Genomic DNA, 72,089 nt, shown 5'->3' on the forward strand with positions numbered 1-72,089 from the left:
GTTGCTGAAAATATTCATTCACCATCTCTTGAAATGGGGGAGTCATCTAAAGGAATTTTTATTCCTATGTCTTTTTCAAGAGATGATAATAATAGCAGTCTTATTCTTACTCTAGTTGATAACGCTCCCATTGCTGATGAATATATTGCTCCTACTATCCAAGATGACGAGGGTCCTATTATTGATGAGGAACCTATTATTGAAGAAGGTTTTGTTGTTGATGAGGGTCTTGTTATCAGAGAAATCTAATTGTGGAATATGTCATTCAAAATGATGGTCAATAAATAGAGGTTATTCCAGAAGTACCTCCTATATGGAGATCTCAAAGACATAAGATGTCAATAAGGTGTGATGATAAATCTATTTACCTTGGAGAAGGTGAATGTGATCTTGGTCATTTTGTGGAACCTCTTACTTATAGTGAAGCACCCAATTGTCCACATTCTTCAAAATGGATAGAAGCTATGGATGATGAGATTAAGTTCATGGACAAACATAATGTATATGTGGAAGTTAGTTCTATTACCTGATGGTTTTAAACCAATAGGTTGCAAATGAATTTTTTAAGAACTAAAAGGGATAAAAATAGACAGATTGAAAGGTTTAAAGCGTGTTTAGTGGCTAAAGGCTTTACTCAAAGAGAAGGTATTGATTACACTGAAACTTTCTCACTTGTTTCCACTAAAGATTCATTCAGAATTATTATGGATTTAGTTGCGCATTTTGATTTAGAGTTACACCAAATGATTGTTAAAACTATTGTTCTAAATGGAGAATTGAGTGAGCAAGTCTATATGTCTCAACCTGAAGGCTTCGAGGAAAATGGAAATGACAATTTGGTTTGCAAATTGAAATGATCCATTTATAGTCTCAAACAGGCATCTCACCAGTGGTACTTGAAGTTTAATAAGGTTGTGACACTGTTGGGTTTCATCGAGAACAAGTTTGACTAGTGTATTTATATGAAGATCAGTGGGAGTCATCATATTTTTCTTGTTCTTTATGTAGACGACATTTTACTTGCCAGCAGTGATTTGTCATTACTAAATGAGACCAAAAAATTTCTGTCTTCCAATTTTGATATGAAAGATCTTGGAGAGGCATCCTATGTTTTGGGGATTGCGATCCATCGTGACAAGAATTAAAAATTTCTTAGCTTAGCTCAAGAAGCTTACATTAATCGTGTGCTCAAAAGGTTCAACATGAATTTGTGTAAAGCCGGTTCTGTTCCTATTCTGAAAGGGGACAAGTTCACTAAGCAGCAATGTCCTAAGAACGACTTGGAAAGAGAAGCAATGAAGAATATCCCATATGCAAGTGTAGTAGGGAGTTTGATGTATGCTTAGGTTTGCATTAGACCTTGACATTGCTTTCATGGTCGATGTTCTTGGGAGATATTTATCTGATCCTGACCATGATCATTGGGTTGCAGCCAAGAAAGTTTTTGAGATATTTGCAAAGAACAAAGAGTTTTATGCTTGTGTATAAGCATGTCAACAATCTTTAAGTTGTTGGTTATTCAGATTTTGGTGGTTATGTAGATGATTTAAAGTCAACTTCTGGCTATATTTTCACTTTTGTTGGTGCTGCTATTTCTTGAAAAAGTGTTAAATAGACTTTAATCGTATCATCTACTATGTATGTTAAATTTGTTGCATGTTATGGGACATCTTTGCAAGCTTTATGGTTAAAGAATTTGATTTTAGAGATACGACTAGTTGATCCTATTTCCTCTCCTATACTAATCTATTGTGATAATAATATTGTTGTTTTCTTTCAAAGAATAATGAGATTAGTAGTGCTTCTAAACATATGGAAATAAAGTATCTCACTATTAGAGACTTGGTCAAGAAAGGAGACATTGTGATAGAATATTGAAAGACCAAGTTGTTGTTAGCAGATCCTCTAACCAAAGGATTAAGTGCCATATTGTTTGATAAACATGTTTTTGATATGGGGATTTTATAATCTTTTGCTCCTTTGGATTAGTGGGAGTTTCTTGCTTTATCTTTTGAGATTACATTTATATGTAATTTACTTGTTAATGTTATGAACTACTTTGTGGGCCAATACTTTTTGATTATTGGATGTTTATGCTTTCAGTTAGGCTTTGTTATATTCTCGAGAATAATTGAATTGAAAGCATGTAGTTCATATCTTGTTGTGATCATTGTATTTTAAGTATATTTACTAAATGACAATGATATTTTGTTGGCTTAATTCTTAAGCAAATTTAGTGACACTGACTTATTTATTAAGTTGTGTATGTTTAATTTCACTGGCTTATTTATTAAGCATCACGGTATCAGTGAAATTGAGGACTGATAAGGATATTATGTTATTTTAAATTGATCACATGTTGAACATAATTCCTTACCACACTACTAGACTTATTGACCATGTCGATTTAATACTTTGGTATTTGTGATTATGAATGTCTTTTGTTGAGTTAAAAACAATATGATTGTCATAGTTCATTATCAAAGGTTAAATTGGACCGGTATGTTGAGATGCTATCAGAGAACTATCATTTTTTAAAGTGGCCACAAATGTTTTCTTGTTGTTCAACCCATGAGTCGTTTTAAAATAAAATTATTTTGATATATAATATATATGTATTAAAATTAATGTAGCCCAAGTGGGAGAATGTTAGACTTTTTATTTGGGCTTACATTAAGTTTTATTGGTTTTATTAAAACTTGGGTTGATTGGATAGTTCTTTGCTGTGTTAGCCCATGTTGTTGGTGATCAATTGTTAATGGGCTTAGCATCTGTGTGTAAAGTCTAGGTGAAGCAGAAGTGTGGGCTTTTCTAGTTGACTGAAGCCTTTGATGAGCAGGCCCAGCCCAACTAGGGTTTTGTAGCTAAGTCCCCTCCCTAACTCTATAAATACATATTGTCTCATCACAATTGTATACCTTTTGATAATCAGATAAATAAAACTGCTTTTGATTTAGAGATCTAGGGAGGAAGACTTAGTTGATAGTATTGCACTATCAAAGTGGAGTAACTGCTGTGGATCAAACAGAGATAATTGCTATGGATCAATCAGGTAGATCAATCAGGTACACATACCTAATTATTATATATTACTATTGTGTTCTATGTTATATACAAATAGATCTTGGGTTCATTATTAATTTTTCTAACAGCAGTCCCATCCCCGACGTCCACCATGCTGCGATTCCAAGCAATTTTCGCAAACGAACATTCAACCAACGCATGTCGAATAGTTTATGTACTAAAATTGCACAAAGGGCATTCTGCACTGACGGGAACGTGACACTTTTAAAGTTGAAAGCAAGTTGGAAGCACGCCCGAAGTAGCTCGCCATATAAAATTACTGACCTTAGGAAATTTTTAATGACTAAAGCTGCTTCCAAAAATCAGTATTGGCATCTCAGGACCAAGCACCCTTGGATTCTTGCAAGAATTTATAGGCACTTTTAACCGAATAATTCTCACAAGTCTCAAGTCTCCAACTCCAACCATCATTAGCGACCGAATCACTAAGCTGAATGGACATAATAAGATCCTGATCATAGGAAATAAACAAATCTCACACAACATCCTCATCCCAAATGCGAGTATCGACTTGAAAGAGGCAGCTAACCGACTTATTCACAAGAGCAGGGTGCCGTGAGACAAGATAGCTGTTAGAGTTATGAGGAAGTCAAGGATCATTAAGAATGGAGACATTTTCCCCATTAGCAATAGTTCTTTGAGCACAGGCATGGATTAGATCTTTAGCTTCAAGAATGCTACGCCATATAAAACTAGAATTGTCTCCCAATTCAGCAGATGACAGATTACCACTAGCATAATATTTTGCTTTATAAAGCCTACTAACTAAAGAATCATCATTAACCAATAAACGCCAATATTGCTTCCCCAAAAGAGCCAAATTAAAGTCTCTCAAACTTTGGAAACCCAATCCCCCTACATGTTTATGGCGACACAACCGCTCCCAGCTCATCCAATGAATACCTTTACCACTACTCGAATCTGATTGCCACCAAAACTTAGCCATAAGTCGCTTTAACTCCTTGCACGTGTCTGAAGGCAAGAGAAAAACATTCATAGCATAATTCGGCAAGGCTTAAGTAATAAATTTCAGCAAAACCTCATTTCCCGCACGAGATAAAATACGCCCTTCCCACCCTTGAATTCTCTTTCGAAGCTTATCCTTGAGAAAACCAAAGATAGCATTCTTATTTCTCCCCACCGAACACGGAAGACCCAGGTAATAGCCATTTTTATCACCCTCATAAATTTCCAACATAACACAAATGGAATCCCTCACCGCACTTCCAGTATTATTGCTGAAAAACATGGAAGACTTAGAGAAGTTGATTCTTTGCACTGAAACCACCGCATAAGTATGCAACAGTTCTTTCACATTGTACGCTTCTTCCTCAGTTGCCTTACAGTAAATGTAGCTGTTGTCAACAAAGAGCATATAAGAGATTACCGGTGCGCCTCGAGCACACCATAAGTAAGCCACTTTGTTCATAGTTACACAACAAATTAGAGAAGCCTTCACCACAAAGAATAAATAGATATAATTTCTATTTTTGTTTTTCGCTATACTCTACTTTCTATTTTAGCATTTACGAGAGCTTTTAATTATAATAATTTTTTAAGATTAGTTATAAATTTTTAAATAATTCAAAATAATTTACAATAAATTTACTAAAATGGTCGAAATGAAAATTTATAATAAATATGATAAATATTGTCATTTTTTTTTCTTAACAAAATATGATAAACATTGTCATACATTAATATTATTAAAAATAACATTTAAATTATACCCATTTAAGGACTTTTATATTTGATTTAGAAAAATATTTGAGTATTTTAAGGTATGAATATCTATGTTTAACTCTAGATTGTAAATAAATACTTAAATTTAATTTTTGGCTTAATTTATATTTATAGAACTCTATAAGTATATTAAATCATTATTCAAATGTTATTTACGGTATATTTAAACTAATTTTTTTTTTAAAAAAAATAAAAAATTAATGACTTCCATCAATTAAGAATTACATGTAATAATTTACTTAACATTTAATATCTAAATACTTAAAAAAAAATTTAAAATTACAATTTAAATATTAATATTAATGCAAGAAATTAAACTTTCCATTCAAAAAAAAAAAATAATAATTGCGAGTTACATGCCCAAATTACTCAAAATATTTCTTTCTTAAATACATAAAATAAAAAACAATAATTGTGTGAGTAAAAAAGGAGAGGAGTGATGGTTTTTACAGCTCAATTGTGTGAATCAGAATTACCATATTCAGCTACAAAAAAAGGTGTGAATTACCATGTAAGGTTAGGTGGGACCCAGTGCACCTGAATGAGGTCCTAGCTGATTCAAAGCTGACTTATCACTAACCGCACTACTAAGAAGGAAAGAAGTTGTGGGTCCGTTTCAAGATAGTGACACGTGTCATGATTCTAGACGGGAAACCTCACACTCCTCCAACTTTTTATCCTACACTCTCCAACACGTGAATCTATCCCAACTTCCCAAGTACCAACAAGAGAATATTCCTATCGCTCTCTCTTCACTACTTGCTAGAGATATTCAATCTTCATGTTTACTCTTTATTTACTATTTTACCCTCGTTTCAATAATTAACTCTGTTTACTTTTGAGTCATAAACAAAACGACACACACCACACCAGAACATTGGGCCCGAACGACTATTAAAAACCCTACATACACGTCAGCAAGGGCAAGATAGTAAAATCATACCACGAGAGAAAGTTTGACGGTGACGATCAATCACCAGAATCGACGGGACCCACAAACGTGGCGAAAATACTTGAAACCCGAAGATTCAAAAATCATACAAACTTAATCAAAACTAGGACCGCGGGAGAATCCGCCACGTGTACACTATGAGCGAAGTTTTGGTCAGAGGACAGAATGGTAATTTGAGTTTCAGTAGAATGGTCTATATAACCTTAAGCTTTGTTAGAGTTCAGAAGAAAAAAAAGAGAAAAACAAAAACAGCAAAAAAAAAAAAAAAAAAAACCGCCGCCTCTTCTCGTCGCCGGGAAGGGTTCTTCGGTTTTTGATAAGAGAGATTCGAAAGGAAGAGGAAAAAAAAAGCTTATCAGGGCTTTTTCCATCTCTTGATATCCGGCGGAGAAGTCCTTTTTTAGGGAATGCAGAGAGATGAGAGGAGCTTTGTTGAGGAGTACTGAGATTTCTTTTGGGCGTTCGAAGAAGTGCATCGGCGGCAGAAATTGCCACCGGAAGCACGTTGAAGACGGGTGATCTATTCATATTACTCAACCCTTTCTGCTCTTGTTTTCTGGGTCGGTTTCGATTTCTCTTTATCGAAATTCGGCTAACTCTGTAGATATATCTCTGTCTCTGTAGTTTTAATATACCAGCTGTTTGTTATTTTGTTTCTTAAGTGTCTGTATTGAGTTTTTAGTATTGTTTAAAAGAAAAAAAATGGTGGAAAATGGTGGTTGTAAAGATGGGAACTCGACTTTGCTTAATGGGAAATACGACCTCGGTCGACTTCTGGGTCATGGAACCTTTGCTAAGGTTTACCATGCTCGGAACTTGAAGAACGGGAAGAGTGTGGCGATGAAGGTGGTGGGGAAGGAGAAGGTTATTAAAGTTGGAATGATGGAACAAGTTAAGAGAGAGATCTCTGTTATGAAAATGGTGAAGCACCCAAATATTGTTGAGCTACATGAAGTTATGGCTAGTAAGTCGAAGATTTACTTTGCTATGGAGTTAGTCAGAGGTGGAGAACTCTTTGCTAAGATTGCTAAAGGTCGGCTTAAAGAAGATGTGGCCAGACTCTACTTTCAACAACTAATCTCCGCCATAGATTTCTGCCATAGCAGAGGTGTCTACCACCGTGACCTTAAGCCCGAAAATCTTCTTCTCGACGAAGGTGGCAACCTTAAAGTCACCGACTTTGGTCTCAGTGCTTTCTCCGAGCACCTGAAACAGGACGGTTTGCTCCACACCACGTGCGGAACCCCTGCTTACGTGGCGCCCGAAGTCATCGGAAAAAAGGGTTACGACGGCGCCAAAGCTGATCTCTGGTCTTGTGGTGTCATCCTCTATGTCCTCCTCGCTGGATTTCTTCCATTCCAGGACGATAATCTTGTGGCCATGTACAGAAAAATCTACAGAGGAGATTTCAAATGTCCGCCGTGGTTCTCTTCGGAAGCTCGCCGTTTAGTCACCAAGCTTCTTGACCCGAACCCGAGTACCCGAATCACCATAGCGAAGATCATGGACTCTTCCTGGTTCAAAAAATCTGTGCCCAGATCTGTACGGACCAAGGAGGAAGAGGAGATGGAGAAGGAGAAACAGTACGACGAGAGCTACTTTGAGAAGACGAAGTTGCAACCGGAGACCCTTAACGCTTTTCACATCATATCTTTATCGGAGGGTTTTGATTTATCTCCGTTGTTTGAGGAGAAGAAGAGGGAGGAGAAAGAGGAGCTGAGATTCGCGACGACTAGGCCGGCGAGCAGTGTGATATCGAAGCTGGAGGATTTAGCTAAGGCCGTGAAGTTTAATGTGAAAAAGAGCGATTCTAGAGTGAGGTTGCAGGGTCAGCAGAGTGGCCGGAAAGGGAAGCTGTCCATAGCCGCCGAGATCTTCGCCGTTACGCCATCTTTTCTGGTGGTGGAGGTGAAGAAAGACAATGGTGATACACTTGAGTACAATCAGTTCTGTAGTAAGGAGCTTCGGCCGGCTTTAAAGGACATCGTTTGGACCTCGCCGGCGGCTGAAAATTCTCCGGTCATTTGATTGTTTTCCGGCCAGAAATCCCCAAGTTGAAAAATTCATATTTGTTTCATTATTGTCTCTGAATTTTAGGAAATGAAATTTGATAAATTGGTCCAAATCTTGTGTGTGTTTTTGTGATCTTTGTTTCTCTCTCTATTTACTTGTCGTTTTTATTTGATTGTGTTTGGATGTGTTGTCGTTTTGAATCAACCAAATAACTTGAGATCCTTTCACTGTTGATTCATTGATCAATATTTGATGTTAATCACTTGTGTTTGTTGAAATATTTGTTGTTGTACTTTTAGTATAGTTTTCAATATAAGAACTCTTATCACCTTTCATATATTAAATAAATAAATTATCTGAATAAAGGCAAATCTTTTTTTGCTTTGTTTCAACTTTAATTAGTTGCTTTGTGGGGGTGTTACTTTATTGAACAATAGTTTATTGAAGAAAGAGGAAAAAATATCTATGATATCAGATGCATACATTTCATCTTTGTGTAGGTACCAATATTGACCCTTGAGACTTGAGTGTTCTTATCCCACTATACTATGAAAATTTGGTGTTAATTTATCCTTTAAATTAATATCTTAAAAAAGAAAAAGAAGTCTCACTTGACATGTTGATTGAAAATTGCTCATCTAAACTTCTTTTTGGAATTGGGAGTTGTATTACATTATCATATATCAAAAGTCTATTTGATTTCCTTTTTCCAATGTTTTTCGTCTCAAAACATTGTGACTAGCTTTTAAAATTTGTAAAGGGGAATTGAATTGATGGATGGATGATTTTTTTTATGATAGGGTGAAAAAGGAGGGTAGGGTTAAGTTGTGAGTTCATAGGTTTACATGGTGTGTTATTTTCTTGGGAAAGCTAGCTAAGTAACTTTACACCACAAAGATTCAAATCGTTATCATCTTTGGCTTTATGCTGAATTATTGTCCTTTGACATCACCATCATAAATAATAATAATTATAAGAAAAAAAAAAGACTTTCTTTTTAACTTTTTCCTTGACCTACCAATCATTCTAATTTTAGAGGGTTATGATGTAAAATAATCTTAAATTTAGAAATTAAGTAAATGTTCTTTTTTTATAAAAATTAAAAAAAAAAGACTAAATATAATATATTACTTAATAAAAATTATAAAATATATTTATTATATATTATTTTTTAAAAATATATATAATAATTGAATTAAATTATATTATTATATTATAATAAAAATAAAAAAAAAATCATTAAATATATACAACATCATTTAATATATTCCATCACTAAAAATTAATATATTGTAATAATAAATTATATACCACAAAAAAATTATAACAATACTAAATTAATACTTGAAAAATATATATTTTAGCTAACAAAATTATATATACCACTTTTGAAATATGTATACATATCAAAAAAAATTATATATAATAAAGTAAAAACTAAATATTATCTTAAATAAATTATATACTATAGGCAAAATAATCATAAACCATACAAAAAAAACATACATACCTAAACAAAAATAAAATAAAATAATATAATATTATTTATAAAAATTATATATATCATTAATAAAATTATATATCTTCTTTATATATAATAAAATAAAAACTAAACATGCAAGATCTAAAATATAATGATATAATATACATTGTATACAACAAAACTTATATACCACATAACAAAAAATATATACCTTACAATAAAAATATATATAATAACAACAAATAAAAATAAAAATATATAGGATGTTAATAAAATTATATATCATGTCAACAATAGTACAATAGAAAATAGAACTTAAATATTATTTTAAAAACATAATATACCGTATAACAAAAAATACATATACCATCTACCAATATATATACTAACAATAATAATAATAAAAATATATATGTATAATATACTAACCAAATTATATTTCATAATTAAAATATATATACTATGACAAAAAAAAATTATGTACCATCATTGTATATAATAAATAAAAACTAATTAGATATTATTTAAAATAAATAATATATAATACAATTAAAATATATAAAAATAATAATTAAATATATGTATCATGCCAATAAAATTAAATACATGTATTAAAATATTTGTATTATGTTAACAAAATTATATATCACTATTATACATAGAAAAATAAAAAATAAATATCATCTAATAAGAATAATAATATACCATACAACAAAATAATAATGTATTGTACAACAAAATCTATATACCAACCCACAACAACTCACAAAAAATTAAAAAAGTCGACATAACTTTCAAATAAAAAAAAAAATTAACAAAACTAATATAGATATATCATAATCTTTGAGTAATTTGCTTATAATTTTTTTTTTGTGTGTGTGGTAAAAGACAATATAAATAAGAAATAGTCTAAAATAGACATTTCTTTATAAAATTTGAAATGAGAATTTTTACTAACATAGTTCTATAATTTTGGGTTATTTGCTATAATATTTCTAAATCAATATCAATATTCTACTTAAAGTTTTTCTAAATGTCAATATTTCATGTAAAAAATATATATTAAGTATATGTAAAAAAATTATACGGATTTATCTGATTTGAACTGCTACCGATAATTCTAAAATTATGACCAAATTAAAAAATTATAAACAGTCTGGCTTGACCAATCCATTCACACCGAGTTCATTTGGCCCGATCTCAAATAGTTTGGTCCGGATTAGTTGGGATCTAGAACCATCCCTCGTCACGAGTACTATTCCTCATCAATAATTCTAAAAGGCATCACTAGTGCCTACTTCAGTGTCATAACACTATTGATGTAACTAAGTATCGAGTCTCATATAACTTAAGAAAATAACTTTTAGGGAATATCACTAACTAATCATAAGGCATCCTATAAAAGGTGTTAGGCATCATTGGTGCTCAATAGCAATGGTCTTATATAAATGGGAAATTTGCGGTAAAAATCCTCAAAAAGTTCAAGTTGATCAAATTAGTCCCAACCTCCAAAAATAACATCAATAATCCTTAAGGTCGCGTTTTTTTTGTAAATTTGCTAGTCCTAAATTTAACTAATCTGTTTATTTTTTCAAAATTACCACGTGTTGAAATATTATTGGTCTAAATAATAATTTTAATTAAAATATTTTAAATTAAAAAATGTATATGTTAATTCTATTTTTGGCATATTTAATTGACAAAAATATTTTATTATTTATTGTATATTTCGGCTAGAGTGTTTACTTTGGTTACCATATTGTGTGTATCTAAACTTGGAAGGAAATTTGTCTAGCTTTCCTATTTATAGAAATTGAAGTAAAAATGGTAAGTTTTGATTACACATTTATTCTTATCTAACCAGCTGTTTATTCTGATCTTGTGTGAGTTTCCCATTTTCTTAGATCAGATTTCTTGAAGAGAAAACCAGAGCTAAACTTTCCTTTTCTATAAAAAGAAAGTTGTACTTACTGCCCACGATTTTGTAGGTACAGAAATGGAAATTCCTGGGCTGATTGAAGAATTATGTTAGGGAAGTTTCCAATGGACTGGGGTCTTGTTTAGACCGTGCGTAAGTTGTAAATAAGATGTATTCATTATAAATACACCTTATAGCAGCTAGGTTTTGTATCTCTTTCATACACTTAAAAATATTTACTATTTGCTTGCTAGTTGTAACATATTCTAAGACAAGTGCTTTATTTTTCACAAGCTCTCTAATAAAGTGATGACGGATGTCTACGTACTTTGTGCGAGAGTGTTTAACAAGATTTTTTGAAACATGTATAGCACTTGTCTTAGAATATGTTGCAACAAGAAAGCAAATAGCAGATATTTTTACTAAAACTCTTGACTCGGTCTAGTTTATCTCTCTAAGGAAATCCTTAGGGATTTGTACTGCTTAATGTTTCTGTTCTTCATGATCCTTGATATTTGAGTTAACTTAGGGTTCATAATGTCTTGTCTTTGTCTTTGTCCTAGAAGAAAATCTCAACCTTATAAGAATTACTGTCATTATTTTATTGCTAATGTTTTTGGTGTTATGGTGTCATACAAATTTGTTCAAGAAAATTATTCACTCCTCCCAAGAATATTCATGTTCATCAAATAGTGTTATGTAAGCTACCATTTTCAAATAATAATGTTTAAAAACTGTGTGTTCAAGCTCCATTGGATGAATAGAGCTACCTATCTCAATGTGTGAAAACCGTCTCTGAGTAAGTTGGAACTATGTAATTGGGAGTTATGTAGAAGATACGCTACCATTGAAAAGGGCTACCATTGAGGTAGTGTGACATCGTCTCCTATGGTTACAATCTATCAGAAAAAGTCTTTTTGACAAATTGGACAATGTTCCCTGCTTACACTTTCACACACTTATGCTTGACACAGTTTGTGGTAAAATTTTCATATCCTCGAAAATAGTGTTATAAAGCTGTTACATACTGTTCGATTTGCCTTTAATATTCTTGGTGATTGAGTCAATTTTTTTTTCTGCGTAACCGATATGATCTCATTCCACTAGTTCATTAGCTTGATAAAATAATTTCTGACTATTCTTATGAGTTTGATTTTTTCATCAGGGACAAGGACAAGCGAACATTGTGTATTTTTTGTTGCAAAAATATCAAGATTATTTTTTTTTGTTGTTTAAAAAATAAAAATTATAAAAAATATGTGTGACCGACATTGTCAATTGAGCTTTCTTAAAAATTCTTGTTATTTTTCTTGTTATGTTTCACTATTTTCTTAGCATTATTTTTTCTCTTAAGTGTTGATTGGTACTTTCTGTGTTATTATGACGTTGTTCAATTTTTTGTTATCTTTGGCTCCTTGATAGGCAAAAAGGGGGAGTAGTATTAATTTTTTGGATTATGTGTCACAACTCTGGACCTTTGTTTTAGGGGGAGTTGGTTGTTTGTGGTTTGTGCACTTTTCCGTTTAAAAAGTGGCTTTGTATCGGTTTGTAAGCTTTTCCGTCCAAAAAAAGTTCTTTGTTTTATGTGTTAGAGTGCTTTCATGCAAGGGGAGTATTTTCTATATTCTTTTATCTTTAAAAAGCTATTTGCTTTGGTTTCTAACACTTGATGCAAGTTTTCTCATAATAAAATGTTTTGTCAATCAAAGTGCCAAATGGAGAGATTATTAATTCCATTTTTGGCATATTTAATTGACAAAAATATTTTATTATTTATTGTATGTTTCGACTGGAGTGTTTAATTTGGTTACCATATTGTGTGTATCTAAACTTGGAAGGAAAGTTGTCTAGCTTTCCTATTTCTGGAAATTGAGGTAAAAATTGTAAGTTTTGATTACACATTTATTCTTATCTAACCAGCTGTTTATTCTGATCTTGTGTGAGTTTCCCATTTTCTTAGATCAGATTTCTTGAAGAGAAAACCGGAGCTAAACTTTCCTTTTCTATAAAAGGAAAGTTGTACTTACTGCCTATGTTTCTGTAGGTACAAAAATAGAAATTCTTGGGCTGATTGAAGAATTATGTTAGGGAAGTTTCCAGTGGGCTGGGGTCTTGTTCAGACCGTGTGTAAGCTGTCAATAAGATGTATATTCATTATAAATACACCTTATAGCAGCTAGGTTTTGTATCTCTTTCATACACTTAAAATTGTATACATATCTTAAGGAAAGAGTATCTTTGTTTTGTAGAGAAGAGCTGTTCGACTCTTACTCTGTTTATTTGTAGTGTGTATTGTCTTGAGTTTGTATTCAAGTTTACATCGAAGAAGAACAACAGTGCAACCTTCGGGATAAGGTTTTTCAAAGCTTTCGGGAGATTACTTTTCAAGTCTTGCATCGGGAGGATTCAAGCACACAATCTTCGGGAGAAGGTTTTTCAAAGCTTTCGGGAGATTGCTTTTCAAGTCTTGCATCGGGAGGATTCAAGCATTCAACCTTTGGGAGAAGGTTTACAAAGCTTTCGGGAGATTGCTTTTTAAGTCTTGAATCGGGAGGATTCAAGCACTCTTCAAGGTGATCGAAAGGATTTCGAGCTCTTGGAGTTTTATCAAGATTCAGTTAGTATGTGGAATGCATCAAGCTTGCGGCATACAATAAGAGGGAGTCTATTTATGCATAAGTCAATTACTTTGTATTTTTGATACCAATCTAATGAATCTTATCTCTGGGCGTGGCCCCGTGGACTAGTAACAATCTGAAAGGATTGTTGAAACCACGTACAAAAACCTTGTGTGTTTTTACTTTTTTGCACTGTTTGTTTTTCTAGTTTCTTCTGGAGTTACAGAGTTGTATTCTGTAACTACAGAAAAACTATTTTCAGTACCAGTTTCATTATTTTGCATTTAATTAAACATTTTAGTTAAATAATTAAACTGGGAATATTAAAATACGGAATAACAGTATATTTTTAAATCATTTTTTCTCTTTTTTTTTTCTCCATAGCCACACCACCCACCCACACTTCATCTTCTTCCTCTAGCCACATTATCCACAGTTCATCTTCTTCCTCCAACCACACCACCCTTACTTCATCTTCTTCCTATAGCTACACATTGACCCCCACCCGCACCCATCCCCATCCCTAGGCATACCTCTTTCCCTGAGTTCATTGGAGTTTAACCGCACACAGTGACCGTCTACCGTCAATGACGAAGCTTGCGAAAACCATTGATGAGGTCTGAAAGATCTTTGCAAGTAAATCACATTTTTAAAATTCATTCCACTCAATGGCTCTCAAACACAACTAGATTGGATCCAAAAGTTTCTATGCCCACAGCTCTTAACGATGATCGAACAACAAAGCTGAGCTTCAGGAAACTCAGAGCTCGTGGTTTGAAACCTGACGAAGGCCGTGGTGGTCTTGACTCCAGAGAACGACGGGGAGTCCTATGGTGGCTTCCATTTTCAACGGCGAGACTTTGTTGGTGGCGGAAAACCATCCCAGCCAAGAGAGAGAGAGAGAGAGAGATTTGGGACTTAGGGGTAGGGAGTTAGTGCTTAAAGATTTAATGTATTTCCACACTTCTTCCATAGCCATGTGAATAGAGATGGAAATTGGTCGGTTAATGTACGGGGAATGCAATCCCCGCCCCCATCCCCGCTACCTATTTATACCCCCATCCCCGCCCCATCCCCGTCTAATAACCAACGGATTCGGGGTAGGGGAATACCCATCGGTTATGGGGAACCCATCGGGTATCCATTAAGGTAAAATGAAAAAAAAAATTAATTTAAAATAATTGAAAAAAATAAGTTAAACCAATATTCTCACAAATATTTATTATGCATTCATAATTCATAGAAGATAAAAAATAAACCTACTTAAAAAAAGCATAACCTAATAGAAAATAAAAACTAAATATGTGTCAAAGTTTGAAAAAAAAAACAAAAAAAATTATATATATCTATATCGGGGTCGGATATGGTGCGGATAGTATTATCCCCGCCCTCGCCCCATCCCCGCTTCGGGTATTGAAATTGTCCCCCACCACCGCTCCATTAACCACCAAGATGGGGAATCCCCACCCCATTAGGGGCGGGTCCCTGCGGTTACCCATCCCCGCGGTATAAATTTCCATCTCTACATGTGAAGATTGAATTTGAGAAAAAAAAAAAATAAGTAAAGAGAGAGGTGGGATGTGGCTGAAAGAGGAAGATGATGTAGAAAAAACGAAAAAAAAAAAAAATAGAAAAAAAATTAATTTTAAAATGTATTTTTTTAGTTATTTTTTAATTTAAAATTATTAAGTGGACCAAAAATGCTGCAACACGTCGTAGTTATAAATAAATTAACATATCAATTAAATTTTGAATTAACAGATTTATAAAAAAAAAAATGTAAATTCAGAATTATTGTCGCTTTTTTTAAAATTTAAGGACTAACCTGCCTCTGTTATAAAATAATATAAAATAATATAGTAGATGAGAAGAAAGAAGAAGAAGATGAAGAGAGAAAGAGAAAGTGAATGAGAATTTCTGAGTTGTTTATTTCAATGGGGTGAACCCCTATTTATACAAATACAAGAGTGAAATATTAAGAAACTAATAAAAGGGAAACTAAGAAAAGAGGAATGTTTATTACAATTAATGGTAATAAATAAAAGATTTGGACATCCACATAATTATTAATATTTATAACACTCCCCCTTGGATGTCCATAATAACTGCCTTATTAAAAATCTTGCTGAAAACTTGATCAAAGGAAAAAGAGTATAGTGTAAACTAACTCCCCCTCATTTAAGCATTTGTGGAAATCTTCTAATCGACGGATTTCAATCTTATCTGCCGTCTTCTCAAATGTTGATGTTGGTAATAACTTTGTGAATAAGTTTGCAAGATTGACACTTGATTGAATATGTTGAACACCAATATGCATTTTCTTGAAGCGTATAAAGAAGAATTTGGTGAAATGTGTTCTGACTCTATCTCCTTCAATGTACCCTCCTTTTAGTTGAGCGATGCAAGCAGTATTATCTTCATAGAGAACTGTTTGTGTTGATACTTCTTTATAGAGTGCAATCCATATGTTTCCCGAATATGCTATGTCAATGATCTCACTCCCACACATTCTCTACTTGCTTCATAAAATGCAAGTATGTTAACATGATTTATAGTTGCCTCGTTAAAAAACTTGCCAGAAAAACCCAGTGGGACAAAATCTGAGCTAGGGAAAAAGAGTACAATATATATTTCATATTCATAATTATTTGCAAGTTGCCTCGTTAAAAACCTTGCCAGGAAAACCTAGTGGGACAAAACCTGAGCTAAGGGAAAAAGAGTGCAACATGAATATGTCTCCCCCTCATGCACATATGATCCATAATTCTTTTTGTGATAATATATCTCATAAAATTATTGTTATCACTTTCAAAATATCATCATATACAATCTTTGATCATATATTTTCTATAACTCTTCCAGAGTATGTATGGACTTCTAAATTATAGATGAGGGGTCCGTGGAACATTAGTCTTTATCCAACTAATTGTATCATTCATGTGTGTACACAACTTTGTTCATACGAAAATTTAAAATTTCAAGTAGATATGAACATAACACATTAATGGTACTATAAATTTTCATTTGTGACAATGATGGTACTCCAAGACCACATATTTGTTCCATCTTGTTGTATGATCTTAATTTCCATATCAAAAGATCATATATTTATAATTCTTGATACATATGAAGTACTTCAGGACTTCAATACTAATGAACAAACTTTATACATTTAATATTTCTCGATATACAAAAGAAATAAAAGTTTGTTTTGCAATTAATCAAAAACTCTTCAAGAGTCTATCACAACGTATAATTTCCGTATTTATACTGCATAGACAACCATAGGTATTTTTTAAACAATAATTTACTTATATGTCTTTATTTCATACAAAGATCTTTGTCATATAGTGCGCGCGACTTAGAATTTATATCACTTAAGACATGTATTAAATTCTTCTAGAATTTTTAGATAAGGCTTATTTCAAATACTCACTATATTAGGAGCTCCAAATAAATAACCTTTTTGTTGCAACATTTATGTGACGCTTATAAATCCTCATAAAATATATTCCAGGCTATAATCAAATCATGATTATATTTTCTCAATATTTAAGCCTTACTTCAATCTATGCAAACTTTGTACAACAATTCATTATGTACAAATACATATATGCAAATTTCTCATTAGAAATATTTATTTGCACACCCTACAGGTCTTACTTCACTTTATGTGAGTAAACTTTCCTGGACTGCGTCATAATATTTTGGCCAAAAACAAAATGTGTGTCGATGATTCTCGACAAATCTAATACCATGATCCTTGCTATCTCATGTTAGTTTATTGCATATGCAAACATTCAACATCTATTGTCGACAAAAATTTCATTATATGATAATTTCCTCCCATATTGACATAACTTATAGAGATCTCTTTAAATTACATATTTTCAAATATGTTTATCATTTATAGGTACCTATATAGAATCACTTCAGGGATTCCATTATGATCAAATGTGTTATGTCTAACTTCTCTTGGGAGTCTCTTCAAGTACCGTTTTCATCACGGTTACCATTTTAATCATCAATACTTTATAACATTAAGGTATCTCCATGAGTACCTCTGGATTTAACAACTTCAGGATAAATCAAATGAACATTTATTAATAATTTCTACATTGTTCATTTACGCTTCAGGCGTTTTCAACTCATTCTATCTCAACTTTGAATAATATTGATTTGCGGTTGGTATATATCATTTTGAACTATATTGTTCTTATATACTTTGTGCAAGGATCATTTTTTAAAAATTATCATCGATCCCAACTGCTCTCTCCCCCTGATCAAGAGAATTTTAAAAAATTGTGATATCTAATAATATTAATATACCTGTAGGGATTTCAATATATCACAATGAATCAATATTTATTTAAACTCATATATACTATATGACATTGAACTTCAGGTTCAATAAACTTCAGTTTCAAGTTCAATCCTTATCATTATTAAGAATGAGTCATACGTGTATAATTAGAAATACATAAATTTACATATTTTGTAAATGCATGATCATATAATCTTATCACATCGATAAGAAACTATGCAATAAAAATATAACAATGGCTCAAGATTGTTAAAGAAATATAATTGAAATATTTTCTATGTGCAAATATATGCACATTCTTCTTTTGAGCCTTATAAATTAACAATGAGAAGAATCTTCTGGTTTTTCAACAAAATTTAGTCAAATCATTTGACAATTTATTGCATATGATTGATCATGTCAAAATAATTCAATTCATGAACTTCAAGTTCACTATAATTTGTATTTTAATGAAACTTTCAAAAGGTAATGTAAATTCATTACAACATAATCATTACAAGTTTCATTTTTATATACACGAATAATATAATTATATTATTCTCCAAAACATATACACTCTTCAGGAGTCACTATTATGTTTATCAAACTTTATATTTCTTCAAGAATCACTATCATCAATTCAATGATGTGTATAATTTAAAAAATACATGACAACTTCATCATGTTATTGTAATGGTCAAATAGATATAACTCCTGGTATCTTTTTAACAAGTCGTCTAATTTATTAATAGACTATTCATCAGTCTAATTATCATGACTTGATATATTATATATTTAAATGTACAACAAGTACATATAATAAGTTATTTATTATCACTTTCATAACTAGATAAAAGTTATACATCTAGGTACATACAAAGATATTTTACTACTCAAAGTAGCAATTGTATGTAAGACTTCTTCAGGAAGCTTTTCAAATAATCATTTTTTGATTCTTTATCACTTTGATTATATTGGATCACTAACAAATATTAGTAAATTATATATCCACTTTTGGGAATATGCAAACTGAATTATATAGTAACTATATATATACATATCCTGTACTAACAATAGTTTGAAACTATTGATTTCAAGAAATAATAAAATATATATTAATTTGCTTCTGGCATTACCAATATATGTGAAATCTATATTCTTTGAAATAGAATTTCATGTCTATTCATTCTCTTTAGGTAATGATATTTAAATATTCTAAATGTACAATAAGTTTGTACAATTCACATTCTATTAAATAATCAAGTATACTTTTATCTTGATTATAAGTGTGTCCGTACTACAGGTACGCGACCACTATTATTCAATTCTACACATGATACATAGATTTCATGCACTTTGATTATGTGTGGTATCTCATCTTTTGGTTGTTTCCACTTTTTCTGGAAATATTTGAGTAGTAAATGATGTCATTGATTATTTAAAATCATTATATTCACTTCGGAAAATGACGTTGAACAAGTAGAACATTATTATAAATTTCTTAAAAATTTATTACTTGTTCATCCATAAAAAATATAAGAAATTATTCAACAATTTCTTTTACGATATTTCAAAGAATATATGAATGCAATTTTTGCATAGTCTCCAAGATGTATGCAAAATTTAATCTTTAATATATGTCAGATTCAATAATTTCTAACATTGCCAGTAATAACAATGTATAATAACATGACTAATACAATGAATCTTTAAAAGTAGTTGACTTCAATTCGTATCATTCTCTGCAGGGAATGATGAACAATAAATACATGCCTCATGTATTTAAATAACATTAGTCATGCTCATTGTTATTCTTATACTTTGATGTTTCAATGCAATTTTCTTAACATTCTTTTTAGGTATTCAAAACCCACTATAAAATTGCATCAATAATAATCATTTTTAATGATTCTTTAGTTGTATTCACATAAATACAATCACTTTTTTTTGACAAATATAAAACATTTACTTCAGGAAATGTTTGTCAAAATCTATATCGATATTAGATTACTTGTCATTGTCCTCAAAGAATACAAGAACATATATATAAATATGTATTCATCTCTTTCATTATATATCCATCAACTATATAATGAATATTACGTTTGCATAATCTTCAGGATATATGCAAGATTTAATTGAGGACGCATAATCATTAGGATATATGCAATATTTTATCGAGGATGCATAATCTACAGGATATATGCAATATTTTATTGATGATGCATAATCTTCAGGATATATGCAATATTTTATCGATGATACATAATCGTTTGGATATATGTATAATTTATACAGATTTTTTTCTATCATATCATTGACACACATATATTGTAAATATTATAAATGATAAGAACATAATATGTATATATATATATATATGAAATCAATAATAAATATATAAAAACATATACATACATATATAATATATAGATATATAGATAAAAAAAGAAAAAAGAAAACAAAAGATTCTTGAAATTGTTTCAGTCAGATAAGTATATATATAAATATATATTTAGTGTATCATGACTTTGAAACAATTCAAGAACTTTAACAAAATACTTACATTGGGACTTGGGCAGAGACTCATGCTTGAAGCTTGGGCAGAGACTCGTGCTGATAACGTGTTATAAAATAATATAAAATAATATAGTAGATGAGAAGAAAGAAGAAGAAGATGAAGAGAGAAAGAGAAAGTGAATGAGAATTTCTGAGTTGTTTATTTCAATGGGGTGAACCCCTATTTATACAAATACAAGAGTGAAATATTAAGAAACTAAGAAAAGGGAAACTAAGAAAAGAGGAATGTTTATTACAATTAATGGTAATAAATAAAAGATTTGGATATCCACATAATTATTAATATTTATAACAGCCTCGACATAAACTTCAATTTTTTAGAGACTTTTATAATAAATTTTCCTATATAAATCTAAGTATTCAACACACCCATTGCATAATATAGACCCATTCTTAACCAATTATAAATACACAAATAGTAGGGGATTTATGTAAATATATATATATATATATATATATATATATATTTGTTGCTAAATATGTAAATATGCCTTCAAAGAGTGTGTATTGTAGACATTTTCTATAATGTTTGGATAAGTAGTGCATATATATTGAAAAACAAAAAGAATTAGTTAGACAATATCAAGGAGAAAAAGATAGGGAAAAACGATGGAGAATAGAATTGAAAAAGATCACATATGGTATGAGGCGAGCCTTGAGGTCTTTGTCTTCTAAAGCTATATAGTTCAATAAATTCTGAGCCACAAAACTTAACATCTAGTTTGAACCGACTATACTTGAGGCTAGCTCAAGTGGCTATAGGTGGGTGTCTGAGTGTTGGAGGTCTTGGATTCGAGTCACAAAACATATTGTAATATATAAATGCTTGAATAAATAAAAAAAAAGTTTGAACCGACTATACTCATGAAACCACAAAATTAAATCCTCTAAATAAACTATATTATATTTATAGGACAAATTATTGAACTTGTCTAATTTCTTTCTCAAATCTGTGAGGTTATTTTAAATAATTTAATATGTGGACGTATAAATTAAGATAATTTATTGGAATTTTAATAAAAATACTTGATTTTTGGCAAAAATTTATAATTTTACTGTTATATAATTTTTTTTACAAAAATACTGTTTTTTTTTTTTATAAATCAACCGTAAAACAATAAAACAGAACAATTAAAACAATAGTGGAACAACTAAAAAATAACCGTAGAATAACAGTGAAAACTTAACACAGTACTATAAAGTATAAAACCTACACAGTATTTTTGAAGAAAAAAAAAATAAAATAATTAAAAATTTCAGTATGTAGTATAAGTGATCTAATTAAATAAGCTTAATAAATATCTTATTTGGTATGGATTTTATAATGTATAATACTTAATAGTAATTTGTGAAAGACCGTATACCCATTATCTCATTCATATCCAGTGGAATCAGATATGTCTTCTATTCTATTGATTTTCAGAATAATTAATATGTATTTTAAATCATGAGTTTACTTAATTAATATTAATTTAAAAATAAATAACCTTTATATAATTGGAATGTCGAGTTTAAAATATTTGTAACTGATTCAAAATACTTTTTTTTTTAATAAGTACTGATTCAAAATACTTGATACAAAAGTTATTGCATAGCGACTATAAAAAATACAGCCTGTTGTCCTAAAGATCGTACGCTCCAGGCCTAACTGTTCCGACATGTACAATCTCCATCCGCTCGAGCTCACTGCTGCTCAGCCTTAGCTTTGCCCTTACCTACACATACAAACAATATCTGTGAGCCAACAGACTCAGTAAGAAAAGCATAATCATAACATAGATATAAACTGGATTACGATTAGGCACCCATACACCTAACCATAACCCTATCCCCGCATCCCACACGGTACTGAGTCAAGAACGTTCATACAAAGTACTATCGACCATAATATTAACCTATACTCGGTACTCTATTCATACTCTAGTCGTACCGATGTGATAGCGTCAATCAGTACTTGAGCCAAACATACATTTATCGGTATCTAATACAACTCTACGTATATTGATACTGCTATCAATGTAATCTAACAGGCTTTATAAACATGTAATCACATATGTATATCATTATACTAATCTTACCTCATTTTCGAATTCAGGTGTGTCAGTCAACCTGAGTGGAACTACTGCTCGGCGATTTATAGGCCCTTAAGTCACAATATTCATAAAACAGGTGAGTGACTCTCTAAATCACTTTTCGGGAACTTAAAATCAAAACTAAACATGGACGCTAAACATGTAATTACATATGCATATCATTATACTTATCTTACCTCATTTCCGAATTCAGGTGTGTCGATCAACCTGAGTGGAACTACTGCTCGACGATTTATAGGCCCCTAAGTCACAATATTCGTAAAACAGGTGAGTGACTCGCTAAATTACTTTTTGGGGACTTAAAATTAAAACTAAAAGTTTTCCTATCGACGAATAACATGGCAATACCCTAAATATCATAAAATGGGAAAATTTAGGGTGCCCTAAAATGCCCCAACTAGTAGACTGGTTCCCAACTGAAAAATCTGTTATGTGGGGTCTAACTGAGGATGAACTAGAATTATGGTTCCTACAAGTCATACTGAACTGGTCGACCGGTTCAGTACAGGAATCCCCAAAAATAACACAAACACCACAAATCGATCCCAAATTGTACCAAAACCTCTAGACCACCTAATAAGGCCACAATGAACATAAACCATGCAAAAGAACTGAATAAAACCCCATAAATAAAAATCACCATGAAAGAGCAAAGTGTGAGCTCTAAAGTTCAAACTTTGCTCAAACACAAAAACAATCCTCAATTTAGACCTAAAACAGCTCAAATAACATCAAAACATCATCTAAATATAAAATCAAACATCATTTACAATTACAGGATCCTAACTCCAAGAATCATGCATAGAAACCTAACTTACAACCTAAGAAACCAAAGAGAAATGAGCTTGAGAATTTTACCTTGGATTGGATTCACTATGATCTTGCTAGAACATCGAAAATAGAGTTGAAAAACCCTATTTTTCTGCTAGTTTTCTAAAGATGTCGAGAGGAAGAGAGTTGAAGAGAAAGAGAGTTTGATTTATCTTATAATTTCTAATTTAATAAAATTAATCTTTTTCTATGGTATTATCTAATATCATATACAAACAAATCAGATTAGACTAGCCTATTATTAACCCACTAGAGGACAAAGGAAAGTATATAGCAAAAGACTATTTTGTCCTTGCTTAAATCAAAAAGTAACCTTGTCATCTAAGGGTATTTTTGTCATTTTTAATACTTTGAATATTCTCGGCATTCTCAATATCTATCTAAATTATCCCGCTATTACTCAAATACCAAACCATAAAAAATGTGACTCTATCGGCCAAACGTCGCGTTTCACTGTTACCGGACATAAAATAGAGTAATTTGCGGCATAAATACTTAAGTTTAACTCCCAATTACAAATAAATACCTAAGTTTAATTTTTGGCAGTAATAATACCTAAGTTATAATTTTAAAACTTTTGTTGGTACCTGGCTGTTAAGTATTAAGTAAATGGTCACGTGGCAATTCCTAATTGGTCCAAGTCATTAAATTTTTATTTAAAAAATAATAATTTAATTATATTAATAAGATAGTGGCACATGGATAATGACTTAATATTTAACAGTCAGGTACCTATAGAGTTTGAAAAATATAACTTAGTATTACTACCGCCAAAAATTAAACTTAGGTATTTATTTGCAACTAAGAGTTAAACTTAGGTATTTTTACCGCAAATTACTCCATAAAATATGAAAAACATGAAATTTCATATATAACATAAATAACACACCTAGAATTCAAATATATCTCCGTAAATTCATAAATCATAATTAAAAATTTAATTTCAAATCAAACCTTAATTATCTGTTAATTTTCATATTAAAATTAAAGGGTCTTTACAGATTGTCTAAATGAGATGTTTTGAGGATAATTAGAAAGTTGGTGCGCACATAAGGTTAATCAAATGTGATTGTCATTGGAATTAATTTGTAGTCCAAGTGAGAGATTGTTGGATTATTTTTAATAATCTAATATGTGGGCTTAAGACAATTTATTTGAGCTAACATTCTAAATTGGGCTAATTAAGTGATCTAATTAAATGAGCCCAATAAATATCTTATTTGGTATGGGCTTTGTAATGTATAATACCCAATAGTAAACCTAATTAGGGTTTATGGGACTCTATAGTTTGCTAAGGCTAATCTTAACTACTCTTTTCTTCTATTCCCATCAATTGAGTGAGAACTCGCAAGAGAAGATTAGTCTGTAGAAGATCATATACTCATTATCTTATCTCATATCTAATAAAATCATGTATATCTTCTATCTTATTAATTTATAGAGTAATCTTAATCTAACATGAGTCTAAGATCTATTTACTAACAAAATCTCCTTTATTTTGTTTTTTTTCAGTGTAAAACACTTTTTGAACCATTATTTATTATTTTTTTTCTTAACTATTACTTTAATTTGTTGTAATTTTTCTGTTTTTACATACACTTATATAAAAAAATTATAGTAGTAATTATTATTAATAATAGAGTAATTTGTAGTATAAATATCTAAGTTTAACTCTTAATTGTAAATAAATGTCTAAGTTTAATTTTTTGCGGTAATAATACTTAAGTTATAATTCTGGAACTTTTGTATAGGTACTTGACTGTTAAGTGTTAAGTAAATTGCCACGTGACATTCCCTGCTTAGTCCAAATCATTAAATGTTTATTATTTTAAAAGAAATTAGTTTAAATATACCAATGAGAAAATAATACATGGATATAATGACTTAACATGTAACGGACATGTACCTATAGAGTTCCAAAAATATAAATTAAGTATTATTGCCGCCAAAATTTTTAAGTATTTAATTATAACTGAAAATTAAACTTAAGTATTTACACTACACATTACTTTTAATAATATTAAAAAAAAAAAAAGACAAAATCAGTCCCATATTACAAGAGTTGATAACTGTAGTAGGATAAAATACATTCCAGAAAATAAGATATGATTCAAAGTACCATATATTAGATAATCATTAAGAAGTGCTTTTTTTTAATTAAAAGTAAATAATAAGTGAAATAAATTAAGAAAATGTTGTATAATTTATTTTATTTTATTTAGAAATAAATAAATATATATTTATATGTTCACTGCTAGCATAAAGATTTGTGCTCCAGCTGCCAATTTGATTGTGGAAAGTGATAGAACATGCTACTAATTATCATAACTAAATTCATTTGATTTAATACGTGTATCTTCTTCAACCAACATCAAAAATATGAAATGATATAATTATTCATTTTATTTACATAAATAATTATTATTTATTATTATGAATTTACTAGGTCCCACGCTTTTAAATTTTCTGATGTCTCAGCCTTTTATTAGTGTCCAAGCATATATAGCTAGTGGAAAAACAATTCAATACCAACGAGTGGGTGATGATTAAATTTATTTAACTCAATTTATGTATATTAAAAAATATTTAAAATTTTGTAAAATTGTATTTTTGGAATTTTTTTTTATTAGTTTTGTGTATTTATAAAATATTTTTTTTAAAAAAATATATATAAATGTATTGAGTAATTAAAATTTAGAGAGAAAAGTATAATTTTTATATAATTAATTTAAAAAATGGCAATATTGTAGATAATTCGATTAATTTTAATAAAATATATCAATAAAAATAAATCTATCTTGAAGAATTTATGGTTGGGCCCATTATATATTTGTTGATTTTGGGTTGGTGGTTTAAATTAAATTATATGGTAGAAAGAACAAGAGAGCTTCTTCTAACTTCTAGCCTAATAATGACACAATGAGATATGAGTATATTTTTTCTTTTGGCTAAAAATCTACTATATTTTATCTCTTCTCTATAATGGCCAATTACATTCAAGAAAAACATCATGGTAGTTTTTTCTTTCTTTAGTGTAATTTTTTTCTAAATTATCAATTATTAAAAGTAAGAATAATAAAAAAATTAATTTGTTTATATCTGTAGTAGTTGCTGAAGATCCGAATTAATATATAGTATTCTTTTATTATTATTATTATTTTAACAAAAATATATATGAATGATGTTGGCTAGTGAAAATGAAGGTAACACTAATTGAGTAGGCCGACATGATTTAAATCTAATTACGAATTTTGTATATTTATGTGATAATTGACTCTCATCAAAATTATATATGTGTTTGTGGCCATTTCATAGTATGGAAATATTAGTTTATCATTAGTGTCAATTTTATATATAGTTTTTTTTTTTAAACAAAATTATTTAATTGTGTAATTTCTATGCTTTTATTGAAGATGTCATACAATTTCTCCATATCTCTCTATACTAGCTAATACAATATAGTATTGACAAAACATATTCACAAGGGTCAAGGCTATCAAATATAATATATAAAGAAAAAAATTGTTTGTTGCTAGTTTAAAATAATTTCATAATTATAGAAAATTAATATTTTATTGACAAATGAATTGTCACAATTGCTTATTTGTACCCTTCGAACATGTTAAAATAATTCCCTTTCAAAAGAAAAATGTTAAAATAATTACAATAATAAATCATTTATTAACAATATATTAAGATCCTAATTAAACTATATTAATTAAGACGTATTGTACCTCGTACTAAAACACAAAATTATAATATAATGCTAATAATAATATGTACACACATAAATTTAACACAGTAACATAAAAAAAATCAAATAATTATATTCATTTATAATAAATTTCACTTATTAAATAATATGGCGTATAAAATCCTAAATCAATTTATAAGGTTCTCCTTTGTCAATTTGACCACATTTTATTGCTTTGGAGGAAAAATCCTAACTATATTGTCTCATATTTTGATTATCTCCAATTCGACACTAAAAATTTAAATTTAGTGTTGTTTTTCACTAAAATTAATCAAACCCAATATTGAAATCTATCATATAGGATTGTTTATCGTGTCTATCTTTCCTATATGTAGACTACACTAAAATTATTTTTTATTTTTTTATTTAAATAATCAAATAATAGTTAAATAATTAATTTTTTTTAAATATATACATGTATTATTTATATTTATATATAAAAATAATAAAAAAGTAAAATTTTTTTGTGTAGTTTTTAGTATTGTAGTTAGAATAAAAAAATGTTAAAATTGTACCTTTTTAGTATTAGTTCAACAATAAATTTAATTTTTATTATTGGAGTTGGCCTAAATAAATGGCCAAAATTTTAAATTAGACAAAGTTCTTCCATAGTGTAAAATTTGTATAATTTATGTGTACACATATAATTAATTTTTTGTATAGAATCATATGACATCTCTTGATGGTCATTAGGTGTAAAAATTGTTTGTGTGGAATGAAAGTTTGATTCATAAAAAAAAAAAAAATTATTAATGAATCTAATTAAATCTTAATATGTGGGGGAGATTGGGGTGAGTATATTATTAAGTTAATTCTTATTTTGATTATCAAACTTTTTTTTAGTGATTAGACACTTAAAATGACGGTTCAAATTGTACAAGGAGGATTTCCACTCACATAAAATTGGTTTATTAGAAGAATAAAATGTCATCAAAGTTTAGAAGTTGTAATAATTATTGATAAAACCCCATCAAACTAATTTTAATTATGAATTATAGTCATTTTCAACCCAACTAAAAGAATATTAGTCAGCCATATAATTATGCTTAAATAGTGAGACTTGGCAACCAATACAGGACAAGTAGTTCAAAACAATAATCCAGAAAGTAAAGCAAACATTATTCATTAGAATTGATATTATCATTGATTTAGAAGTAAATTAATTAACCGCGTTAATTAAAGGGAAATTTTACCAAGTAATTGACTAATTTGTCTTTGTCTTTTTTTTATTATTATTTTTATGCAAAACAACCATTCATTAAATAAAAAAAAAAAGCTCAAAGCAGTTACATTAGTAGAAACAAAGAATTCTACCCCCCTTAAATCAAGAAAATCAGTAAAGTTGGATAAAATGAGCTACTTCATTTAGAGTACTAAAAATCCAAAAAAACACAAAATCAAGTATCAAGAATAAGTGAATAACAAACAATTGAGTAAATAAAATTGTAATAATTATTTAAAGTCGCCTAAGACTCATTCTTTCTAGGAAGTCCTATTGATGGAGGAGTTAATCTCACAGATTGCTTCCATAACTTGTGTACGGATGCCAAAAGCAATAGGAACAACCTCTTAATGATAAGCTTTATTCTTAGCCATCCAAAGGCAATGAAAAAGGAAACAAGCAAACTGGAAAAAAGGTAAAATATGAGGATATATGGTTGGGGTAAATACTATTTTAGACTATGTATTTTACAAAAATTACTAATTGGACTATCAGTTTTGTTAAATGATAAAATAGATCATGTATTTTTTAAAATTGTACAAATAAGACTCTGAATTGATTTTTTGTCAAAATAAAACTTAATAATAATATGATCTAGAGATGTTGTGACAAAACTGATTAAATTTTCTGTATCTGTTCGTGTTAAAAATTATCTTAAAGGTTGTTATATTAAAAAATAAAATTGTTGAAAATTAAGCTAAGAGTCTTATTTTTACCATTTTAGAAAATAGAGGGTCTATTTTGTCATTCAACAAAACAGATAATTTAATTGATAATTTTTACAAAACACAAGGTCTAAAATAGTATTTACCTTATATTGTTGCCAAGGAAAGAAGGAGCAACAATCCACCATAACACATCAATGGGGCTAGCAAATGGAAGCCATCACTTCTAATAGCTCAGGGACTACCTTCATACAGTAAAGAACAAATGAAGGTTGGAATCTTTATTATAAAGAACAAATGAAAGTAGGAACTGTTAAAGAATATAATTATGTATTTTTATCTTTAGAACTAATAATTTAATCAATCATTTCTAGACTAAGACGAACTAAAAGAATCTTACATTTTTTAATTATTACTATTATAACTAATAAAATGGAAAAATTGATCAAAATATTCCTTTGATATATAAATATAGGGCAAGACTATGGTAGGACCTAACAAAAGTTCCTTACCGGTAGGAAACTTTTTTTGACCATTGATTTTAGATCATGTGGTTATTATGATGTAAGGTGTATACTCTTACGATATGACCGCTTATATACGATTAAAACTTTATACGTATTATAATAATATTTAATTATATTTATTTTTTAAAAAAATAATATTAAAAATTAAAAAAAAAAAATAATTTTTATTTTGAATTATTTTTTTAAAGTTATTTTCAATTATTTTTTTTAAAGTTATTTTGAATTATTTTTATATTGGTATTTATTCTCAAAAAAGAATTATTTTTTCTAAACTCAATTTTTTGGCTTCTTATTTTTTGGCTTTTCATAATTTACTGATGTTTTTTTTTTTTTTTTTTATGTTTACACCTAGTCTTTTCTTTGTTTTGCTTTTAGGCTGTGCGTGATTCTGGTATTATTGACTGTTTTTTCAGTAGTTTTTATCTTGTTATTTGGTTGCTCTTTTGAGACGCCACTTATAAAAAAAATTAATTAATTCAGTTTGATATTATTTTTTCTGCCAAAAAAATTGAGTTTAAGAGAAGCAAGTTGGTACTGTTCCAATTAAAGAGCATATAAAATCATTCAAGCGATCCGATATCAAAAGAATTTTTGAAAATAAATATCTATATAAAAATAATTTAAATTAATTTTAGAAAATAATAATAATAATTAAAAATAAAAATTAATAATTTTTTTAATTATTAATATTATTTTATTTTTTAAAATAAATATATTATTATAATATGTATAAAGTTTTAATTGTATACAAGCAGTCCTATAGTAAAAGTATATACCTTACATCATAATAACCACAAGATCTAAAATCAACAGTTAAAAAAAAAGTTCCCTACCAGTAAGGAACTTTTGCTAGGTCCTACCATAGCATTACCCAATAAATATATATTTACTTTTGAAACAACCTCCAATCTTGTATCAAGAAGTTTTGATAAGATGTGGAGTGTGCTTGCAATATTATTTTATAAAAAAAGTATTAATATACTAAAAAATGTACAAATATAAATTGTAAAGGTAAATTTTATTTGCATCCTATAAAATAATAAGTATATCTTATTATTAAAAAAGAATAAACTTAAATAATTTTAAGAAATTATTCTTAATATTTTTTTTAAAAAAAATTTCTCACACTATTTTTTTTTTTAATTTTAATGCTTATTTTGATTTTATTTTCATATTTTTTTTTAATTTATGTATATATATATATTTTTAAAAAATTCATATAATTTTTTAGTTTAATTTTTTTGTCATAATATTTAAAATATAATATATTTTTTAATAATAAGAATTAGAAGAAAAAAGTTAAAACAACTTAATACAATTAAAAATATAAATTTTACATAAAATAAAAATTATTAAACTAAAGTGTATTTAAAAGTTTTTGGAGTGTAAATAAAGTTTTCTATTATAAAATATTAATAAAAAGATATAGAATATTAAATGGGTTATTGTCAGGTGGAGAGTGTCATCCATGTTCCTGTCTCGTTTAACATTGAAAACAAAAAAATGATCTTCGTCCTTGCCATGTTCCCCATTTAGACGGGTAATCCCTGCCTCACTAGGGTTGGGGCCTTGCAAGGCCATCCCAATGAGAAAAATGTACACCCCTATTTAATTAAACTTATTAAAATTATAACCCTCCAAATTTAGTTTTTCTAGGGTTCTTAATTATCATCTTCGCGAATTGTATAAAACTTATGAATCATAATATGGACTTGTGAAACCACATTTATTTAGAGAAACATAAACATTGCTACCAAATGTAGTTGATATAGTTGGCATATATATTAAGAAAAATCTATATATATAGTTATATATATATATTATTGTTGAGCGTTGCTATTAGGCATCAGTGGTATTTAGTACTTTCTTAACATGTTGCGTTGCGATTGGCTAACAATACTCTCTAAAAGCTATTACATTAAATTATACGGGACTCGATACTTAGTTGAACCAATAGCAATATTAACACGTAGGAGGGTGCTAGGCACCACTGGTATCCTTTAGCATTTCTCATTATTGTTGCTTAGAAATATCTTCTTAATATTTTTGAAAGGAAAAGAGAGTCCCATTAATTCAACATTCTCAAATATCACTGGCCCCTTCAATAATTAATGAACAACGAAGAGTGGGTGGGGTATCTGTCAGGGTAAAGATGAATTGGGCCGAAAAACTTTTATGGGCCCAGAACACGTATGCAAAGTCCTTCTATGGGTCCAGAACAGAGCATGTATTTCATGGGGAACTTTATATATCTATTCTATATAAAGTGTGCCTATATAACCGAATTCTTGGTTTATGAGAAATTCATGGGTGATTTATTATTTATATTAAAAATAAAATGGTTTATTATTAAAAATAAAAGGATTTATGATAAATTCATGGATCACTTTTTATTTATATATAATAAAATAAAAATAAAATAAATCTCATTAAATTCAAAAGAAAAAAAATAAAGAAACATCATTAAATAAAAACAAAAAAATAACTCAACATCAAATCTTCAATTACACGATACATGTAATTACTCAAACATCACATCTTTCAATTATAAAAAAAAAAAGACTTTTTAGGAGGGAAAATATAGTTGTCTAATAGAGCTAAAACAACATGTTTCCAGTGTCATGAAAAATTAAAGTAACAATTTTGTTAATATCAAAAAGTTTAATTCAATTATTCTTATAATCTAAATTTTACTCTTTCTAGAATCAATATAAGAACAATAATTTGAATTAATCTTATAATCTTAATTTTTTAATTCAATTAATAATTATTTGTCACGTAATTATTAAGTCTTTCCCCTTTAATTTTCCTTTTGTTGATGATGCTAATTTATTCATATTTTGATTTCTACAATTTTTGTGTTCAGACCATTAAGGTAGTGTTATACTAGGGGATCTAACGAGTTTTGCCCCTTCGCTAATGGCCTATAAGAGTTCAAATTCCAGTATTGTATAAATCTTCAATTTGTTCTATTTCTTATATTAACTGAAATTTTGCTACTTTTTTTTTTTAATTTACAACTTTATTGTTTATATCTTATTAGGGACATTCATGGAAATTAGGGTTTCTTTGAAATATACAATTAATGAGCATTACTTTTTGATCATAGTGTATTTTCCATAGTTGAAAACCTCAATAATCTCTATCATTTGATATCAAATAAAATAAAATTATCATGATGTATACATTATGGTTATTTAATGAGTTGTTAGTGTGTTAAAATTGTCAAGCTGATATTTAGAATTGTTTATAATTAAATTGTTTCTTTGTCAAAATTAATATTAAATATATTTATATAGGTTTATCTATTTTCTCTTATATCAATCATGCTCATATAGCAAAAAAATCATACTCATATAGACATGTTATTTTCATTTTGTAATTTAGATCTTCTTAGTCATTATTTAGATTACTTAAACCTTTTCCGATTATGGTAACTGAATTTTTGTTTCTTTTAGGTACTCCATTACAAAGATCTGTATTACATGTATTATTTATTTTTGACTATGAGGAGGTGGATTTCTTTATTGGGAAACATATAGCGTGACAAATTATTGTTCATATATTGAATAATTATTTTTGAATAATGGAATTCATATATATAACTGTGTATATTGAATTCTTTATTCAAATAATTTGTGATTTCTTCCTATACACATAATAATAATCTCACATAATAACTAATAATATTTTTTCTTTAATTTTTAATTGTATAACTTTCAAATAACATAAAAAAAATTAGCATAAAATTTAGTATACGTGCCTCGCACGTAGTTTTTTGCTAGTATATATATATATATATATATAGGGTAATGCTATGGTAGGACCTAGCAAAAGTTCCTTACTGGTAGGGAACTTTTTTTTTAACTGTTGATTTTAGATCTTGTGGTTATTATGATGTAAGGTATATACTTTTACTATAGGACTGCTTGTATACAATTAAAACTTTATACATATTATAATAATATATTTATTTTAAAAAATAAAATAATATTAATAATTAAAAAAATTATTAATTTTTATTTTTAATTATTATTATTATTTTCTAAAATTAATTTAAATTATTTTTATATAGATATTTATTTTCAAAAATTCTTTTGATATCGGATCGCTTGAATGATTTTATATGCTCTTTAATTGGAACAGTACCAACTTGCTTCTCTTAAACTCAATTTTTTTGGCAGAAAAAATAATATCAAACTGAATTAATTAATTTTTTTTATAAGTGGCGTCTCAAAAGAGCAACCAAATAACAAGATAAAAACTAATGAAAAAACAGTCAATAATACCAGAATCACGCACAGCCTAAAAGCAAAACAAAGAAAAGACTAGGTGTAAACATAAAAAAAAAAAAAAACATCAGTAAATTATGAAAAGCCAAAAAATAAGAAGCCAAAAAATTGAGTTTAGAAAAAATAATTCTTTTTTGAGAATAAATACCAATATAAAAATAATTCAAAATAACTTTAAAAAAAATAATTGAAAATAACTTTAAAAAAATAATTCAAAATAAAAATTAATTTTTTTTTTTAATTTTTAATATTATTTTTTTAAAAAATAAATATAATTAAATATTATTATAATACGTATAAAGTTTTAATCGTATATAAGCGGTCATATCGTAAGAGTATACACCTTACATCATAATAACCACATGATCTAAAATCAATGGTCAAAAAAAGTTTCCTACCGGTAAGGAACTTTTGTTAGGTCCTACCATAGTCTTGCCCTATATATATATATAGGTACATATCATTTTGTCCTGTGATTGTACTTTTACGGAATGTATTCCGTGATGTACGGCAGCCGTTAGATGAATGAGTTATTTGATTTGAAGGTTGAGATTAATCTAGGGATAATTAGGGTTAAAAATAGTAATGTACTCTGACACTCATCTAATGTATCCTGAGGCCCATCTAATATACCACAGAAGATATATAAGATGCAGATGCAGTCACGCAGCGTGACTATTCCTGCAATCTTTTTTTCTTTCTTTCTTTTTTTACTAGGTATGGAGAAAGCACCGTAATTATCGTTAAAATTTATAGGTTATAATTTTATATTTTACTTTTATTAATTATATGTAAATAATTGTCAAAAAAAGTTATGTTTAAACAATGACATAGTGTGATATAGGTTCACTTATTGAAACTAAAATCATTAGTCGTCCTGTCTAAATGTAAGTCTATGTAATTTGTTCTACTATTATCTATTAATGAGCAAGGTTTAGAAGAAAAAATAAAATAATAATTAACAAAAATTTATGAAAAAAAAAAAGAAGAATAACAACACAAAAAAAGATTAATGTCATATGTATGCTCGTATAATCTTCTACACTATTATATATTTATTAATAAATAAAAAATAAGAAAAATGAAAAAAAGAAGTAAAAAAAATAATAAAAAAAAACAGAAGAAAAAAATGTAAAAAAAACTTAAAAAATATTTTAAAAGTAAAAATAGAGTAAAAAATTTTGGGAAAAAAAAACACAAATTTGAGGTTATAAAAAAAGAGAAATGACAAAAATATTAATAATTGGTACAAATAAAATAAACGCATAACTCTAAATATGAAAAAAGAAAAATATACAGATAATCCATGAGACATGCTCACTAAAGCTTTACTAAGAGACAAGTTTCAATATTGTCTCAATCTCTTGGAGATCATAGAATGATGGTGTGTTAAGTTCTTAGATACAATTGAAGTCAAGGTGGAGATTTGTAGGTTTTATAGTTAGTTGACGAGCATTGTTATTGGGCACCAGTGGTGCCTAGCACCTTTAAGATGTGTCACCTTGCGATTGGCTAGCAATACTCCCTAAAAACTAGAGGTGTTCACAAAGTATCTGATCCAATCCAATCCGCACGATCCAATCCAATCCAATCCGTAAAATGCGGATATCCGCACTTGTGCGGATTGGATTGGATTGAAAAATCTAAAATCCGCACTTCTGCGGATTGGATGTTGTTTGACCTCAAAAAGTAACCGATCTAATCCAATCCGCACTTAATTATATATATTTTTAAAAAATTATAATATATAATATATATTAATTAAAAGAAGATACAAACTTCTAATTTCTTAATCTTTTTTAGTAATATATTGAGTTGGTGCATTTTATTTATTTTATAATAAAAAACACAAGAAAAATAATTCTTATTCACATAGACACATACACATAAAGTTTAAATATATATATGCTAACTTATTTATTTTAGTAATAGATACATATATATTTTAGTGTAAATCTAAAGATAAGTATACATATATTGATATATATGTATATTTGTTTAATTTATATATAAATAGAGATGGAAATAGATTATTATTGGAGATTAAGAAACAATAGTCTTTTTTTAAATTTTTTTTTCTATGAAATATTAAATAATTTATTATTAAAAAAAAATAACCGATCCAAAATAACCGATCCAATCCGCACTATTGCGGATTGGATTGGATTGGATTTAAACTCTTATGCGGATCGGATTGGATCCAAAATATGAAATCTGCACTTAGTGCGGATTGGATGTTGTTTGACAAAAAAAATGCGGATTTGATCGGATGAACACCCCTACTAAAAACTATTATATAAAACTATATGGGACTCAATACTTAACTAGACCAATAGCGATATTGACACGTAGAGCGTACTTGACACCACTAGTGTTTTTTAGCATTTTTTTTAGTTAACTCCATATTCTATGTTATGCACAAGTACTTGCTTACTTTGAACAGTGACAGTTAAGTTAGTTATCCTAACTAACTTAAGTGCCCTTTCCTTATTGTCTTAATTAGCCTATGTCTATAAATAGGTTTAACATTGTACAATGCACATAATCTACACACTTTCAATCATCAACAAAGAAAGCATTCATTCATTCCTTGGTTAAGAACTAATGCTCTGTTTTTATATTCTGTGTGTTTACTGCCAATTGTTTTGAGTGCCAGCAATTGAGTAATTTGATCATAGCATTAGGATTGCAAAATCCAACAGGATATGCGGTAAAATCAATTTATTTGATCTTTAGTTGCATGTAAAAGAAAAGACTTGCATTATTGAATATTTTAATCGGTGGTATTCCATCTTTTGAGAATGATCAGGGTTCCTTCGTTTTGGCCTAGACATAATATTTATATATATATAAAAAAATTTAGCCTAGGACAGGATAAATGTAAATTTCCATATATCACAGTATTTTGGTAAATTTTACTCTATTTTAGTATATATATGTAAGTTTCATGAAATTGTTACTTATCTAAGACCTATTCTAGAATTTGGGCTTTGAGTTCTCTTAGAAAAATTCACATGGTATATTGACTTTTGTTATTTTTTTTACAAAAATATTGCCACATGGTAGAATTTACTTTTTTACTATGTATTTTTATAAGTTTCATACTGCAGTATACGTAGTGTGTTTATTTTTTAGTTTTTTTTATTTGTTTTAGTGTTTTTTTACGGTTGTTTTCCATAATTTATTTTTTTAACGTCGATTTCACTGTTCTTGCTCCATCTTGCTAGAATTAATGATTGTTTTCTGGGTGTTCTCGTGAACTGAGGTGGTTCTATCAGTGGGTGTAAAAGATGGAGGCTATAAAATACATTTCTTCTTCCTTCTCTATGGTTATTTTGTGGTTATTTTTCTATTTTGGTTCTCCTAAAAATACATTTGATGAGCTCACTAGAAAAAAGTTTTGATGTGTGTGGTTCTTATGTTTTTCTAAGTGGTTATATCTGCTTATTGTTTTACATTTGTTTTTGTGTAATTTAGTAGTTTTTTTCTTTGATTTTTTAAGGTTGGACTTGCAAATATAACTGTTATTGCATTAGGTATTGACAGAACATTTTTTAATTTTTTTAATCATGTTTTTCTTTCTTTTGTTTGATTTGTTTTAGTGTTGTTTTACAGTTATTTTACCATGATTATTTATTTGACGTTGATCTCACTTTTTTTTTTCTCAATCTCAGAATTAATGGTTGTTTTCCGATTGTTCTAGTGTTCCTGTGGTGGTTCTGTCCGTGGGTGTGGAAGATGGAAGTCTCATTTTTTTTTTTGTTTACAGTATAAAAGAACAAAAAAATTGGCCAAGACAGTATAAAAGTAATTTTCGCCGTGTGACAGTATTTTTGTAAAAATTGAGCCAAAAATTAGTATTTTTGTACGTTACTCTTCTCTAAAGCAGCCCGTGGAGGGGTGGCTTATTCTGTTGGGCCTAAATCTAAATGGAACTTACTATGATCCTTAATTACAATTATATCACTTAAATCCTAAACTTCTAAACTACCAGTTGAATAAAAATTCCAAGTTGTTAATAGCTATCTAAATAAGTTTAAAATAATGATCAAAACATTAAACAATTTGATAATTGGAACTATAAATTCAAGGAGTATTATTTAAACCTAAAAGTTATGTTTACAGCTTTGGCTTTGAAATTGCCCTTAACCTCTAAATTAAAGTTTCCCCTCAAAAAAAAAAAAAAAAGAAAAAAAACTCTAAATTAAAGTCTACTCTATAGATAGTTAGAAACCATAAAACAATGTCCCATAAATGGTGGAGTGCAATCATTTTTCTTGCTTGTGATTCTCTTGATTCTATGATTTTAGGTCTCTAAACCTTCATGAAAAGTCCCACTCATCGAACTATAAGTCATATTTATAACCCAAAACATCTAATTAAACTTTAACTTAAAAATTGAATTTTTGTTGCTCATTCTAATAGTTTTTTAACATGGAGAAATTTGCGAACAAACTCCTTTATGTTTTATATTTTATACACTTAATCCCTTTTTTTTAGTGGTAAAACTACCTTAAGTTCACTTCTAGTTGCAAATCCACTATTTTCTTCTATTTTACTCTCTTAAATGTCTATGTGGCCAATCCTAATCACTATATTATCCTACATGACAAATATAATATCCACATGGCAAATAAAATTAAATATAATAAATTATAAAATAAAAAAAAAAGGAATTTTTTATTATTAAAGTTTTATTTTTTTATAATTTATTATATTTATTTTTTTTGTTTGCCATGGATATTATATTTGTCATAGAAGATAATATAGTGATTAGGATTGGCCACATAGACATTTAAGAGAGTAAAATAGAAGAAATAGTGGATTTGCAACTAGAAGTGAACTTAAGTAGTTTTACCAACAAAAAAAAAAAGGTTAAGTGTATAAAATATGAAACATAAATAGATTTAGTCGCAAATTTCTCTTTAATATAATATTCTCAATAAAACTCAAAACGGAACAATTCACGATATTTTGAAAAGTTGAGATGAGAACAAAATCTACTTCTATTTTAGCTCCAAGACCAACATATGCCATAATCCATGAACTAGTTCTAACTTTTTAAAATCAAATTACTTGTTAAAGTGAATTTACATTTATAAATAGTGTTGAATTGTAACAAAGAGTTTAGGTTTTTTTTTTTTTTTTTTTTTTTTTTTTCGAGAAATGTGGGAATAATTATAATTGCTAAAGAGTACCACCAGTGCCTAACACCTTCCTTAGTGTGATAACACTATGGTGTATTAAATAACAGATTCCATATAATTTAAGAAAATAAATTTTAGGGAATATCACTAACCAATTACAAGATACAAGATAACACTTATAGAAGATGTTAGACACTACTGGTGCCCAATAGCAATGCTCTAATTATAAACAATACATAAACAAAAGTACATTATAGAGATCCCTATTTTCAATTCTTCATTAAAAAGAAAAATAATGGAGAATTGAAAAGACTCCAAACTGTACCAGCATCTTTTAGCCTCAGCAGCTTATTCATGTTAAACTTTTTTTTTATTGTGGTAATTTTTCTTCTAGAATAAAAATGAGAAATTTAATGATGATAAATTACCAAAGAACTAATAAAACAATAAATAGAGGTGAAAGGAGGAGAAAAGAAGCAAGCAAGAATATAATAAGCACAATTTAGGCACCAGTGATGGCAATGTGGAAAGAGAAGAAACATAAGTAAACATTTCACTCTAAAACACTCTGAAATACACTACACAATCCTTTCTTACATGTTACCTAGAAAGATTGTTTTCTTTGGTAGCTTTACTATAGATAATAACTGCACTAGAGTTTATAATATGTATTTGTGTTTTCACTTCTCAACCCCCAAAAGGGCTATCAATATAGTTCAAGTACGATTCCGGACTACCTCTCTAGTGGCCAAAACAAATACAACAATTCTGTTTTTCGTCATAATATGTACTCACATTCATTCAGAGGCCAACGTCATGAGTCCTCGAAATGATGATCGGTTTCATCAAAGATCTCCTCCTACATAAAGCAGAAATATAATGTAGGTATAACCCATGAATGGGAAAGTGTGGGAGAAAACAAATTAGGTAATATGGTTGAGTGGTTTCTATTTACCTGTAAGAGCTCTTCAATGACATCCTCCATTGTTATAATGCCAACAGCTTCTTCCTCTTCAGGAAGCTTAGGGAGTGGATTGCCATCTATTTCCAGTATATCTGAGTACATGTCTTTTGCCCACTTCTTGCTCCTAGATCCACTCCTATATGAATTATTTCCACTGTTGGGAAAGCTCTTCCACTTCTGGAGCGATCGCTTGCTCTTTAACACCTTCTCTAGAGGAGGCCTTTCGGAATCAATGTCGACACTTACATCTTTTGCTGAATCTATTTGGAGACAGAGAGAGAGAACATGAGAACCAACCAATTATTATTGTAAGACAAAGAAAATACAAGCATTATAAAGGAAGCTGGTTTTTTACGGTCAGCAGGTTTCCCAGGAGATTCCTCTGTGATCTTGCTACGATTTCTTACAACAACAGCCATGTGACTATGACCTTTTTGAAACTCGTTCAATATGTCATACAATGGCAGAGTTTCGGGGACCCTGTAAGAAAGGTGCAGAAAATCAGATTCATGTTTCGTGTTACATGCATATCATGTAATTCTACAAACATTTTACGAATCTACTTGAGTTACACGAATGCAATTCCATCAACAATACATGCCTTGGAATCCGACGTATAGTGACATTCTTCACAGGAACCTCATCTTCTGGGTGAATTGTTAACAAATTTTTTACCTAAATTGCAAATGAACAGATGAGAAGACATCATGAAAATATAAAGAATAAACCTAATATAATTTGGAATTTTTCTAGTGGGATTCGAAATAAGACTTGAACCTTCATTCATGAGTAACAGAAGTTCGAAAAGAAATTACCAGTACAAGTCCAATTATGTTCGTAGGTTCCTCGTAATAAACAGGCACTCTACTGTGGCCTTTTCCCAATATCAAACTCATCAAATTCCTGTGTAGCAACAAGTGTTAGTCTAGCTCATAAGACAATTGGACAATTAAAATAGGACAATTTTCTAATGTATGTTATGAACAATATCATACCGGTCAAGCTTGGAATTAATGTCAATAGCAAAAGTATCAGATATAGGTGTCATAGCATCACCGGCTGTTTTCTCAGAGAGCTCGAGGGCTCCAGCAATAATCGTTGTCTCATCATGTGTCAATTCTCCACCTTTTCCAGCCTTAAAACATGACATAGTATCAAAAGTTAGATGTAATGGAAAGACTGTTAGATTTCCCTCAATATGCATCTAATAAGTTGTACAATTAAAATAAGTCGACTAAACAGTTAAACAATCAAACTTCAACTGGTAAAATGGTGAAACGATAATGACGTAGGTTATGATGTGGAAGTTTTAAAAGATCGAAAGAAATTGTACACACCTCATTGCCATGCAAATCAACAAGTGTTTTCAACTCAGCCCTGCGAAATAGAGCAACATGTCGATGTCCCAGCAGATAGTCTAAAAGCTGGGAAATACAAGTAGAGAAACCAATGGGACTTGTTCATTTGATTGTATCACTTTATATAGATTAACATAACAGGAAGAAACTAGCTACCTTGCTAATTGGATATGCCACTGGGAAGCAGATCCAAACAAGAACTCGGACAACTGGGGCTACTGTAGCACCAATGGCCAAACCATATCGAGAACAAATTGATTGCGGTATAATCTGATCACACAAGTACATGAAATACTCGAATCTCAGACACACATAACCACAGCCAATGACAATGGATAGAAAAAGCATGGAAAAGTAAATAGGAAAGAATTAAATAATCCTAAATTCTCTAGTACTTTGCATAAACTATGCCAGTGTCTTGAATCTACCATTTAGTTTAACTAGGCCAATCTACAATCAGCAGCTATAAAAACTTCTTATCGATATCATGCAAGCACCATACACCAAGAAGCTTATAATCAAAAGAATTCAAGTTTCTAGCTACCTTGTCATCTTCTCCTATAGTTGCAAAATAAATGTATACTCATCACTCACCTCACCAAACAGGAGAATCAATGTAACTGAGATTAGAATAGCACCCCAGGCCGTGACGAGACCATCCAGAAAAATAGGAAGTGCCTGACAACAGGTTGAACAGCCATTTAGAACCTTTGAAGTCATTTCCAAACATTACAGATAGCGGAAAAGTGTTAGTAAATGTACCTCCATGGCAGCTGCATTGCAAATTAGTAGTGTGCAAAGCAGTAAATGTTGATTTTTGACGACTGGTAATATCTTTGCTGCAACATTAAGGTCAAGAATTCATTATGAGCAAGAGCAACAACTTTGCACATTCATGTAACACAATACTAAGACTAAGAGAGACAACAACAACAAGATTCAATTTGATTTTCTAATGGCTATACAATAGCCATACAAGTCAGTAATAAACTAGAAACAACAAATCACTAAAAGGTAACAAATGATTGGCAACTAGCAACCTTGTTCAAGCCCAATACAGTCATCTACTTTCTTTCTGTAGACAAAGCTAGTTTTCATAGGCATAAGAAATTGAAAAAGAATTCATTAAGGGAACTTGGCTCATCAAACATATGGATTTTGATTGGTCAAATAACACAATAATAATCATTCAAAAACAGAATCAATAATCCTCTAATCTGTAGCCCATATGGAGAAACAAAATGAATAAACTTGCATTAAACACTTTCTATAATGGTCAAACACTTGAACCATATAATTAAAAACAAGTTAGCTTAAAGTTCTTCTTATTTAATTATTAAAAGTACCAAAAGTCCGACATCATAATGAAGCTACCATTTACTTAAATACAAATTACCCCTTTTCTGTTTCCTTCACTTCATAATATTTTCCGAGAAACCAAACAGAGAATCATTAAAAAAAAATAGATGAAGAAAACGAATATGGAAATTACCTGCATATATGCGGTCCTTGGGCGTACCAGACTTAGCCAAGACTTCGAGATCGACAAGGCTGAGAGACATGAGGCCCAAGGTGAGCCCAGACATCATACCAGCAAACACCACCAAGAGAACGATCACCACTATATGAATGAAAAACCCAGTTTCACAACACTGATATTCCACCGCCATTGATGTCAACTTTCTTGTAAAAACCCCACAAGAAATTCAAAGACAAAAGCCCCTGAAAAGTTTCAACTGAGACAAGCTAATAAAGCAATTCCGGGAGCCCCACCACCTCCATTGCTCACCTCCCCTCTCTGTTTCCCAACCCAATTTTTTCGTGTCAGAGAGAGAGGGAAAGAGAGATATAAAGGACAAAGCTTTACAGCGTGAGGATGACGATGATGACGACAACGGTTATGTGAGACTTGGAGAGAGAGAGAGAGAGAGATACAGAAGAGATATACAGAGATTTTATACGTGTATGTATGCGTATACAACATCAATTTCAGGTACTCTTATTAACTTTAAATTAAAATTAATATTTGTATTAATTATTAAGTTTAATAAAGATGATTGCTATTCACCATGTCACTTGCACATGTCACCAGCCAGAGGTAGCTTTTTATTATTGGTTAGTAATATTCTTTAAAGGTTATTACTTTAAATTTTTAGATACGATACTTAATTATACTAATAGTAATATGACAATATTAATTATACCAAAGTAATATAACAACGAAGACAGTGTTAGACATCACTGAGACATTGATACCTTTTAGCAGTTCCCGGTTGCTATTAGATTTCACACTATCAGTGTGCCTAGGCATTTTACGAATGAGAATTGCTAAAAAGACACTATTAGTGTCTAAAATCTTCTTCGGTATCATACCTCTATTAGTATAATTAAGTATCAGGTTCCATATAAAATAATTTTAAAGAGAATATTATTAATCAATCGTGTAGTGACACTTATTAAAAATACTAAACACTTCTAATACTCAATAACAATTTTCTTTATAAATAGTTAACAATATTACATAAAAATTATTACATTCAATCATTTAAAATTCGAATTTATATAATGACTTTAAATTAAATATATATATAGGATTCAATTACACCCCTAATAATGTATCACTTCTTGTGCTATACACTCATAATTAATAAATTGAGTAAGTTGGTATTTTGTGCTATACACTCATAATTAATAGAAATAAATAAATATGAAGCGGCATGCACTATAGTATTATTTAATTTCAATTTCAATTAACGATAATAAGATAAGAGTAGAGTGACCTATAGTGATTCCCAATACAAATACTAAAAGTTTTTTTTTCTTTTTCTTTTTAAGAATACAAAAGTAAAAGTTAAGGATTTATATAAATTTTAAGAATGGATATCCCTTTTGTTTATGGGAAAAAAACAAAAAAATACAAAAAAGGAAAAAAAATTACAAAAATACTTTGGGCCGGCCCATTAAACATTTATACAGTCCATATACAAATATTTACAAAAATACCACATGCACTAAGCCTTCAGCTGTACAGAGCGAACCATGAAGATGAAAATACGCGCTCGTTTCAAAACCGCAAAACAACTAAAATGAAACCAAAACAAGAAAAATACAACTATTAATTCTGGCAAAAACAACTGGAAAAAAAAATACCTGCAATGATCTAAACTGAAAATGACGAAAAAAAAAATCAGAAAAACTGTGAAGAAACTGAAATTACACATTTGTTTTCTGTTTTATTCGATCAAAACAACTCCCCCTAATATCGAAATCCAAATTCATGAAATGTAGATCTGTAACAAACAGATCTGGACCTCCCACCAAATTCAAAACAATGTATGATGTGAAATTTTTTAAAAAAACCTCATGAATAATACATCTACGTTATATACAGTTACATTTTGATTTATTTTTTGTTTTGGTTGCCTTATAGTTGCATTATCGTTTTATGATAGTTTATATATTATGCAAGAATTTAATTTGATGGGGACTAAGAAATAGTAGTTATACATAGTAAGTTTTGTGCAAATAGTTGCATATTAATTTTATAGTGAAATAACATATGCCAGTAGCAAAACTATAATAAAACTACAAAACAACTGTATGCAAGTGCAAATAGTTGCCTTATAGTTGCATTATCGTTTTATGATAGTTTATATATTATGCAAGAATTTAATTTGATGGGGACTAAAAAATAGTAGTTATACATAGTAAGTTTTGTGCAAATAGTTGCATATTATTTTTATAGTGAAATAACATATGCAAGTAGCAAAACTATAATAAAACTACAAAACAACTGTATACAAACTAAAATACAGGAAAAACTCTTTGAACATCAACATCCATGATAAATCTCATTGTTACCCATTGATGATATAAAAATGGACAGGAAACAACTAGATAAAAAACATATTAAAAAATACATATAGAAGGTGTAAAATTTCAAATATGGGAGAAAACCAAAAAGAAACCGAAAACAAACCTCGGTTCGAACATCAGCACCAACATTAGCTTTTTTCCCAGAAACGTTGACAATGAAATCTCTGCATTATTTGTTGAGCAAACATACATAAGAAGCACAATGATTTCTATACTCTTTCTGGCTTTATTCTCTACACAGTCGCTCCATATGTTATCAAGGTCCGTTTCTTCGTAAGAATATATAAGAAACTAGCTTTACAATTAAAAATTAAAAATAAAAAGAAAAGAAGAATTGTTATGTAAAAAAATTAAAAATTAAAAACTGAAATAAAATTAAAAATTTAAAATTAAAAACTCGAAATAAAATTAAAAAGAAAAAGAAAAGAAGAAAAAAAGAGAGTGAAATGATGGATTGATTGATAGAAGTCAATCCTAGACCTAAGCAACAATATATAAGAAACTAGCTTTACAATTAAAAATTAAAAATAAAAACAAAAGAAGAATTGTTATGGAAAAAAAATTAAAAAATAAAAACTGAAAATAAAATTAAAAATTAAAAATTAAAAACTGAAATAAAATTAAAAATTAAAAATTAAAAACTGAAATAAAATTAAAAATAAAAAGAAAAGAAGAAAAAATATTGGCAGTTGATGGAGGAAGAAAATTAAAGACAATGAATGATATCAGTTTTTTTGGATGAAAAGAGATTTTTGATCGTGGGAGAAATTTTCAAATAAAAAATGAAAATAAAAAATAAAAAAGAAACTAAAAATAAAAATAAAATGATGATAAAAAGGGAGGAAAAATAAATTGAGTGTAAAACTTGTCAAATAACATCATGCATGCTAATGGAGTGTGTGAGTGGTATTTGTGTAAATAAAACACTATAAAAAGTAAAAAAGTAGTAGGGGCCGTGTGAAGGTATTGATGTAATATTGTTGAGTTTTTATATTTTTGATGTAAATATTCCTTTGTTTATACTGTAATAGCGTTTTTAATTTTGGTTATTTTTGATGCTTAGATAAATTATAATCTAAACTTTTGTAGTAATATTGTATATTGTAATTATAACATGCATATTATATATTTTAATTTTTTTTAAATAATTTATAGTAATAAAAATAATTTTTTTTTTGACATTGTAAAAAAAAATAAAATTTAAAATAATTAGTTACAATATATAAAAAAAATTATTTTCAAATAACAAATTGAATTTTATAAATTAAAAAAAATTACTTATTAATTTTTTAATTTTTTTTAAAAAGTAATATTTAAAGTTTTAAAAATTTTGAAAAATATAAATATAATAGTTAAGAATATTAAAATTGAACATACTCTCAATATTAAAAACTAATAATAAAATTACAAATAATATATTAATATTTATATATTTCAATTAATTTAAAATTAGTATAAGTTCGATTAATCTAAAATAAATAATATTAATATTTATATATGTTTAAATTAATTTAAAATAAATAATATTTATATTTATATATATTTATAAAACTAACTCTACTAATATTGTTAAATTTAACATAATATTTTTATATTCTTAAAATATTTTGTTAAATTAAGTCCCATTATATATAAAGATATATATTATATATATGTATATATATATATATAAATAGTTATAATTTCTCCTCATACTGAAAATAACATCCTTTTGTGGTAACATTAAAACCAATGCTCTACCTAAAATTCTTCTTGTAATTATATATATTATTTACAAATTATGATTCTTGAAGTAACTTGCAAGTTACAACTAGTTAATAAAAATATGTTATTGATTTGATAAAATGTTAATTATATAAAACTAGGGAACTAAGCCGCGCTTCGCGCGGTGTTGTCTAATTTTTGTAATCTTTATATATATATTGTAATTATACTGAGTTATATAAATATAATATTTTAATGTGTGTTGTTATATAAACAAAGTAATAGTATTGAAATTATAAATATAATTTACTATTTTTAAAATATATAGAAAGACAGTGATTTTATGAGAAATATTAAAGATTGTAAAATTAACAAAGAAATTACAGGAACTTTTATAATAAAATAAATGAAAAAGTTAACCGTTTTTAAATTTAATAAACTGATCTTGTATCTGATGATGTAGTTATTTTTAAAAGACTATCTAGACTTTTTTTGCTTAATAAAAATAAATGTATAGTTTAACTATTTTTTATTAAAGTTTTTATATTTTGTTTTGTGGTGTCGTTTGAATATTTTCTCCACAAAGGTAAATGTAATAGCTACAAAAGGAGCCGTCATAACATTACCTATTTTTGCCTATTAGTGATGATAGAGTTTTTCCAATCAAAATGTTTAGATTAGAGGATTGATTTTAATAAATTTTGTGAATGTGAAATTTATACCTTAAATCGTAGTGATAAAGAGGAAGATCATGATACATATGACTAATTATTTCCACAATAAAAAATTTATTTGTTTTATTATCTTGCGATAATTAAAATGATAAGTACTTTATAAAATTGGTTGTGCAATCACACGATCATTATAAATATCATGTACCTAGCGCAATCGTTATAATCCTTGAAAAATAAATTTTAATTTATGAATATTTTTTATTTTAAAATTCATATTTTAAGTAGCTAATTATTAGAAAATAAATAACTACTTATACAAAAAATATATAAACAAAATTTATTGGGTAAGACATTAATCAATCACCTATAAAAAAATAATATTTTTTAGATAAAAGAAAGTAAAATAATAAAGCTACTACTTATAACCTACATGGATAACATCTAACCGATTTTTAAATGATGTGGGACTTTTAGTTTGTATGTGTAGTGTATTTTTCAAAGAAAATAAAAGAATGTGTCATAAAATAAAATAAAATAGGAAGAAAAAAAATATGCTTTCCTTTATATATATTTAAGAGAAAATATTTTAGTTATAAAAAATTATTTTTAACTCGAACACTTAACAATATATAAATCTAGAATAGTAAAATAAAATTCATTTTATAAATATATAAAATAAAATTAAAAATTATTATACAAAGTAAATTATTAGAAAATAAATAACTACTTATACAAATATATATATAAAAAAAATTATTGGGTAAAACATTAATCAATCACTCATAACAAAATAATATTTTTTAGATAAAAGAAAGTAAAATAATAAAACTATTACTTATAACCTACATGGATAACATCTAAATCATTTTTAAATGATGTGAGACTTTTTGTTTGTATGTGTAGTATTTTTTTTAAAGAAAATAAGAGAATGTATAATAAAATAGAAAAAATAGGAAGAAAAAGATAAATTTCCACCTAAACTCTTCTTTTGCTTTCCTTTATATATATATATATATATTGATAACATCTAAATCATTTTTAAATGATGTGGGACTTTTTGTTTGTATGTGCAGTATGTTTTTCAAAGAAAATAAGAGAATTTATCATAAAATAGAAAAAATAGGAAGAAAAAAACAATAGGTTGCCACTTAAACTCTTCTTTTGCTTTCCTTTATATATATATATATATTGATGATTGGCAAATTAATTTTAGTTATAAAAAATTATTTTTAACTTGAACATATAAAAATCTAGAATAGTAAAATTAAAATTTTTAAACTAAAATTCATTTCATAAATATATATATAAAATTAAAAATTATTACTACAAAATTAATTATTAAAAAATAAATAATTACTTATATAAATATGTATATAAAAAAAAGGCTAATTAGTAATTTTTTTCCCTGAACTTTGACATGTACCAAATCGTGCCCCTTGAATTTTTTTTGACCGTTAAAAATTCCTCCCGAACTATTGAGATTGTTAAATTTAAGGACTTTTGTCTAATTTCATTCAATTTTACTGTTTCAGTGATTGTTTATGTACTAAACCATGCTCCCCAAACTTTAATATCTACTAAATAATGCCCCTCAAACTTTGATATGTACTAAATTATGCCCCTTAAACTTTCATCCATGTTAGAATTTTTTTACTAAAATTAGACAAAAGTCCTTAAATCTAACAATCTCAATAGTTCAGAGGAAATTTTTAACGGCCAAAAAAGTTCAGGGGGCATGATTTGATACATGTCGTTCGGCGGGGGGTTCAATCACTCATAAAAAATAATATTTTTTAGATAAAAGAAAGTAAAATGATAAAACTACTACTTATAACCTACATGGATAACATCTAAACGATTTTTAAATGATGTAGGACTTTTTGTTTTATATGTGTAGTGTATTTCTCAAATAAAATAAGAGAATGTGTCATAAAATAGAAAAAATAGGAAGAAAAAATAGGTTGCCACCTAAACTCTCTTGTGCTTTCCTTTATATATATATATGGATAATTTCTTAATTGGTAATACCTATTAATGGGTACTAAAAAAATTGATGAGATGGCAATTTGGTGACTTGGTAGAGCAAGTTACCAAGAAGTTTTTTAATTTCTTTTTTATAATTATAGAGAATGGTGATTCTTAAAAATTATATTTAGAAATTAATTTATTTTATTTAAATTATTATATTATTCTTACATTAAATATTTAAATTATTATATTATTCTTGTGCTTTCCTTTATATATATACTAGGAAACAAATCCGCGCTTCGCGCGGTTTGTGACAGTACAATGACAATTTTAAATAATGTATACTGTGAAATGCAATGCTGTCATAAAATACTATCATTATGAGATGCTACATTGTTACTATTAATAAACTTTTTGTTTGTAAAAAGATAAATATTTATAGATTATCTGCAAATGAAAAAAAAAAATCATGACTTTCCAGCGCTCAAAGTTTTTAAAGTGTACTTACTTATATTTATATCTAAATAAAAATTTAGAAATCTTAATTGTTAATGATAGAGCATAATTTTTTTATTATTTTATCTTAGGACCATGTGATATTTGTTTATTTAGTTACCAAAAAAACTTGGTGCATAACATTATGAAAGGAATAGCATAATATATTGTGCATGAGAAGATTATTGTTGCGAGTGATTTCAATAAAATATAAGGATGGTATGTATATTTATCATTCTCCATATAAATAATACAATAATATATATATATTTACAATGTATATAATTTTAAAAGAGATAAAAAAAAAATTCTTCAAAATTGATAAAAAGGTAACAAAAAGGACCAAAAATAATTAAGGAATTGAAACTTAAAAAGGAAAATATATATATATATATATATATATCTTAGTAAAAATTAAGTCTAGTCTTCTTTTCAACTGAAAATTTACAAACTCTTCGTGTTACTATTAATTTCCTCATGCATAGAGATCTATATTGTTATTGTGTGCTCAAATATTGCTTTAAAATTTATATCATATATATAAAGCGATTCTCTTTATATATTTAATTCACACACATATATATATATGATGTTATTACCTTAATATATTATTTTCATAATAAATATATAATAATCAGAATGTGCATATAAAATTTATATAAAACATCCAGTTATAGTAATTAAAAATAAAAATTTCGTACCTTGATATTATTCATAAATATACTTACAATTTGACTTCTTCCCAATTCCAAGATGATAATTTTTCTACAGTAAAAATGCTTAAAGTTCTAAGTTATATATTGTAGTATATATAGGATAGTTTGAGTGGGATATATTATAGTAAGAGAGTTGAAAGAGTTTTTTTTTCATTTTTTTGTGAAAGAAAGTTGAAAAGTTTTGTGATAATAAAAAGTCTCATAAATATACAAAAGAATACAATTTATCTTTAATTAATTGAAGAATATAAAAAGTTTCACTATTAATGTAGTAAAAATATTTAAATAAACAATTCTTCACCAACCATAAGAAAGCCTCACAAAATTAGAAAAATAGAAAGAGAGAATTATAAGATGCCACCTAAAATCTTTTGTGCTTTCCTTTATTTATATATATTGATACTAACTCTACTAATGGTAAAGAACATGTATATAATGTCAAAAAAAAAAAAAAAGTCATGTGTGTTTTATATTTTTTTTTTTTAAAAAAAAAACAGCGAAAATTGATTAGATTACAGCTTAATCACTAATTTTAGATATCACTTGTTAATATAAACTAATAAAAGGTGCATTTAATTGATAAAAAAAAAAGTTGTATTTAATTGATAAAAAGAAAAGCCATTTATATTTTATCAATGAAATATAATATATACTTTTTAAGTTAATTAGAATTTTTGCCCCCTAAACTTTGACATCTACTAAATTATGTCTCATGAACCTTTAAGATCGTTAAAAATGTTTGTTAGAACTATTGAGATTGTTGGATTTAAGGATTTTTTTTCAATTTTAGTAAAAAAGTCTAACATGGATGAAAGTTCAGGGGGCATGATTTAGTACATGTCAAAATTCGAGGGGCATAATTTGATAGATATCAAAGTCTGGGAGCATGGTTTAGTACATAAACAATCACTGAAATAGTAAAATTTGATGAAATTAGACAAAAGTCCTTAAATCCAACAATGTCAATAGTTCAGGGGGTAAATACCATTTTGGACCTTGTGTTTTGCAAAAGTTATCAATTGGACCCTCTGTTTTGTTAAATGACAAAATAGACCCTGTATTTTCTAAAATGGTACAAATAGGACCCTGAATTGATTTTTTATCAAAATAAAATTTAATTATAATCCGATCTAAAAGTATTATCACAAAATTTTTTATATTTTCTGCATCTGTTCGTATTAGGAATTGTTTTCAAGTTGATTATATTAAAAAAAAAAAAAGCTGTCAAAAATTAAACTCAGGGTCCTGTTTTTACTATTTTAGAAAATACAGGGTCTCTTTTGTCATTTAATAAAACACAGGGTCCAATCAGTAACTTTTTAATCACCTTAAAAGTTCAGGGATATGATTTAGTACATGTCAAAGTTAAGAAGTCAAAAATCCTTATTAGCTTATTTTTTAATCGTTTCTTTATATGAATTGTTTTTTTTTTGTATGAATTTTTTTTAATCCTTAATTAAAGAAAGACTAAAACTTCTAAAAGGATTAGAATGACCCTGCATATAAATTAATATATCAATACTAACATTCATATATTTCCTTTCATAATAATGTATATAAACTGAAACTAAGATGGTATAGTTTGTTATTATTTTTTTCTTAAGGTAGTTGCTATTAACTTCTAATGATGAATTTATGAGTTAGTCAACCTTTATATTTTTAAAATTAATTAAGAAATCACATTTTATTATAAATAAATATAAATTAAAAATATATATTATACCATAAAATTAATATATTTCAACAAACTACTTCAGATTAGCTCAAGTGATTGGATGCATGATTTTTGGGATTCAAAACTAGTATATAAAAAAACAAATAAATAAATCATTTTTTTAAGAAAGCTTTCAAACTAAAAAAAAAAAAAAATAAATAAACAACTATGACTTTTGGAATATAATTTGCAAATTACTTTTCTTTAAGTTTGCACTAACCCAAAATTAGATAAAGAGATATGTTCTTTTTTTCTTCTATTATTAACATTGATAAAGAGATATGGTTTTGTACCATAGTTTTCTATAAGTTATTATTAATAATATTCTTAAAATTTGCCTACCACCTTATACATATTCAGTACCCTTTATTATCAATTTCTTTTTCATAGTTTGAAAAAAAAAAAGTAACTGATATTTGTTCACCATATATTGCCCACAATTATGATTTTTTTTTAAGGAACCTACAATTAGGTTTATTTCATAACAAATGGACCTACCCATAGTACATGAAACAATACTGAATAATCATTTGAAGAAAATTATATGAAATAATAAGTAGGTAATTAATAATATCCCATTATCATTTACTCATTCAATTTTAAAATTACAGTAATAAAAGTATAAATGTAATTATAAAATAATTTAAAGGAATAATTAGATAAAATACTATTTTTTCTAAAATATTTACATTTTTATGTTCAAAGAATGTTTTTTAACATTTTTACGGTTTTTTAAAAAATAACATGAAAACAACATAAAATCAACAAGAAAACTACATAAAAGTAACATGAAAATAACAACAAAAAAATAACATACAGATAGCAAAAAATCAACAACAAATTAACAAGATTACAACATAAAAAGACTGTATCTTTTGTAAATAAAATTAAAAAAATCGTAAAAATATTTAAAATTCCGTGAAACCGTATTTTTGTAATTTTTTTGTTGTTTTTATGTTTTTGTGAAATAATCCCTAATTTAAAGGGGTATTATATTAACACCCCAAAATTTTTATTAAGACAATTCATATATTGTTTGAATAAATAATGTATTTTTTTCCACTAAATTTTAGCTGAAAAAGGAAATCATGTCTTTAAACTAAATTTTGAATATTCCATACGTTTATCCATATTGAAAAAAAATAATAAATAAATGAAAAATAATTCTTATAGGTGCTACAAACCAAATCTAGTAGAGTATTTATATGTACTTCTTTTTGAATTTTTTTAAGAATAATTTTGTTGGAAAATAGGGTGGAAATTTGGAGTTTTTTTTTTTGAAAATAGGCAAGTCTCGCTGAATAGCAAGCCTTGCACTAGGGGGAGTAATCCCAATCCACATAGCTCTCACTTTGTTAATCAAAGCGTAATTGGCTAATACATGTGCTACCTCACTTGCCTCTCTATACACAAAAGAAATGCCTACTACTGAGTCATGTAACATCAATTCCCTAATGCAATTTAGTATCCCATCAACATCCCTGCAGCCATCCTCCTTAGTATGGATTAAATGGATGGCTTCTTGGCAATCAGATTCAATACTAAATCGTTGTAGACGCCTTTGTAAACCAATTTGCAAGCCATTTTGAATGGCCAGTAGCTCCACATGGAGCGGTGAGTACTCCTTTGGCAAAATTGTAGCAGAAGCAAAAGTACACTGCCCCCTCCATCCCTTATTACACAGCTAAGACTCGATCTCTCCCCTCCTTGCTTCACTCCCGCATCAACATTCAGTTTCATTTTAGATTGTGGAGATTGCACCCACCGAGCCTTCTGCCTCCTATCGCAGTTGTTCCCTTCACTTCTCGGCCCCCAAAACTCCATCAAATACTGGACACTCCAGTCCACAACTTTAGCAGCTTGTGGCACTCTTCCACCATGCTTAGTATTATTCCTACTATACCATAATTGCCAACATAGCACCAGAAGAGAATTCATACATATCTTGGGTCAAACCTTTTGCAATTCTCATGAGGAAGGTGATGACATCCTCTTTCCCCAACCTTTGTGTTTCAGCTTTGAAGCCACTAATTTTCCAGACTCCCTTATTTGCCTTACACCCCCATAGAGCATGGAAAATAGTTGCACTTACCCCTTTAGAGCAACGTTGACATGTTGGATCGATAGCCACCTTCCTATGAGCAAGAGCTGAGTTAGTAGGCAGCCATGAATTCGCCAACTGTGAAAATTTTGAGTTTTAACGCATAATTTTACACCAAAATTAAAAATAGATAATATTTTTTACACCATCTTATATATGTTCAAATTTTAGTGTAAATCCAAAAATATACCTGTATTAATTTTATCCCATCACTTTCCTTCCTTCTCTTTTTTCTTTCCCTCTTTACTCTTAATATTTTCTCTCTTCTCTGTACCCAAAAAATATAACCATTAGACCAATTTTTGGAGTAGTTATATTTGAAAGAAGAACAAATTTCTATGAAGGAAGAGCCTTACCACAAGATAGGAGAAGAAGGTCAAAGTTTTCAAGGTTTTGGGATGATTTTGGCTGAAAAGAAATTGGTATGTGATTTTATATTAAATTTATTGGTAGTGTTAATTTTGTTCCTTGTATATACATTTAGTTGTGTGTTTTGCCGATTTGTTAGTTAGAAAATCATATTTGCGTTTTTGGATTTCTCTCATTTCTTTGTGTAAAATTTGATGTATTCGATACGTGTTCGATGCTTACTCGATTAGTAGTATTTTTAGAGGTTAGGGATGATATTTCAATAATGTTCGATAGTTGCTTGATATAAATTAGCCATATTACCTATTCGATTGTTACACGATGCATATTTGATGTAAGGTAAGTTGTGTGGTTTGTTCAATTGTTGCATAATGCATGTTCGATGGTACTTGATATGTATTCGATGATGTATGTTTTATTTATACATTTTGTATTTTCTTGTGGTATTTATTTTATTTTATTTTAAATTCATAGGGTCAACTTTGTATGGCTATTTTTTTTTTCAAAATCAAAAGAGCGATTGTGTACATTGGTGTATGGGAGCACAATAGAAGAGATTGAATTTTTAATGGCACAAAAAATAAAAATACATTAAAGTTAGAGTCAAACATAACTTACTTACTATTAGTTGAGCTTGTGTACTCAGAATTGGAGGTCGACGAAGCTCAACACGACCTAAAATTGGAATTCAATTATAAATACATAAAAGGGTTAATATATTAGCCTGAACATGTGAAGAGTAATAAGAGTGTAAGTTTATATTTGGAAATGCTTCAGAAGAAGCAAAATGAATTTGTTCATCTCTTTGTGATTTTGGTAAAGAAGAGTGTGATTGTGGAACGTAGTGCGAAGGATACACGCAATTCGGTTGGTACTTGTGTTCCACAAGTAATTTTGAAGCTTGAGGTTGGAAATTTGTTCGGAAAACTAATCTGGACATTCCATTTGATGATGATTGTAATCCATACTACAAAATTGAGTCTGTGTTTGATTTTGATGGTGAAGATGATTTACGAGAGAACATTGATACTAAGCTACCTTCTCAAATATTGAAAATTGCTCCACTTTCCTAAATACCAAAACAACAACCACCTCAAAGAAGAGCTCACACAGAAGCATGTCAAACTCCGGGTACTAGTGGTAGTGGCCCAGCAAGAACGAGTGAAGTTGGGGGGATGTAGTGATCCATTTTGTTCTTTTGTAGATTGCTCAAAATTCAAAGATCAAATATTTACAAGAGAAGGCATTGAGGAGAGTAGTAAACATACATCTTCGAGTGGCACAACAACCAGAGAGACACATATTGGAAAGATTTTTTAGAAACAAAAAGCATTTGGTAAACGTTGTTGGGCTATTTTCCATGAAGAAAATTTTTAAGTTTATTGTAATGAAGTCTGGTACGAATGTGTGGTACATTACGTGCAAGGATCGTAATTGTTGGTGGAGGTTAAGGGACAAAAAGAAGCCACAGTGTGACTTGTTTGAGGTCGCTGTTTTTGAAAATGTACACACATTCTGGTTAATTTATTGCCTATGCTTCTAGGAAACTTAAGGAGTATAAACAACGATATTCCACACACGACACTGAGTTGGCAGCAGTGGTGTTTGCCTTGAAAGTTTGGTGACATTACCTATATGGCGAAAAGTGAGAAATTTACATGGATCATACAAGCCTCAAGTACTTTTTTCACTCAGAAATATTTAAATATGAGACAGCGACGATGGTTAGAACTGGTTAAGGATTATGATTGTGAAATCCTCTACCATCATTGAAAAGCAAATGTGGTAGCAGATGCTTTAAGTCAAAAAGGTCCAAGGCAAGTTTATGAATTGAAGAAGATCTCACCAAAGTTAGCCAAAGACATGACTAGAGAGAGAATTGAGTTTGTGATCTAGAAATTGGCCAACATTACTTTACAATCTGATTTGCTAGAAAGAATCAAGAATACTCAGCAAAGTGATCTGATATAATTAGAGTATAGAGAATTTTGAAGCTGGTTCAGTAAAGGATTTCTCAATATCGTCAAAGGTGTTACTGCAGTATAAAGATAGGGTTTGTGTTTCGGCATATGATGGTATCAAGTGAGAAATTCTAGATGAATCTTATACCACACCATACTCATTACACCCAGGAACAACAAAGATGTATCAAGATATGAAAGCACTGTACGGGTGGCCAGGTATGAAAAGTAATATAGTTGAGTACGTGTCAAAATGGCTAATTGTTTAGCAAGTTAAAGTAGAATATCATAGGCTAGCGAGATTACTTCAACCTGTTAGAACTTATTTTACCTAGATTTAGATTTACTAACATGTATGTTGATTATAGAATTGTAATCTAACATCCTAAATATGATTTTTCTAAAACAATGAAATAAACTTATATGAAGTTATAAAAAACCTTACATTGGTGGTAGCAGAATATAATGTCTCTTTCTATTTAAATCTCTAACCCTTAATCTTTTTTGTCGCAGAGTATGATCAAGATCTAAACCTAGATCTTCTTTTGTTGTTAGAATTCTTCATAATCTTCCACAAAGACCTGGGCATTGGCTTGAATTGTGTGGGAAATTCCTCAACTCACTATAGGGATTTCAAAATTAAAAAGAAGAAAAGAGGAGGGTGATTTCGAAATTAGAATGGATGCTCTCTCTTTATTTTCTAAGTTGTTTGACAAAGTAGTCTGATGAAGGATCTATTATTAGGTTAGAAAATAAAAGCATCTTATTCTATTTATAAGATTTATTCTAGGGTTAGAATTTAAATTATATGGAATTAAAAAAGGATAAAATAATGACTTAATTTAAGCTTAAGTGGTTGAACCCTATGTGGGCCCTACAGGTTTCAATTTTACCATTTTATTAATAACTTATTTTTTCTTTCACAAATGTCATATTTTTATTCTAACTCTATAAATGTCAAATCTATCTATTTAATAATTATAATTAATTATCAAGTAAAATTTTCATTTAACTTATTTATTAATTAGACCTTATAAAGTCTTTTAATTAACAAATAAACCCTATGTTAACGCCGATTTTCATTAACCAAACTAATAATAAGCTTTGTCGTAATAAATTTAACACAATAATAATATGAAATAAATAGAGTATAAATAGTATTTAAATAACACCAGATATTTTTACGTGGTTTTGCAGTTAAATCTGCATACTCCAGGAGTCTATCTTATTCAAGATATTTTCTGAGTATTCAATACAATATACAATTGATCGTATTTATTTTTTTATTCAAATTCTCCATCCCTTTTTCTGTGGAATCTGCCCCTATTTATAGGAATATAGGTTGACAGTTATTTACATTAATTTAAATAATAATAGTTTAATGAAACGTGGTTAATTCCCACGTTTCATATAGATCACGTGTTTGATAGCAATTTAAAACTGCACAATTACTTGTTATTCTTATCCTTTCAATGGTTAGTACTGATTTGGACAATAACATCTCGCTTGGCTTGTTGATGGTCAATGTTGATTTGGACAATAGCATCTCGCATATCTCCAAGTTGTTGTCCTTGTCTTTTATAATGTGGAAAAAATGCTAAGTGTTAGCAGATGATTCGTCTCGCCAAGTTCCTTTTGAATATTTAGGTGAATGTCACGCTTATTCATTATCTGAGGTTGCATTGCATAATTGTATTTATTCTTGCAAATAAATGAGATCTTCTTAGGCCTATGTATTTCGAGGCAGGTATGTGTCTCGTCGATATAGGTTTTAATAGTTTTCTATCCTTATCTCGCTTATGACTTCATAGTCAACGAGTTATGAATATTCTCTATTAATCATTTATTTAACGAGTTATACTTTTTTTCGCATTAAATGATATAAATTCATTATATCAGGTGGTTCATATTCCACTACTTGACACGTGTCATCCTCAGAAGTGTAGCCAAATTTCGAGTATAACACCCGAAATCCTTTCTTTTTTCTCAATTAAGCGCTTACTTAGTTAAAATTAATAAACAATACATAGTCTTATTTTAAAATTCTAATTGATTAATTAAAAGCAATTAATTGAGTCTACAAGACAATATTATCTTAGACAACGTGGAGTCTGTGCCTATGTAACCAAACTCCCAATAAGTAGATCTGAAATTTACCAAGTAAATTTCTTAACTTATGAATTCCTCCCGACTCCACTATACATTTGAAATTGCACTCTTGATTACATAGAAAGCTCTATATATTCCAAATATAGATACGTTATGAATTATCTTTTGTTTTAATCCAAATAATCAAAGATCCTCTATAGATGATTTACATCGAGTAAGGACAAATTTATCGTTCTACCTCTCAATGTATTTTATTCTTAAAACACTTAGCTTCCTATAAATTATATTTCATTAAGCTAATATAATTACTAAAATAAGAACTCTTCCTTTATCTCTATTAAGCCAAGCTCAAAGAAAATTATTATTTCACTTCTATATAGCTATAGAAGCTATAAATTCCATATCTATGATTAGTGCTCTCACTCAATTGTACTACCATGTTCTCAAGATGTAAGTATTTGGAAGATATATCTGGTCAACTTTAACAAACAAGTCAAAGAACATAAATAATACAGTTAAACTAGAACCTAATCATCTCAGGATTAAGATCTATTGACCTAAGATCAACTAAGTGATATTGACTTAGAAAGATATAACGGTAAGTTTATGATATCTTTTGCATTGTCAATATCGATCCAGTTTGATGGATACTCCATACATCTAATACTAGTATACTTTACTAATGCCCTAGAAAGGACATACCACTTATACTAAGTGTAAGTAAATTTTATTACTGATTATCACGTTAGTGTAAATTCGATACACTGATAAATCATGGGATAAAAGTCTTTGAAGCATATAATCATAATTACTTTCCACTGTAATGACAATACTATAATTGTGAATAACTATATGTTGTAGACTTAATAGAAATTGTATATTAAACCATAAACATGAAATAATATGTAAATTTAAATGACCTTTAATCTTCTATTGACAACAAGTAAGATTATATTGAAATAGATATTATTTAGGCCATTAAATCCCAACAAACTCTCACTTGCACTAACATAAAACTAGAAGTGCATTTCAATCAATCTATTATCTTGATATTTATATCAAGTGTAGTGTGTTTGACTACACCCAAATATTAAGAACTGTAAGGTTGTAGAAAGCAATAGCTTTTGTGACAGTCAGTAGTCCCGTTATCCGTAAGGGGAAATATCGGGTAAGTTGTGCAATCCCACACCGCCTGGGGAAGGTCAAGTGGGATGATTCTGAGACTGTGTAGGTATGGGACTACACAGTTGAAGAGGGCTTAAATGGATTGATTGGTACTACCTATATAAAAAAGGTGCATCTTGTTTTTCGGTAGCCCATCTCAAAAGAACTCCACAGTTAAGCGTGCTTGGCATGGGGAAATTTTAGGATGGGTGACCTCCTGGGAAGTTTTCCCAGGAAGCGTGCGAGTGAGGACAAAGCACGCTGGAAACACTTGTGTTGGTTTGTAGGGCCAGTCGTCAGTCCATGAAGCAGCCAGGGTGACGTACTCGTGTATAAGAGTCATTATTTTGTGGGTGTAAAGGCCCAATGGAGGCTTGAAGTGGGGGCGTTACAAAATGGTATCAGAGCATTGACCCAGCCGGAAGTGTGGTCGACGAGGACGTCGACCCTATAAGGGGCGGTGATTGTGACAGTCAGTAGTCTCGTGATCCGTAAGGGGAAATATCGGGTAAGTTGTGCAATCCCATACCGCTTGGGGAAGGTCAAGTGGGATGATTCTGAGACTGTTGTAGGTATGGGAGTACACAGTTGAAGAGGGCTTAAATGGATTGATTGGTACTACTTATATCAACAAGGTGCATCTTGTTTTTCGGTAGCCCATCTCAAAAGAACTCCATAGTTAAGCGTGCTTGGCCTAGGGAAATTTTAGGATGGTTAACCTCCTGGGAAGTTTTCCCAGGAAGCGTGCGAGTGAGGACAAAGCACGCTGGAAACACTCGTGTTGGTCTGTAGGGCCAGTCGTCAGTCCATGAAGCAGCCATGGTGACGTACTTGTGGTTAAGAGTCATTATTCCGTGGGTGTATGGGCCCAATGGAGGCTTGAAGCGGGGGCGTTACAGCTTTCTCCACTATTACTTCCTTTTGTGTTCATAAAAATTACGGAACATCATTTTTCTATATGTATTACTCCTCTAGGAATACTAAATTCTAAACTGTTTGATGAGTGCATCTGAATGTACAGAAGACACATTTCTTATTCTATCCCAAATGAAATAAAGATAAAATAGTGAAGAGCTTTCTTTAGTTTGAATAACTTTCTAGTACCTTTTAAAAATAAATCAGTTATTTAGCTTTCCTGGTGGAACTAAATTATTATAGATATGTTCGTACACCCTTCCTAAATTATTCCTATACCCCAGAGTAATCACCATCTCAAATATAAAGTTCTGAGTTGATGTAGATATAAAGATTCTAAATACACCCCTATCATCCAACATATAGGTCACTCTTAGAGATTCTTTCTTGATTGTCTCCCTATGTTTTCTGTTTGATTATATCTTTGATGGCTTCCACTCAACAATAGGAGTCTAGTTTAATGCATACACAAGTGTGCATTTAACCTCTTACTATTGGTACTTAGGGATATCTTGTTTTGACATTTTATCTTTATCTAGAATAAATTCCTTCTAGACTAAGTCATCAACATATCATTCTAGTATTAACATTAATGTAAAATACTTGCTTGAGATTAAGTAATCACTAGAGATACCATAAAATATTTCATAAGGACCAGGAATTGTGTTTAAGTCTTTTGAATAGACATTGCAAGATTTCCTATCTTATCCTCATAATTTTAATAATTTACCACTATTCACGTGAATGGTTAGATTAACTTTTCTTAGTTTTATTTCAAAAAAGTTTCTTTCTTGAACATATTATTGTAATTCATTAGTGTCATCCAAATAATAACGGACTTGAAAAATCCTCCCACTAAGATAAGGTACTATGATTCTATGCCCAGGGACTTTTAGTGGTATCTATTACTATTAGACCAGATACAAGATCAAGAATAAGTTCTACTAGTTTTCTAGTTTGCTTAGCATATTATATCTATGTCTAATCAAAATATGTGTGTTATAGAGATTCTGTGGTGTTTTGAATATAATCTAGAGTTCAATATAAAAGATCTTTGAACTGCATATATTAATAACTTCTTTCACCCAAATCAGATCACAAGATCTTTATCAAACAAAATCTTAATAATTGTTTAAGAATGGACAATTATACAAAAGCATTGAATTTAAATTCAAGTATTTATGTGGTATTATCTTTTTGCGGAGATTATTATACCATAAATTTTGTATCAATAATAAATGTAAAACACATAAAAGATTGATAAATAGATAAATATAAATTGGTATTGACATACAAGTTATAGAATATAAAGATCAATTTCATAAAAACAACTCATAATGAAATCCTTTTTAAAGAGAAAAATTTAAATTAATACTCTAAAAAATGTCACAATGAATTGTCTGCAATAATATGAAATAGGAAATAAAATTTTTTAAACTAAAATTGAAACTAAATTGTTCGAGAAATAAAACAATTAATTCAAAAAGATAGAATTCGAGCCTTACTTTAAGCTTGGACAATCTCCACCCATTTGTCCAACTATCTGTTTCAACTCGCTAGTGTAACGTCCCCGCTTCAAGCCTCCATTGGGTCCTTACACCCACGGAATGAATGGCTCTTATACACGAGTACGTCACTCTGGCTGCTTCATGGACTGACGACTGACCCTACAGACCAACATGAGTGTTTCCAGCATGCTTTGTCCTCACTCGCACGCTTCCTGGGAAAACTTCCCAGGAGGTCACCCATCCTTAAATTACCCCAAGCCAAGCACGCTTAACTGTGGAGTTCTTTCGAGATGGGCTACCGAAAAACAAGATGCACCTTGTTGATATAGGTAGTACCAATCAATCCATTTAAGCCCTCTTCAACTGTGTAGTCCCATACCTACACAGTCTTAGAATCATCCCACTTGACCTTCCCCAGGCGATGTGGGATTGCACAGCTTACTTGGTGTTTCCCCTTACGGATCACGGGACTACTGACTGTCACAATCACCCCCTCTTACGGGGTCCGACGTCCTCGTCGACCACACTTCCGGCTGGGTCAAGGCTCTGATACCATTTGTAACGTCCCCGCTTCAAGCCTCCATTGGGTCCTTACACCCACGGAATGAATGACTCTTATACACGAGTACGTCACTCTGGCTGCTTCATGGCCGACGGCCCGACCCTGGACCAACATGAGTGTTTCCAGCATGCTTTGTCCTCACTCGCACGCTTCACAGGAAAACTTCCCGGAGGTCACCCATCCTTAAATTACCCCAAACCAAGCACGCTTAAGCGTGGAGTTCTTTCGAGATGGGCTCTTAGAAAAACAAGATGCACCTTGTTGATATAGGTAGTACCAATCAATCCATTTAAGCCCTCTTCAACTGTGTAGTCCCATACTTACACAGTCTTAGAATCATCCCACTTGACCTTCCCCAGGCGGTGTGGGATTGCACAGCTTACTTGGTGTTTCCCCTTACGGATCACGGGACTACTGACTGTCACAATAATTGTGACAGTCAGTAGTCCCGTGATCCGTAAGGGGAAATACCGGGTAAGCTGTGCAATCCCACACCGCCTGGGGAAGGTCAAGTGAGATGATTCTGAGACTGTGTAGGTATGGGACTACACAGTTGAAGAGGGCTTAAATGGATTGATTGGTACTACCTATATCAACAAGGTGCATCTTGTTTTTCGAGCCCATCTCGAAAGAACTCCACAGCTAAGCGTGCTCGGCTTGGAGCAATTTTAGGATGGGTGACCTCTGGGAAGTTTTCCAGGAAGCGTGCGAGCTGAGGACAAAGCACGCCGGAAACACTCGTGTTGGTTTGTAGGTCGATCATCGATCCATGATGCGGCCGAGTGACATACTCGTGTATAAGAGCCATTATTTCCGTGGGTGTAAGGACCCAATGGAGGCTTGAAGCGGGGATGTTACAAATGGTATCAGAGCCTTGACCCAGCCGGACCGTGGTCGACGAGGACGTCGACCCCGTAAGTGGGGTGATCGTGACGCCGCAGTCCCGTGATCCGTAAGGGGAAATACCGGGTAAGCTGTGCAATCCCACACCGCCTGGGGAAGGTCAAGTGAGATGATTCTGAGACTGTGTAGGTATGGGACTACACAGTTGAAGAGGGCTTAAATGGATTGATTGGTACTACCTATATCAACAAGGTGCATCTTGTTTTTCGGTAGCCCATCTCGAAAGAACTCCACAGTTAAGCGTGCTTGGCTTGGAGCAATTTTAGGATGGGTGACCTCCTGGGAAGTTTTCCTAGGAAGCGTGCGAGTGAGGACAAAGCACGCTGGAAACACTCGTGTTGGTTTGTAGGGTCAGTCATCAGTCCATGATGCAGCCAGAGTGACATACTCGTGTATAAGAGCCATTATTTCCGTGGGTGTAAGGACCCAATGGAGGCTTGAAGCGGGGATGTTACAGCTAGGATAATAACCCAAGTCTAAGTAGCTGAAGCTAAAATAAGAAGAACATAAACATGGTTAGTAGATCTAGAATTAATAACCCAAAGGGACAATAATTCTCTAAAATACACGAATTCACAACAAAATTAGAAATACCTTGATTTTTTGCCAAAAACTTAGGATATTGGGATTTCCAGTGGCCATTTTCGTTGTAATAAAAGCATTTCCCTTTTCCTTTTACCTTTCGATTTACAGTCTTTTTACCCTTATTAGTTGTGTTAACAACTTTAAGAGGCTTTTTGTTGTTGTTCCACTTCTTTTTCTTTGCGGGTTTCAAAGTGTAGGCAATATTTGTCTCAGGTTTTGCCGTACTTACCGTAGCATTACTAGAACTTAGAACTTTGTTACCTTCTTTCTGTGGACCTCCAATAAAATTCTCGAACGTCTAAAGATTGTTGATCAACTCGTGAAAGTTAAAAGTCAACTTGTTCATGACGTAGTTTGAAGTAAAGGGCAGAAAAGCTAGAGTTAAACTATTCAAGATCAAACTCACTTGAGTTTCTTAATCAATGATAGCTCCATGGATCTTAGCTTCCTGGAAATAACTAGCCATCGGGAGTAGGTGGTCACACACATTCTGATGAGGTTTCGTCCGTGTATTGATGAAGTTCTTGGTCGCATCAAAACGAGCTTGATCTGATGCCTTCCCAAATAATTCAGTCAACTGGTTCATAATCTTAGAAGCCGTGAGAGTGTTGGCAAACCTTATTTTCAAGGTATCAACCATGCTAGACAGCATAAAGTAACGAGCCTTATTGTTAACATTCTGCCAACACTTAAACTTTTCCTTTACCATTTTAACAACCTTCTATTCGATCAAAATAAGAATCCGACGTTATCCCGTTTAGGCGAGAGTCAAGGTCATTCTTCTGCCATTGTTTCATACTTTGTAAACCCTACTCTTAGCAGTCATTATTAGGGTGATCGTTACTAAGAATAAAAGATTTACAACAATACTTATCTTTTGAGATTCTACGGTGTTAAATTGCTAATGAATGAAAATCTATTAGGGATGAGTCACATTAAAACAAGAACCATGTAGAACCAACAATAGAGATCAAATATCCTTAAACTAAAGCTCAGTATTTAAAAAAATTGTATTTTTATTTGATACCTATTTTAATATCTATAAAATTATATACTTAGGTAGATCTGAAAATAAATAAAATTTATTTTCCATCCTTAATATTAATTTTCAATAAATATTATGAAAATTACTTAATTTAAGTTGGTCCAAAATTAATTAAAATTAATTTTTAACTCAAATTTAATTTTCTATATATATAATTATAATTCGAAATCTAATGTATTTTTAAAAAAATATTTTCGAATTTACATTAAAATTAAATAAAAGAAATCTTGAAAAAAATTATTCTAATTTATGTTGATCTAAAATTACTTAATAAATTAATTTTCAACATAAATATAACTTTTTTTATTTAATTAAATTGCTTAAAACATATCTAATATTCGAGTATCTTGAACAAATCAAGTTTAATATTAATTTTTTATTTAATTAAATATATCTAGAAAAATACAAAATAGTCTACTTAGAAAATAACTATCTAGATATTTTATAAACTAATTATTAATTTTCTAATTAAAATATAATATATTTTAGTATATATATTTTAATGAATCATTAATGAAAATTACTTAATTTAAGTTGATCTAAAATTAATCAAAAATTAATTTTCAACTTTAATCTAATTTTTAGAATTTTGAAATATCTACATTTAAAAAAATGTATTTCAAAAATTACATAAAAATAATTATTAAAATAAAATATACTTTAAAAAATATTCTAATTCAAGTTGATCTGAAATTGAAAAATTTCTAACTTGAATATAATTTTCTATTTAATTAAATGTATTAACATAGAAATAAATAATTAAGAATTTTGAATGAAATCAACTTAATTATTAATTCTAATTTAACATGAAAGAAAGATATTCTAATTTAGATTGATCTAAAATTAATTAATAAATTAATTTTCAACTTAAATATATTTTTCTACTTAATTAAATATTAGAAATATATAAATTAGTTACTAAAAATAGCTTATCTAAAATTTATTTCATTAAACTAAGTGTGTTTTTCTAAATTAATTTTTAAAATAATCTAATAAAAAATTAATTTCATTTATTTTAAAATTATTTATGTTGCTAGTCAAATTTAATTAGGTTAAACTAATATAATTAGCCTAATATAATTATTTAATTAAGGTAAATGAGCCTTCACAGTTGAGGTGATTCATATGAGGGAGGGCTGAGTTCAATATGTAGTACCCACTACTATAGCCCGTAACTCTCACACAAGGCCCAAAGAGTAGAATTTAATCTTTAATTAAATAATTGTTATTAATTTAATAAGCCCAATACTAATTGTGCCTAAATAAAACTATCATAGTGATTATTTTATTTTAGCAGTTTACTTTATTTAAATATCCAAAAAGAAATGAGCTTCCTATATGCATCTCAGCCCAATTGTGAACATATAGGCTCATATAGACAATTGATTTGGATGGACCCTATTATGTTACTAGATTTATCACAAATGAAATAAAATTATAAAATTACCTCTTACAAATTATATATTTGATCTATTGACAATTGGACTATGACTAGTTTAGATCATTGGATCTATCAACAATTTAATCATAGCAATTTAAATTAAATAAATAATAGATTTGTTAAAAAAGTTTTGAGTTAAACAATTAAATAAACAAACATGTAACAAGATATGGAAAGTTGTTTAAGATATTTCTATTTTAATAAATATAATATTATTAAAAAAATATCTTAATTTGACTTCAAATTATGTAGTTAGAAAATATTTAAAAAAATATTAAATCTAACAAATTCCTAAAATATCTCAAATCAAATTCAAATATCCAAATAATTTTCAAAAATTTAGCTTATTTAAATAAATTTAAATTAATTAAATAACTAATAAATAATATATCATAATCTCTTAATGTGAAAAAAATAAGATATTTCTAATATTATATTTCAAATCTTAAGATTTAACAAATTAAATTCAACAAAAATAAACAAATTTCAAAATAGAATATTTATGTTCATGATATTATCATTTTATTTAAAAAATAATTAAAATAAAACACCTTAAAAATTCAAAAATATTAGGGTTAGAAAAACCCTAAATATGTATTCAAAAAATATCAACTAACTATTAAAAAAGTTTCATGTTATTTAAACAAAATATAAATTAACAAAATAAATATCTAATTAGATAAAATAAAAAATAAATAACATTAATCTTATAATTTAAATTAGGAATAATTACATAAGACACCGTTTTTTGTAAAATATTTACATTTTTACGTTTAAAGAATGTTTTTTTTTACATTTTTACGGTTTTCTAAAAAATAACACGAAAACAACATAAAATCAACAAGAAAACAACATAAAAGTAACATGAAAATAACAAAAAAAAAAAATATAACATACATATAACAAAAAATTAACAACAAATGAACAAAATTTCAACATAAAAGACCGTATTTTATGTAAATAAAATCAAAAAAATCGTAAAAATGTTTAAAATTCCGTGAAACCGTATTTTTGTTGTTTTAGTGCATTTGTGAAATTAACCCTTTAAATTAGTAAACTATATTTAAAATAACAAATTTTTAAAATTTGATATCTTTATATATTAAAAGTGCCTATCTAACGGCATTTCTTGGTTTAACAGAATATACTTAAAAATAAAAAAATATTCTGTTAAATTTAACGATGTTAATAGGTTTGATCTCCCATTAACAAATAAACTCAATAATTAAACCCAAAAAATTAAACAATCTTTTAAATATTAATAATCTCTTTTTAAATTAAAAAAATTATCGTACCCACATATCTCTCTATCAAACCTATCTTGGAGAATATCACTAAACGTAGATGTTTCCTCTTACTTAAAAAGTTCTCCTTAAAAAAATACATTAATAATTTTTTTATTTGTTTTTTAAAAAAGAAAAATCTTTATATATTCATAGTTGTTATATATTAATCCGTTAACTTAAAAAAAAAACAAAACCTATTTCCTTAACCCTAACCGATTTACTAAAACTATGGGATCATGTGAAAAATCAGAGTTTAATTAGTCAAATATTCCAAAGCTTCTCCTTCGCAACAATTTTGAGAAAGATTAATTAGTCTTTGCCAAACTTTGAGATTGATGGAGTTTTAATCAAAGAAACATTATGTACCAGGTTTGTCTTATTTGATATATAGTAGCAGAATATATGATTTTTATTTATGCATTTTTTTTTATTTATGAGATTAGTAATTTCTTTATTGTGTCATAGTATTGTTATGATTTTTTTCGGCTTTCAAAACCAATTAATAATATGAGACTCTCTAAATAGTAAAGTGACAATTTTCAATATTCTTTTCTTTCAATGAATTAAAGAATGAATATTCCCAAACCACTTTATCATTTATCTTAATAATTTTATTTTAAAAATTCATGTAACTATCTTGAACCAGTGATATAAAAATAGTTAGTTTCACTATTTTTTATTTTAAATTTTATTGAATTGTCCATTATTTGAATTTTGATAATAATTTTTTCTTTGTTTCTGTTAATTTTTTTTTACAAAATTACTGTATATTGAAAAAATTGTCGGCTTTGCCTCCTTCTCTAACATTAAACAAAAGCATCTAACTAATATATAACTAAATATACGTGCATATTGCACGTAACTTCAAACTAGTTTAATTATGGTTGCAACTAAAAAAATATCTAGATTATCTTTAAATTTTATTATTATTTTAATATCAAAATAAGATCATTTCATATTTTATTAATTAAATATGTAAATATTTAATATTATAATTAAAATTAATAAATAAAATAAAAATAATCAAATTTCAAAATTAACCATAATAGCAAATTTGTTGAGAAATTAATTTTTTAAATTTAAAGTCGGTTAACATCTAATATCTTAAATTAATAAAAAATAATTTTAATGTGATAATTAAATTTTAATTGAAAAATAAGATTTTACACAAAATTTTACTAAATTTTCTTAATATTACCTAAGTAATACCTATTAAAACTTCAGTATAGATGTATAGATTTAAGAAGAATATTCGGTTCAAAATGCAAAACAAAATATAGTTTAGTCATCTTTCTTTGTGGCTTTAATTATAAATAATTTTGTAGTCATCTGTCAGCATTAACATTAACATTAACATACACTCAAAAAAAAAAAAAAACATAATCATATAATTAAAGTTACTAATTAATAATTAATTAATGCAATTGTGCTATTTAACTGGCCATTTCCATTTGTCTTATAATGCTATTATTATATTGAGAAATGTTAAAGGGCACCAGTGGTGCCTAGCACCCTCTTATGTGTCAATATCGTATTGGTCCAACTAAGTATCAGGTCTCATATAATTTAATATAATAGTTTTTAGAGAATACCGCTAACCAATCGCAACGCGACATGTCGAGAAGGTGCTAGGCACTAATAGTGCCTAATAACAATGCTCTATTATATTAATCTGACTTAAAAAAAAAAATCTTATTTTTGTTATGTAGGTTGACACTTGACACTCCTTTCTCTCTCAAAAACACAAAATGGTCATGTAAATTTTTATTAATTTTTTATTTTACGAGTAAATAAATAAATTAGATATACAATAATGTAATTTTGACATGGAGCATTAAAAGAATTATTAAAGTTTTATTTGTTACAACTTGCAAGAGCTAAGTCATTGATTTTTTTAAGGTTGTAATAAAAGAATTAGTATTAATTATTAAGATTAATTACGACATAAATATAAATTTTTTGAGTTTATAACACATAAACATAATTGTATTATAAAACTATTATGTAGGGGAAACTATGCGTTTTGGGGATCTACTAGTGATCTTCATGTATGTGAAATGTAATAATCTCAAATCTAAATATACATAATTTTTTATTGGGGCCATCCATTCAACTAAAAAGAGAAATTTGCTAATTTTTTCATAAAACTAATTAAATGAGAAGGAAATTACACAGCTTCGTAACCCTAAACAATAACCCTAACAGCGCCGTAACAGAGGATGTAGCTTCACCAGCGCCGCCGTATCAAAGCCGCCTTATTAGTGTTGCCGGAGTAGGTCGATCATTTTTCTCAGGTCTTGTTGCAGGTACAGTCGCACAGTGTTTCTCCCAGTAAGCAGTCGCACTTTGTCCCTCCAGCAGCCGCACGAACCATCGTGCTCCTCCAATAGCTGCACGTCCGACTTGGTCCCTAGTAGTCGCCGGTGTCTCTGGTCGTCTGAACGTCCCAGCAGTCGGCGTTGTCAAGTGATCTACATGTCGTCAACAACCAGTGGGGGTTGGTAGAATTTTTTCAACAGTCGGAAAGTTGTATCGCAGGTTAGGTCTTGTCGTATGACATGGTTTCTTTGTTTCTCTAGTTCTATGTTGTTTTGTTAATGTTCAGGTGTTAAGGTTGTGTGGTGACAGTTCGGATGTTTCTTGGTTGTCGGGTGTCTTCATTGCTGGGTTTCTTAGTTGACAGGTTGCTTGGTTGACGGGTTCTTGATTGTCGGGTTTCTCGGTTGACGGGTTCTTGGTTGTCAGGTTTCGTGGTTGTTGGTTCTTTGTGTTTTTGGCGTTGTGGGGGCTGTTGTGTTTGGCCGGGTCTTGTGGTGGCTGGGTGGTTCGGGTTTCTTTCTTGATAGTTATGGCTTCGACAAGTTGGCACAATGGGGATACTAAGGATGAAATATTGCGGTTTCAAATTGAGGAGGAGGATCTTGAAGAAGTTACAGTTATCACAGGGGGAGGTGATGATGGAATTGATGATAGATGGTGTTTGGTTGGAAGATTCTTGTTCATAGCTCAAAGAATACCCTGGTTGTTACTGATAACAAAAAAAGGAAAGTAAGTGAGGGTAGTAGAGACAGTGCTGAGGTGGTACAGCATAATAGTTCAAAAAACTCATCTTTGGCGGGCCTTGGCAATGGGGCACGCCAATCATTATGAAAATACTGTCTTGGAACTGCTGTGGGATTGGGCCGCCACGGAATGTTCAGTTCCTGAAAGAACTTGTGGTTCAAAAGAGGCCTAGTGTTGTGTTTTTGTGTGAGACGTTGAGTAATCAGTTGAAGATGGATCGGGTTTGTATGAGTTTGGGCTTTGAGGGGTGTTTTGTTGTTGCGGCCCAAGGAAGAAGCAGGGGATTAACATTGTTATGGAAGAATCAAGAGGAGGTCAAGGTCGAGTCGTTTTCCACAAACCATATAGATAGTCTTATAACACTTTATGGGCAGAGGGAATTT

At 29.1% G+C, this 72,089-nt stretch overlaps 3 protein-coding genes and 1 long non-coding RNA gene across 4 annotated transcripts; 1 reads left to right on the forward strand and 3 right to left on the reverse strand.

Moving 5' to 3' along the window:
* Positions 1 to 3,673: 3,673 nt before the first annotated feature.
* Positions 3,674 to 4,513, reverse strand: LOC115694929 (uncharacterized). Its single transcript, XM_030622030.1, has 2 exons — positions 4,150 to 4,513; positions 3,674 to 4,056 (listed from the first exon to the last, which is right to left on the reverse strand). The coding sequence occupies exons 1-2, from the start codon at positions 4,511 to 4,513 to the stop codon at positions 3,674 to 3,676; spliced, it is 747 nt and encodes a 248-aa protein (XP_030477890.1).
* Positions 4,514 to 5,959: 1,446 nt separating this feature from the next.
* LOC115725480 (CBL-interacting serine/threonine-protein kinase 6) lies at positions 5,960 to 7,904 on the forward strand. The gene has a single exon (XM_030655017.2). The coding sequence runs from the start codon at positions 6,482 to 6,484 to the stop codon at positions 7,805 to 7,807; it is 1,326 nt and encodes a 441-aa protein (XP_030510877.1). The 5' UTR covers positions 5,960 to 6,481; the 3' UTR covers positions 7,808 to 7,904.
* Positions 7,905 to 22,161: 14,257 nt separating this feature from the next.
* On the reverse strand, positions 22,162 to 23,858 carry LOC115695954 (uncharacterized). The gene is made up of 4 exons (XR_004007590.2): positions 23,646 to 23,858; positions 22,964 to 23,029; positions 22,773 to 22,837; positions 22,162 to 22,409 (listed from the first exon to the last, which is right to left on the reverse strand). It is a non-coding gene; the product is annotated as an uncharacterized LOC115695954 (long non-coding RNA).
* A 15,897-nt stretch (positions 23,859 to 39,755) lies between these two features.
* LOC115725503 (DUF21 domain-containing protein At2g14520) lies at positions 39,756 to 43,537 on the reverse strand. The gene is made up of 11 exons (XM_030655049.2): positions 43,040 to 43,537; positions 42,310 to 42,386; positions 42,142 to 42,225; positions 41,704 to 41,817; positions 41,527 to 41,613; positions 41,185 to 41,324; positions 41,005 to 41,092; positions 40,791 to 40,864; positions 40,545 to 40,669; positions 40,181 to 40,449; positions 39,756 to 40,084 (listed from the first exon to the last, which is right to left on the reverse strand). Exons 1-11 carry the CDS (start codon positions 43,215 to 43,217, stop codon positions 40,040 to 40,042), a joined length of 1,281 nt encoding a protein of 426 aa, XP_030510909.1. The 5' UTR covers positions 43,218 to 43,537; the 3' UTR covers positions 39,756 to 40,039.
* Between the last annotated feature and the right edge of the window lie 28,552 nt (positions 43,538 to 72,089).

The sequence above is a fragment of the Cannabis sativa genome, chromosome 6 (genome assembly GCF_029168945.1).
Source record: "Cannabis sativa cultivar Pink pepper isolate KNU-18-1 chromosome 6, ASM2916894v1, whole genome shotgun sequence".
In the NCBI taxonomy this organism is placed as follows: domain Eukaryota; kingdom Viridiplantae; phylum Streptophyta; class Magnoliopsida; order Rosales; family Cannabaceae; genus Cannabis; species Cannabis sativa.

Bases quoted from the DNA above. Each gene is read 5' to 3' on its own strand.
- LOC115694929 (XM_030622030.1), bottom strand. From the start codon at position 4,513: ATGAACAAAGTGGCTTACTTATGGTGTGCTCGAGGCGCACCGGTAATC. The intron at 4,057-4,149 runs GTATTTTATCTC...TCTTGCCTTCAG, and splicing joins AATTCAAGGGTGGGAAGGGC to ACACGTGCAAGGAGTTAAAG.
- LOC115725480 (XM_030655017.2), top strand. From the start codon at position 6,482: ATGGTGGAAAATGGTGGTTGTAAAGATGGGAACTCGACTTTGCTTAAT.
- LOC115725503 (XM_030655049.2), bottom strand. From the start codon at position 43,217: ATGGCGGTGGAATATCAGTGTTGTGAAACTGGGTTTTTCATTCATATA. The intron at 42,387-43,039 runs GTAATTTCCATA...TTAATGTTGCAG, and splicing joins CAAGGACCGCATATATGCAG to CAAAGATATTACCAGTCGTC. The intron at 41,818-42,141 runs GTGAGTGATGAG...TTGTGTGATCAG, and splicing joins TGATTCTCCTGTTTGGTGAG to ATTATACCGCAATCAATTTG.